This window comes from Bidens hawaiensis, unplaced genomic scaffold, assembly GCF_021521415.1.
Source record: "Bidens hawaiensis isolate Kalapana, Puna unplaced genomic scaffold, B.hawaiensis_p1.1 tig00018425_1, whole genome shotgun sequence".
Lineage (NCBI taxonomy): Eukaryota > Viridiplantae > Streptophyta > Magnoliopsida > Asterales > Asteraceae > Bidens > Bidens hawaiensis.
In genome coordinates this window covers 120,699-181,260 of record NW_027492783.1, presented here as the reverse complement: position 1 = coordinate 181,260, position 60,562 = coordinate 120,699, and the positions used below count along the sequence as shown (strand labels likewise).

Sequence of the window (60,562 nt, the reverse complement as noted above, 5' to 3'; positions counted from 1 at the left end):
ACAAAACAAGAAATATGCCAAATCTAGTAATAAAACAAGTCGTTGTCCTACTTATTTGATAAAAGGTAGATATTATGTAACACGAGTTGCAAATCTCATACATGTTGAAATTAATAATTTGCAAATGATGAAAGTAATGGTGGCCTGGTGGGCCTTGGTGGCCCCTTTTGCCTTCCTTTGGATTTTTTTAGAAATATTAATATTATATATCTCCATGGCCCATGTTAAAAATATTGAACAAAATCCCTTTCATTTTACACGAAGGATATATAAAAAATCAAAAATCCAATTTATTATTTTGTTTCGTCGCTTATTCTATTTAGTCTTCTTTTGTAAATTGACACAAGTAGGTGTGCCGGTGGGCCGGTGGGCCGGTGGATACAACGTGGAGGTTTTCACATTACAAGAACTCCACTAATACTTGTATATGCATAGGTGTATCATAATTTCTCTTTTAGTTAAATAAATTAAAATTCCAAATTTGTCACATCCATAATTTATAAAAACTAAGTATATTTATCTGCACATTATAGTGGAGCGGGCTAAATACATTACTTGTTCGAAAGCTGATGTGGTTGTAGTGGTATTTGACGAAAAGTTGGTCGATATCGTTTCAATTTACTATGATAAAAGTTTTCAGATGGAAGTTGAAAGTCTATAAATTTATTGTGAAAGTCTGAAGCTTACGTGGACAAAATTTATAGTTTAAATATTTTAAAATATAAAAAAAATATTAAAGTTGAGAGACTAAAAGCTTCGTGACAAAAATTTGATGGTCAAAATTGTAAGGTTAAAAGTATTATGACAAAAATTTCATTAGGATGAGGTGGTGACTACTCAGGTGCTGTTTGTTTTTGCAGACATAAACTGTCTGCAAGCTGATTTCATCTGTTTTCATGTCTGCAACTGAAGATGTGGTCTGAAGATCTGCAAGCTGAAAATATAAGACTGTTTGTTTTTATAAGCTGATACTGTCTGCATAACTGTCAAACTTATCTCACAAGATAGAAGTCATTTATTCAAGTTACATCTAGTTTTTAGTCTTTGCTTGCCATGCCGATTTGGTTTTGGTGGGTGGTGGAAGGTGGTGGTGGTGGATGGTGGTAGTGGCGGCGGACGGTGGGTAGTGGCGGTGGATGGTGGTGGTGGACAATGGGTGGTGGTGATGGATGGTTTTGGTTGGTGGTGGACGGTGGTGGTGATGGATGGTGGTGGTGGTGGGTGATGGATGGTGGTGGTGGCGGTGATGGATGGTGGTGGTGGTGATGGATGGTGGTGGTGATGGATGGTGGGTGGTGGACGGTGGTGGTGATGGATGGTGGTGGTGGTGGCGGACGGTGGTGGTGATGGATGGTGGGTGGTGGACGGTGGTGGTGATGGATGGTGGGTGGTGGACGGTGGTGGTGGCGGTGATGGATGGTGGTGGTGGTGGCGGTGATGGATGGTGGTGGTGGTGGGTGATGGATGGTGGTGGTGGCGGTGATGGATGGTGGTGGTGGTGGCGGACGGTGGTGGTGATGGATGGTGGGTGGTGGACGGTGGTGGTGATGGATGGTGGGTGGTGGACGGTGGTGGTGGCGGTGGATGGTGGTGGACGGTGGCGGCGGGGTACGGGGGTGGTGGTGGCGGCGTACGGTGGGTGGTGGTGTTGGCGGACGGTGGTAGGAGCAGTGGATGAGAGGGTGGCTGCAAAGGTTTTTTTGTGAAGATGTTTTAAGCAAGATTTCCTTGCTTTTCTTTTAAGATGAAAGAAGATAACTTCAGATCTGTTTTAAGAAAAAAAACAAACAGTCTTCAAGGGTAATGTCTGCGCGCCTGCAGACATTAGCTCCCTTGAAGATGTTTGAAGAAAAAACAAACACCCCCTCAGCCAACCAACCTATAAAGTAGTGTTACCTCAAAATAACCCAAAACTACTCGATTTAAGTTTTAAAGGGGGTGACATGCCCAGGTATCCACTCAGCAATTAATCAATATGATAATGCCACCTCAAGTCAACTAGAACCATGCCAACTAGGCAACTGCACTCCATCGAGCTCACCCGTGTACATATACTTGCTACACTACTTGGCCAAACCGGGTGCTACAAATCTTTAAGACCTTATGAATCCGAACATACCGAACTTGAGAGTTGCGTGGGGCCCACCAAGATGTATTGATATAGAGATTACACTACAAATAGACAAGCTTGTGAGTTCTTTTTCGTTAATAGTCAATTGTCAAACAACGACTATAAGTAAAAATACATTAGTATGTGTTATTCCCACCTTAGCAAATGAACAAAACTTTCAATATTATATGTTAACTATAGAAATAGAATTTCAAGCTTTTGTAGTTGTGTATTTTATTTAACAAAAATAATAATGAAAATAACAGAAGGCTTTGGCACATGTTGATGAAAAAAATATTGTTTCATTTTGTGTTCTATCAAAACTCAAAAATTTCATATCGTAACAGCTGAACTTGCAAAAAAAACCTGTCTCTCCAAATATCATATTACTTAGAGTTAATTATGGCATTAGTGCATCTGGTTTTTTCAAAGTAACAAGTTTGTGCATTAAAGTTTTCAAGTAATAGGTCTGGGTACCATGCTTTATTTTTTGTAACACAACTATGTAATAACACTGACACGCATCGAAACTTAACTGAGAATTGAGAAGCCCTCACATACCTAACATGTGAATGTATTATGATCATTTTTTAATTGTATTTGCCAAATAAACCATTTTTTCATACCAATACTCCTTTTAAAAATCCCTACTTGTATTCGTCACAATTCAAACAATCGTTTAAGAACTAACCAGGCGCCAATTACGATTGTAATATGTGGTTAATTCGAAGGAATGATTTCAATTTTGATTACCATATATCATAAAGGGAAAATTCTCAAAATAAGCGTTTATGAAAACGTTTTTCAGGTTTTAAGTGTCATTTGCAAAAAATTCCCAAAATAGGTATTATAAACTAGTCGTGACGAGTAATTTATGATTACACACGAGTAGTTTGTAGAACCAGCGAAAACTTGCCGCGTGTCCTTAAACTAACCGTAACGAGCAGGTTCACTTATCATTTGCTCGTCACGACTAAATAAGTTTCATGCATCGTAATCAATGCCTACGAGTAATTCATAAGTCATTTAGTCGCGACGACTAGATTATTTGGTTTACGTTCCCTACACGAGTAGTTTATTAATAGTTAACTCGTCGCGACTAGTTTATCTGGTTTACGTTCTCTACACGAGTAGTTTTTTAGTAGTTAACTCGTCGCGAATAGTTTAGCCTTACAATCTACTCGTCACATGTAAGGCCCCGTTACCGGTAGCCCTACTTTGGTGTTGGATTTACTCATAAACGCAGTTCTAAATATCAGAGTTAATTAAAACTTTACGCGGAACATAAACTTCAATCATAAAACATTACACAACTTTCAAATCTTGTCTTATCAAACATTCATAGTCGTTTAAAAACAAAACATAGTCTATTAAAACATCATAACATTTTCTTGAGACGCCAGTGTCTTCAATTCGATGCCATGTGTCCTCGTCAAGCGAACTGTCTCAATCTACTCACCTGCGTGCATATTAAAAGTCAGCTACGCTGAGTGAGTTATAGTTAATCACACATAATACAATACATTCCCTTACCTGCAATTATGCATCCGAAGATACATATTATCTACTTTACTAACTTACTTTCATTACATAATTGCACACATACGTTCATACTTTATTACTTTCATACTATATAATTACTGTCCGTTCTATCTCAGATATTATTAGGGTCTGGTCTCTCTTTCCTTTGTCTATCTCAGATATTATTAGGGTCTGTTCCCTTTCTTGTCTATATCAGATATTATTAAGGTTTGGTCCCTTTTTACTTCTCTATCTCATATATTATTAGGGTATGGTCCCTTCTATCTCAGATATTATTAGGGTTTGGTCCCTCTTTCTTCATCTTCGTACATACCGTCTTTACATACCCATAACATACATACTTTCTTTAATTATTCATACTTACTCATATGTTGTACATATATCTATCATACACATTTATCTATCATAAACCTACCTTCCTTTTTAGCATGTGCAATATCCGAAGATCGTTCACATACCGACAAGCTTTCATTCACATTTAAGATATACATACATAACATATAAATCATATAAGGCATACACTTACCAGTTAAGGTAAGTGTATTAACTATCACATCGAGTATGCACACAGCCCCGAAAACATAACAAGGAAATGGGGCTAGAAACTCACCTGAACACGGTTACGCTCTCCGTTAATCGTTATCCCTTTCTTCAGTTGTGCACGGCTGACTGTATAACAATTGCACGTATCAATTAACTATCACTACTTATATCATCTTTCTAGTCTTAGTTATTACCCACAACGAACGGGGGTCCGGGGGCAGCGCCCCTGGCAGCGGGGTTCTAGGGGCGGCAGCCCCTAGCAGGGTCCAAGGGGCAGAGCCCCTGGCTGGGGTCGAGCTGCCAGGTCAGCTTGGAAAAACTTTATTTACATTAACTGTCTTAACGCATTTTCCATCAGTATTTTAATTCATTTCTCAGCGAACTAACTTTTGGCGAGCTTAATATCAAGCGAATTTAACATTAGCGAACTTGTATTAGGCGTAGTTCACAGTGGGCGAACTTGTATACAAACGAACTTAATCTTGGCGAAGTTAAGCATTTAGCGAACTTAGCTCAGACGAAGTTATAGCCTGGCGGACTTGCTCAGCGAACATGGCTTAGCGAACTTAACGTTTAAGCGAACTTGTCACAGCGAACTTGGCTTGCAGGCGAAGTTGCTCAGCAGTAGGTTATGTTCGTTCTAAAACCCCTTACTCGTATCCGTTTTGTCGCGAAATCCTTGAATATGATATTTAGCCAACCCGCGATCATTCCCATGGTCATTTTTGAATAAGATTCGCCCGAAAACGTATAAAGTTTGGACCTTTAAGCTCAAAAACGTTTAACACTAGATCTACGGTTTATCTTAAACGAGTCGTTTATGTTTACGGGTTCATTAGGTTCGTTTTAACATCAAGTTTATAACTTTACGTTTTGTTTACACTCGATCTATCTCTGTTCTAAGTTTCAAGGCTAACCGATCCTAAAAACATAAACCTTTAAGGTAAAAGGCATACCTTTATGCGATCGGTGTGGTCGCGGTTTGCTTGGTTATATTGTATCTAGCTCGTATAGTGAAGATCCAATAATGGTTAGCTTGATCTTTGGACTCGAATCCCGTCTCTCTCTCACGGCCGTATGTAAGGTATCGGGTGTGTGTGTTTTGGAGTGTGTAGGTAATATGGATGAGTGGAATGAGGATTAGGGTTTTAGGGTGGTTTAATGGGTATTTATATCCCTTAAAGCCCATGGACCTAAGACCCATTCCCTTTAATCCATCTTAATAGTCCAAGTCCATGATCTTTTCCTTATTAGTATTAATTACTTATTTAGGCCCAATAACTAAACGCGACTTTATTTTATTAAATATGAAAATTTAGGATGTTACATCACAACTAAAGAACTTATGAATTACTCGTGGGCATTGATTGCGAGACATAAAACTTATTTAGTCGTGACGAGTAAATAGTTAGTAAATCTACTCGTTATGGTTAGTTTAAAGACACGTGTCAAGTTTTAATTGGTTATACAAACTACTCGTCACGACTAGATTTTAATACATATTTTGAGAATTTCTTGCAAAAGACACATAAAACCTGAAAAACGTTTTCATAAACGCTTATTTTGGGAATTTTCCCTATCATAAATATGCTCTAAAAGTTTAAATTTTTGTTATTTCTTTGTACGACTACATTAAAGAATGATGAAGACACTGATATTTTGTTTCAAAGATTTGTCCAGAACTTTTTCTTGTATTCCTCATCTTTTAACGTAATCGCACAAATAAATTATCATAAAAAATAATAATAAAGTTTTTTAGTAAACTTACGATGTATAGCGTTATCAAAATAGAAATTATCCATTCATATTAGCCATTTAGCACCATATTACGTAATCAAAATAGAAATTATCCATATATCTAGTAGCGTAATCAAACCCGTCATTTGAAAGCCTTAATACTCAAACTTGTAACCTTTTAAAAACCGCAAGCATCAACGTATAATTAACTTTATTATTTATTAATATAGAATAAATCTGTATGTAATAATACTAAAATACTCTAAAATATGAGGTTTACTCATTTCAATAGTTTAAGAATAGCATGTGAGGCATCTTGTCCTCAGTATTAATAATAATAAAATAAATAAATAAATAATAAAATAATTTCTGTTCGATAAGTTTATATGCGACTTTTTAATTATATAAAAAACGAAAGAGTTTTATCACATGAATGTCAGACTTCACACGTGAAGAGGTTGAACACAAATGCCCATTTTCCATAGAATCGTCAATATAACTTTTAAGAAAAATAAAAAGTCACGAGACTGACTTTTAGATGTGATAACACTATAATCTATATAATATAATAACATATGGACAAATATCATAAAAACTAACATACTTTCTGTTTTTTTACAAAAGTCAATCAACAACTTTTTGCACGCAAAAGTTCGTGCACATGTTAAATTTGAACAAAGATGTGACGTAACTTTTAAAAACAATGAAATTGATTTTTTTCCTTGTGTATTTGATTTTTCCTCGTGTGTGTGAACATATAATTTCTTCCAATGCTATAGTTAACGTTATATATGTATATAATTACAAATAATTGAACAACTCCACCAAATTTTCTAATCCATCTAGCAAAATTGCTACATTCAACACTCAAAATATGTGTGTAACAAATAATAATAACAATGTAATAACTAATAACCATGTCAAAGATGAATATGTGTGATGAATTTAAGCTAACATACTTATTATCAATTAGCTGAAATAGTATTAAATAAGTTAAACAAATTTGAACGCAGAAACATATAATAATATTGTTTAAATTGTCTGATACAATTTTAGTTGTGGTTAATTTAAAAATATTTGTGAACAGAAAATGTTTTATTTTTTGGCTATATCTTTCCAAGAATCCATTATACAAGGAACACGTCCTACTTACGTAGTATAAAGCTTATGAAAAAATATGTAAAGCTTCAAAAAAATCAATTTCATCTTGTTTATAAAAGTTACATCACTTCTTTGTTCAAATTTAACATTTGCATGGACTTTTGCGTGCAAAAAGTTATTGATGGACTTTTGTGCGAAAAAACAGAAAGTATGTTGGTTTTTTATGGTATTTGCCCATTACATATTACAATTTACGGGGTAGGTTAAAAAAAGAGATCTAGGCCATTGAGTAAGGATCTAGTGGTTGAAATTGTTAATTTTAAAAATATCAAATAGTTTCTTAAGATCTAGGATTTATGCCACATAATTTCCTAACTTCAAATTATATGTCATTCTTACCATTTCCAGGAAACTTTTTTTTTTTTTATTATTTTAACCTTTTTTTACAATTTACAAGGAATTTATTCTTATAGTACGTTTTATTGATTGTTCTAGAAAAATGTTATATGAAATATCATGGATCAAGTTATCACATATTAAATGAAACGTCGTGTTTTCCCCGTAATTTTCACGTATACAAGTATTATGGATCAATGTTCAATATGTGTTAACACGAATATTAGAGCATTAACATTAGTTTCATCATATCAATCTCTATAATTTAGTTAAAATGCACGTTTATTTATAAAATTTACTTTTTAAGACATCACATATCTCATTCCTATATGTATAGTGCATTAAACAAAAATTCTTTAATCAAATTTTTAGTCTGTTTATCACTCACAAAATATATAGAGAACAAATTTATGGAGTGAGCCCCTAATCCCTATATTTAGGAAACTCCTGTAGCCTAACGTCAAATTTTAGGAGGTATGAGAATGAGGATCCTGATGTGTATTGACTAATAACTTTGTATTTTTATAAATTTTAGAGATGACGATGAGGATAGAAACCAGTTAAAATACTCTCAGACAAATAAATTTTAGGTTCGTCACTATTTTATAGTAATTATTATTTAATATATACATGTTATCAAATATATCACGTACAAAGTTAATGCTATAAACATAAAACATTAAAGCATTCAACATAGTTTCTTATTTTATATTAAGAAGCCATGAATTATCATAATTTTAGTATAATGAATTTAAATTTGGTTTAAAGGGCGTTGCCGAGTTACATGTCTCTCGTTTATAAAGCACATGAAAAATTATCTCAATATGAGAAAACATTAAAACAATAACTCGTTAGTCACTATTTGATAAAAATAACTGCAGTAAAATGTGTTATCAAAATTGATGGGAATTACTTTTTTAATAAGTTTGGACCAGACAATTTATTAATTTTATCAAGTTTATTAATTTATCGAGTATGAAATATTAAATTATAAACATACTACCGTATATGGAATTCTGTTCGCGATTTTTGACTAACTCAATGAGTTTAATACATTATAAGTTTATAACTAAATTAAGATAAATTTTCCCTATAAATATAAGTCACTATCTCATTTTATTGTTATTATTATTTATTTTGGATATTGACTTAAAACTAAAAATCTAAATTATTCATACAAAACACGTTCAAAAATAAAAACCCAATGACTTTTTGCGGTCCATTGTCACCCTAAATAAAAAACGTTACATTTTTAAATTAGTACCTCTCCTGATAACGAAACCAACCATTATTTAAAACATTAAAAAACACTAGTGTTGTCGTGTCGATATTTTTATAACTCATTATTTTATTCCAAAACAATCACTCACCCTTTTTATTTCACCTTCACGAACAAATAAATACATATATAAATACTCTCTCAATGATATCATCACCGTATTATTTAATAAATCTAACCAATAATAAAGTTATAAAGTTATAGTAAGATTTAAAAAGGGTAAGATATAGACAACTTGACATCTATCATGTTGCTTTCAGTGAGACCCCCAACTTTTAGTTCAAAGAGCTTGAAACTTTTATATTAGGAGAAAAAACTTAAAGCTTAAAGCTTCTAGTAGTAGCGTTTAGAAAGAGTTACAAGTTTTTAGCATTTTAATTTACTTAAATAACATTCCAAAACAAATACATTCACTATTACCCCCATGTCTCGTTCAAAGTGTCTTAGTTTGAAAAACACAAATTTTAAGGTAAATTATTTTTTTTCCAAATGACAATAATGCCCTTGGAAATTCGGTCCATCAATATTATTTATTAATGTTAGTTGTGTGTGTTTAAGGGTAAATTTGAAAATTAGCTAATAAATTTTGAAACTAAACATTTGTAATGGGACAAATAAAAAAGGAAATGTGGACGGGGTGAGTAGTGTTTTTAGTCATGCCCATTTTAGTAATTTTATACATATTATTAAAAGCTTCAGTTTCTATGCCAAACATCTAAATATATCTAAAAAACTACAGTTACCGACTTCAAGGCACAAACAGCTTCAAGGCATCAACTTTCAGCTATAGCTAGCAACTAATTTTGCTAAATATACCCTTTATGAGTAGAGAGACTAGAGGTGCACAAATCGGGTTTTCTAAATACCCGGGTTCGGGTATAGAACCGGGTTCGGGTATGAGCGGGTACGGGTATGACCGGGTATTGGTAATAATTGGGTAGGGTTCGGGTCGGGTATTGTCTCTAAAAATCATACCCTATGCATCGGGTTCGGGTCGGGTATAGAAACGGGTATTTTAAAACCGGGTATTTGAATACCCTATTATCGGGTATTGAAAAAACTCTATTTACGGGTTTTTTCGGGTTTTTTTTCCGGTATTTTTTTATATAGATTGGATTTTTTAAAAGTTTTACACTTTTTAGAGGTATTATTCGGGTATTTTTAAGGTATTTTTCGGGTATACATCTGGTATTTGAAATACCCGGTTCGGGTATTGGAAAACCTCGGTTCCGGGTATTACCGGGTACAAATCGGGTTTTCGGGTATTACCGGGTACAAATCGGGTCCGGTTCGGGTTCGGGTTTTAGTGCCAAAATGCATACCCTATCCGTACCCTACGGGTAGGGTCGGGTTCGGGTTCGGGTATTAAAAACCCGGGTATTAGAAAAACCGGTTCCGGGTATTTATTTCGGGTCCGGTTACGGGTTCGGGTTTTTTTTCACCTCTAATAGAGACTTGCTTCCAATATTTATATACATATATAAATACTGTCTCTAACTAGAGGTGTTCAAAAAAACCGGTTGGGGAACCGGTTTAAACCGGAAACCGGTTTTTACGAAAACCGGTTTTTTAAAAACCAGTTAGACCGGTTATTGAACCGCCGGTTAGTACTTCGGTTACTCATTCGTGGACAAAAACCGGTTATTGAACCGGTTAGTAAAAAAACCGGTTAATTTAAAAACCGGTTATTGAAAAACCGGTTAACCTAAAAACCGGTTAACCGGTTAACGGTCAAAAACCGGTTAACCTAAAAACCGGTTAACCGGTTTTTAGGTTAACCGGTTTTTGACCGTTATAAAACGGCCATATGACCGTTTGGGTCCTTTTTTGCCCGTTTTTTCTTGATTTCTAGCCGTTTTTTTTAACATTTTACCCCCACAAACAACTATATATAGTTTAGGTTGGGTAGGTTAGCTCACACTCGATTATACAACTCTACTAGCTCTAAACGTTTATTTCATACGCGATTATTTTGTTATCTCACACTCAATTATACCACATTACCACTCCATACGCTCTTATTTCGTAGTCGTTTATTTCATACTCGTACTCGTTTATTTCATACTCGATTATACGCTCTTATTATCATGGCCTCCCAAAGTGCTGCTTCATCCGTCAACATGGGTGCCTCGAACACAGACATAACGGTCGTTCGGATCATCCCCACGAAACGAAACCAAGATGTGTGGCAACATTTCGACCTATGCGAACTGTCTAACGGTCGCCAAAAAGCTCGATGCAAGCACTGTTTGAAGTTCTATGCCAAAGATGCAAACTCCACTTTAAAAGCGCATATACAACAGCGCTTTTGCAAGGCCTTGAAGGACGAAGCGGGAAGTAGTTCGCAGCCGGAGATGACGAATCAAGGAGGGGTGTTTACGTACGACGTTGAAGCGGTACGTCAACAGTTTTCAAACTTTGTGATTCAACAAACACTTCCTTTCAACCACTTCGACAACCCTCAATTCACGGAGATGATGCAAAACTATGTTCAACCACGCTACCAACACGTAAGTCGTTCGACCCTTAGAAGAGATTGTCTTAAAGCATGGAAAAACGCTAAATCTGAACTAATTTAATACTTTTCAAACTTACAAACTGGTGTAAACTTAACAACGGATGTTTGGTCGGTACCTCATGGTTCGCCCGACTCATACATTTGTGTGACGGCTCATTGGGTTGACCCCGAGTCGTGGCAAATGATGAAACGAACCGTTGCGTTTCAATTGTTTGATTACCCGCACACGGGTAGAAATATTTTTCAAATCTTGGATAAAGTCATTCGACAATACAAAATTGAAGATAAAATCTTTTCAATTTCGTTTGATAACGCGTCCAACAATACGGCCGCGGTTGGCCATTTAAAATTAAAGTATAAACCTATTTGTGATGGAGCGTTTTTTCATAGCCGATGCATTGCACATATTATCAACTTGGCCGTGCAAGATGGGTTAAACGTGATCGAAACGCAAAGAAACAGTTTTAAAATAATGTTACGAGATGTTTTTAGCAACAATAAAACATTTTCAAGATACAAAAAATTTTGTGTATAAGCTAATTGTCAATGGTTGGGGCCAAATTGGGATTGTCCAACAAGATGGAACTCGACTTGTAATATGTTTGAGAAAGCCATCCAACAAAAAGAATCATTAATTGCGTTTCATCAAATTTTGTCAAGTAGGGGTAAATGTGCACCATATGATCCTAGAAACTGGTTATTGATTGAGATCGTTACGGAGGTCCTTCAAATTTTTAAATCTTGCACAACTAGTTTATCCGGGGTTTACTATCCAACAAGCCCCATTGCTTTACCAAAAATTGCTGTCATTTGCACAAAGTTGAGTGAACTTGATTGTAGGGGTGCACCTTATTTTGATATGGGTGTAAAAATGAAAGAAAAATTTAGAAAATATTTTCAACAACTACCCGCTGTTTTGACATGTGCTGCTGCGTTAAACCCTTGCATCAATGTTGGTGGTGTTGAAGCTTTAATAGAAAAAATTTGTGATGAGCTTGGGTTAAACGACGATCAAAACCCCTACTATAGCCAAACTTTAAAGAATGCTTTCAACACCACCTTGTCAAACATGTATGATGTCTACCTTACAAAATACGGGTCGTCTTCCCAAATTCATGACTCGTTAAGAGCTGTTGCCCAATCCCAATCCCAAACCGACCTTGAAATGGGGATGTACTACATGATTTGGGAAGACGCCGGTAAACGTCAAAGGGTAAACACCCCAAGCAATGAACTTGGAATGTATGGTGGTACCAACTTTGTGAAACACATGACTCCGGATGAATTTAGAAGTCTTGATTTGCTGGCTTGGTGGAGAGGTAAGGAGGATGAGTTTCCGATCCTCGCCGCCATGGCCAAAGATTTACTAACGGTCCAAGCTTCCACGGTAGCTTCGGAGTCTGCTTTTTCTGTTTCTGGCAGGGTTATATCGATTAGGAGGACTCGACTCACTGCACCAGCTATAGAGATGTCGATTTGCTACAAGGATTACTTGGACTCTTTAGATAGGGCACAACATCAACGCTCACTCGAGGGGGAAATGGAGTATGAAGCGGGCTTGTATGAAGACGAGGTCAATGAAGGACACACTCAACCAATGACCGATGAAGAAGCCGCGTACGACGATTACCTAAGAAATAGCTCGGGATCGGGTAGCGAAGAAAATTAGTTAAAGAAACAGCAAACATGGAGGCAAATCATGAGTAAGAAACAGCAAGTTGTTCATGTAATCGTGTCTAAGCATTCTTTTTTCCTAATATGTGCTCTTATTTACTTGTTGATTTGGATTTTTCTAATTTAGTTAAAGAAACAGCAAACATGGAGGCAAATCATGAACAAACTGCGATTGGGAACAACAGGAGCATCTGCTAGTTCACGATTTAATGTTTGTATTTTTGAGTTAAATCATGAACAACAGTTCTTGGCAGAGATTTCTTCAGTGTTAATGATTTAATGTTTGTATTTTTGAGTTACGAATATGCGATAACGATTTATTGTTTGTATTTTTAATGTAAAAACTATAAATGAAAGTTATGTGTTTTTAATATTTGGTTTGTTGAAAACACATTCACCAACACACACTCATACTCATCTTCCAAGCAAAGAACCCTAACAACGAAAGCAAAGAATGGCTTCGGTCAGTCCTTTTTGCCTTGTAGTTACCGGTTTGCCTTGGTTTTACCGGTTTGTTTATATTGTGAAAAAATAATGGTCTTCATTAAGTACAAAATATAAAAAACAAATATTCGTATTTGAAACCGCGAAATTTAAAAAAAAAAAAAAAAAAAAACCGGTTAACCTAAAAACCGGTTAATAAAAAAACCGGTTTATTAACCGGTTCTAACCGGTTAGACCGGTTAGGGTTTTGACAGAAAAAACCGGTTATTAACCGGTCCGGTTATTAACCGAACCGGTTTTTTTCCGGGCCAAAAAAACCGGTCCGGTTAATAACCGAACCGGTTTTTTTAAAAAAACCGGTTTGTGCACCTCTATCTCTAACAATAATAAAGCCATTTCATCCAGCACAGCAAACTCATCCATCCAAACTCAAAACAATCATAAACACCCCACCAATAATATTAATATTATTATTCATTCATCATCTTCTTATTCACCACCACCAAATGGTTCGATTCAAAGACTTGCTCATCACCTTCTTCAACAACCGATGGCTCGTATTCGTAGCCGCAATGTGGGTCCAATCCTGTGCGGGTATCGGGTACTTGTTCGGCAGCATATCACCAGTTATCAAAAGCTCATTAAACTACAACCAGAAACAGGTTGCTAGGTTAGGTGTAGCTAAGGATCTTGGTGACAGTGTTGGGTTTTTAGCCGGAAGCATGTCGGAGATATTGCCTCTGTGGGCCCTACTACTTGTGGGTGCCATACAGAATTTTGTTGGGTATGGGTGGGTGTGGCTGGTTGTCACGGGAAGATCTCCAGTGCTGCCATTGTGGGTGGTAAGTACGTGTTTTGTATTTGTATTTGTATTCGTTTACCCGATCCGTTTTGTTTGTTGTGGTTGTTGTGTTTTGGTCAACTTAAGAAACGTGCTTTAGTTGATCACTTGGTGTTCATTGGTTAATCAGGTTAATCTGATTCATTGAATATTTGCCATTGTGGGTTGTAAGTACATGTTTTGTATTTGTATTTGTATTCGTTTACCCGATCCGTTTTGTTTGTTGTGGTTGTTGTGTTTTGGTCAACTTAAGAAACGTGCTTTAGTTGATCACTTGGTGTTCATTGGTTAATCAGGTTAATCTGATTCATTGAATATTTGCCATTGTGGGTTGTAAGTACATGTTTTGTATTTGTATTTGTATTCGTTTACCCGATCCGTTTTGTTTGTTGTGGTTGTTGTGTTTTGGTCAACTTAAGAAACGTGCTTTAGTTGATCACTTGGTGTTCATTGGTTAATCAGGTTAATCTGATTCATTGAATATTTGCCATTGTGGGTTGTAAGTACATGTTTTGTATTTGTATTTGTATTCGTTTACCCGATCCGTTTTGTTTGTTGTGGTTGTTGTGTTTTGGTCAACTTAAGAAACGTGCTTTAGTTGATCAGGTTAATTGGGTTAATATGATCCATTGCATATTTGCCATTGTAGGTTGTAAGTTTTGTATTTGTATTTGTTAAACCGATCCGTTTTGTTTGTTGTGTTTTGGTCAACTTAAGAAGCGTGTCTGAGTTGATCAGTTGCTGTTAATATGTTGTAAATCTGATCCGTTGATTTAGTTTGTTAATGTTATCTATGCATTGAATTTTTGATATAATTTAGGAATCTACATTTTGAGTTAATGATTGGATTCTTTTTGATTTTATCTGTGTATTCTAATAAGTACATATTTGTATTTGTATTTGTTTACCCGATCCGTTTTGTTTGTTAGTTGTATTTTGGTCAACTTAGGAAACGTGCTTTAGTTGATCACTTGGTGTTGATCGGTTAATATGATATCACTTGGTGTTGGCGTTAATCAGGTTAATTGGGTTAATCTGATCCATTAAGTTTTTGCCATTGTGGGTTGTAAGTATATATTTGTATTTGTTTACCCGATCCGTTTTGTTGTTATTGTGTTTTGGTCAACTTAATAAACGTGCTTTAGTTGATCACTTGGTGTTCGTCGGTTAATTGGGTTAATCTGATTTATTGAATATTTGCTATTGTGGGTTGTAAGTTTTGTATTTGTATTTGTATTTGTTTACCCGATTCGTTTTGTTGTTGTGTTTTGGTCAACGAAAGAAACATGCCTGAGTTGATCACTTGCTGTTGCTGATCCGTTGATTTAGTTTGTTACTGTTATCTAGGCATTGAATTTTTTATATTATTTAGGAATCTGCATTTTGAGTTAATGATTGGATTCTTTATGATTTTATCTGTGTATTCTAATCATGGGTTCGAATAAACAAGGATCGAATTCAATTTTATGAATATTTTAAGTGATTTAGACTTCGAAGAACATGAATTTTGATCATGTATTGTGGGATATTTGAAAATAATTGATATTTTGATATTATGTAACTACTTTGATTTAGACTCATACCTACTCAAAAGTAATTTAAACACAAATAAAGTTCTAAATGAATAAACTTGCAATATGTCTACTTTTATAGAGATTTTTTTGGATATGAGTCTACCAAGGTCAAGAGATTGCACATTTGACCAAATAGTTCCCAAAATGTACATACGGAAACCGTCGGACCTGTCAGCTTTGTATTGTCAGACGGCAGTTTTTTTAGAAAGTTATATCATGCTACGTGCCACAGAAACCGTTGATCCAACGGTGTTTGTTGTGATATAGTGAGGTAATTTATTGTAAGGCGATGGTATATGTTGTGACTTGTGAGACGGTGTTATTTGTTGTGAGGCAACATTATTATCTTTTGAAGTTCGACGGTATTTATTGAGATATGACAGTATTTATTGTGAGATCCGAGGGCATTTAATGAGATCCGATGGTATTTATTGTGAGATCCGACGGTTTTAAACAGTTGGTTCCGAAGGTTTTAGAATGGACATTTTGGGAACGTTTTGGTCAAACGGACAATCTCTTGACCTTATGTGGTAAAAAGGGCATTTTGGGGATTTTCCCATTAATGACACCAATGCTGGAATATGGAAATCTTGAATCTTAATAATTTATTACTATAATGATATTAATATTTTGTTATATACTTGTATGCAGATGTGCCTGTTAATATTCATTGGAACCAATGGCGAAACTTACTTCAACACAGTGGCATTAGTTTCATGTGTCCAAAACTTCCCCAAAAGCCGCGGGCCAATCGTGGGAATCCTAAAAGGATTCGCAGGGCTAAGTGGCGCAATCTTGACACAAATATACGCGTTAATAAAATCACCCGACCAAGCATCATTAATATTTATGGTTGCGGTGGGCCCCACAATGGTGGCTATTGCACTTATGTTTATCGTTAGACCGGTTGGCGGTCACAGACAACTTAGGCTATCGGACCAGTCAAGCTTCTCGTTAATCTACTGCGTGTGTCTCGTGTTAGCCGCTTATTTAATGGGCGTTATGCTCGTTGAAGACTTGGTTGATTTAAACCGGACGATAGTTCAAATATTAACATCCATTTTATTTGTGTTGTTAGTGCTTCCAATCGGTATCCCGTTATATTTGACTTTTTCGTCTGACTCGAGACCTCCAGAACAAGAAGCGTTATTATCCAAACCACAAAATAAAGAGCAACCCGGATCGTCACACGACCCGAACGAAATAATATTTAGTGAAGTGGAAGATGAGAAGCCTGCTGACGTGGACTTGCTTCCGGCTTCCGAGAGGCAAAAAAGAATCTTGCAGTTACAGTCAAAGTTGGCTCAAGCGGCTGCCGAAGGTGCGGTTAGGATTAAGAGGAGGCGGGGCCCGCATCGAGGCGAGGATTTTGATCTTACACAGGCGTTGATCAAGGCTGACTTTTGGTTACTATTTTGGACGCTTTTACTTGGGTCGGGTTCGGGTTTGACCGTGATTGACAATTTGGGTCAAATGAGTGAGTCTTTGGGGTATGATAATACTCATATATTTGTTTCCATGATCAGCATTTGGAACTTTTTGGGCCGTGTTGGTGGAGGCTATGTTTCGGAGATCGTTGTCAGGTATAGTAAACAAAATGGTCGGTTTGGGTTGACCGGTCAATGTTTTTCTTTTCTTGTTTTTATAGTAATCCATCATATATATATATATATATATAAGATCCTAAAAAAACCCCTTTAAAAAAATTATAAAACAAAAATTTCAAAAAAGTAGAAAAACCAAAATTCTTATATTTCATTCCGGTTTCATTAAAAAAAAACTTTGTATTATACACATGTTTATAATTTCATTTAATCTCTAGTTACGTAATGTACACATATGTACATTATCATTTACCTTAAATTGTACATATGTGTATAATAAAAAAAACATGTATGTACATATATAGACATATTATACATATATGTATAATTTAGCAAAACCAAGACGTTTTTTTTAATTTTATGAAACAGGGATGATAAATAAGAAATTTTTTTTTATTTTTTTATTTTTGCGTTTTTTTTGTTTTATGATTTTTTTTTTATTTTTGGGTTTTTGTGGTCAAAATTGGTTCTCAAAGTTCTCAATTTCAAAATAGTTCTCACATGATCTCAATCCTATATATATATACATACACACGCACACACAAATATCATAAAACCTATGCTACTAGCGTTTTAATACACTTTAGGCGACGTTGGACCCGATTGATCATGACATTTTGAAATAAATATGATTTTGTTCCTTGTGGTACTAATATACTTTATGTTTAAGTGGGTCCTAAAGATTTTATTATTTTGACTAAGTAACACAAATAATCCAAGGGTATTTTGGTCTTTTAATAAAAACGTTAGCAAAAAATTTGGATGGGGTTAGTGGGTTGGACTTTAATTGATACGAAAATGAAACTACTGGAGGGTTATTTGGGTCAAACCACATGGACTAAAACCGTATTTAACGCTAATTTATTTAATTTTCTTATTTTGCTTGACAGGGACCACGCGTACCCGAGACCCGTAGCTCTGGCGGTTGCTCAAGGATTAATGTCAATCGGGCATTTATTCTTTGCAATGGGTTGGCCCGGGGCAATGTACATCGGTACCCTTTTGATCGGGCTAGGGTACGGGGCCCACTGGGCGATCATACCCGCCGCAGCGTCCGAGTTATTTGGGGTCAAAAAGTTTGGAGCTTTGTACAATTTCCTCACCCTTGCGAACCCGGCGGGTTCGTTAGTCTTTTCTGGGCTCATTGCTAGCTATATATACGACTCGGAAGCAGAGAAACAAGCTAAAGAACGCGGTGAACTTATTGTAAACTCAGCTTCGTTGTTGACCAAACTATTTGACACCGACGACGCTCTTAAGTGCACAGGTTCAATATGTTTCTTTCTCACTTTCATGATCATGTCCGGACTATGTATCATTGCGCTTATTTTAAGCTTGATACTCGTGCGCCGGACTAAAACCGTCTACCAAAACCTCTATGGGAAAACCCGAGCTTGAAATATTTTTCAACGTGTTCGATTTTGGAGTCTTGAATTTGGTTTGTATATTGTTTGTATTGTATGATGTTAATGTTTTGGATATTCAGTTTTATTGTAATATTTTGAACTGCGTGGAAAACAATACATATGATCATTATTTATTTGCTTTGATATAATATTAATTAAAAGCTGTACAATCCCTTCTTATTTCCCCTTGGTTTCCAACTTTGACACCCGTCCGACCGAGCTTCCTCATAGCAGTTACAAACGCGCCGTTAAAGTCCCCGGGGTTGTTAGCGAAGTCGTTGACCGTTGACTGAGTCAACGAGTCGGTAAACAAAACTTGATCCGATGTAAACAAACCCTTGCCCCCTACCAGGTTCTGGTAATAAACATTGTCGAAGGTTCTCGGTGTCACAGGATCCATGTTGATGGCGATACTCGGGTCCACATTTTGAGGGCAAGAATCCATTAATTGTTGAGCGTAGGTCGGGTCCAGTGACGGGTCAACCTTGGAGGATGGTGAAAATGAGTATAGACGGTTAGCGAACCGGTTGCAGTGAGAAAACCCGAGCGTGTGGGCCCCGGAAAGTGCGATCATGTCGAGCTGTGAGAGGTTGTGTTTGGCGAACATGGTGTTGAGTTGGATGACGTTGAATGTGGGTAACGGGAGGTTTCCTTCGACCCGTGAAGCTTTTGAAATTAGCCCGTCTCGCCTCCCTAATTCGACATTGAACAAAGGTCCCCCGGCCTGCATACAAAGATGACAATTGATCAGTCCAGATCCATATCCGACCCAAAACTCGTTGAGTATCTAACATGCAATTATCTTTCTGTACCTATTAGTTTGTTAAAAGTTACCCATTAGGAATTTCTGGCACATTTTTCACTTTATTAATTTTCATATAATTTTTAAACTTAAGGAGATAAAAAATATAAATTCTAAAAGCTAGCATATATTTCAGATAGATTACTCTATTATCCAATGACATACAAAAAAATATTCAGATTATCGGATCATGTATTACCCAATATTGGTTTGAAGTTTATTCGCTTAGAATACTTTTCAGTCGAAACCGAAAACTGAATCAAAGCGAATTATCGCACCCAAATTGAATAAACGGAACAAGTTTTTTTTTGTTTATTTTATCTTTTTATCATTATTTATTATTGGATTGTGTTGGGCTAAAATTCTAATTGACTGGGCTAAATGAAAACATTAATATTACCATTATTTGTCATTTGGTTTTAACCATGTTTAGATTTTATGAAACCAAATTACCAATTCAGTTTCGGTTTAGTTTTAATCGGTTTCAGATCAAATAATGAACACCCATATGTTCGAATACCTCTTTGCCCATCCCGTTCCTTTTTAACATTTATTAGACCCCACATTTTGCACATATAGCATTATGTCTTACCGCAACCACAACATCACGGGCAGCAAGGGCTAAAACATCAGCACACGAAACAACGCCAGGACAAACAGACTCCACCGCTTGCTTAGCTTTAATAACCGTATCAAAACCGTCACCGGCAAGTGACAAATTGTCACTAGCATCCTTTTCAGCATCGTTATTAGGTGATGCTATAATGACAGAAGCATCACAACCCTGCATTTCATGCATGGAAAATAGCTTAATAATAATAATAATTAATAATAATAATAATAATATACAAAAAGCATACAGGAAATTAACTCTGACCCTGACGACTAATGTTTTAAAAACCTGTATTTTACTCGTACCGGATTTAGTTAAAAAAATGCTACAACCAGTGGAACCAGAATGCATCGAGAGGTTCAATAAGGTTGAATAATTTACCTTGTAATTTCATATAATACAATTTCAACTCAATAAATAACCCAAAAGTATAGTAACAAACATCATCACTTGAACCAAATATCACACATTAACAATGGTCGAGTCAGATAAAAGTTTATACTTTGTATACAAAATTAATCAATTAGAAAAGATGTAAATAAAAGCAACATTGGATTTGCATGATATAAAACTGGTTGATTAACGAATCATCGTTTACCGTGCTTACTTGCTTCAATTTATCCGCTATGTTAAAAGTCATTTTTAAAAATATGTGCCGCAAAAAAAAAACTCTTGGATTTAAAACTAGTTTGTCGGTTTAAACAGATATTATAAAAAACATTGCCGACGACAATTGTTTTAAAATAACCATGTATTCACAGTCAGGTTATTTTAAAACATTGTCGACGACACTTGTTATCCAAAAGACCGTGGGGTCAGATAAAAATAGTACTGTAACGAAAATAACCGAACCTCAACAAAACAATCATGGAAAAAGAGACGAAGAGTAGCCGGAATCGTTGTAAACGTTTGCGTGACCTTCGTGTTAACCGTCTGTCTTACGATGGCTTCAGCCATAGGACACGTGGCGGCATAGAAATTCTCAACCAGCTGACCGTCACCTTTTCGGGTTAGAACCGCCACCACCATCCACCAGTATATGATGGTTCTCCACCGTGGCAACACCATCTCTATATTCAATACACACACAAATATTAGTCAATAACAATTGATCCACCAATGAGAAAATGTGGTGGTTTATAAAGTGTACAAAGTTGACAAAAATTTATATGCATGATTATTTTTGTAAATTGTAAATGTTTATATAATAATAAAAAATGACATAATTAAAAACCTACCACAGGCATGCTGGTTCAGCAACTTCAGCTAGATTATTCTTCCTAGCCGTTTGTAACACGAAATGTGATTGGTAAATTATTAATTATTAAACTAATATAAGTGCTAAGTCAGATATACTGCCATACTGGCTCTAATATTTTATGATATAGTTTGCTAAAAATATTAGTAATCCATTTAAAATTGTGGATGAAAGTCAGAAACTTATAAGAGCTACTATAATATTTTCATTTAATTATAATAAAAAATTAGCATCTAAATTTTGTTAAAAATACACCCAACATTAATATTTTTAAGTTAGTGTAATTGTGTAAGCTAGTACTTATAAAAATTAAATAATCAAATTTGAGAGTCATTCAATATTTTAGATAAAAAAAATTCATATCATATTATTTAATTAATTTAAAGATGATAAATCATTTTTTTAGTATAATGACGTAATAGATCAACATTAGTTGAGTAAACTTTTTATGCAATTTTTATAAACATATAAACTACAATATAACAAAATTATGCTAAGAGAAGGCTAGAATTTTTGGGATAAAAATATTAAGTTGCCTGTATGTTATTTTGGATCAATGAAAAGACGATTGTTTAATCAAATTAGCAATTTAGTAATTTTATATGTTAGAGCAGTTAAAAGTAATTTTTTATTCTGACGTTTGAGCCGTTAATAGCTTCTTTATTTGGTTTGAATAACATTTATTTTTTATTATATATAAATCTTGTCTTTTTAATGATCAACAAATCTTTCAAATAGGCTATTGAATAACCCTCACCTTAGGCCAACACATGTGAACACTTGTTTAAAGGCATGACAGTACAATGAGATAAAACCCGTTCGGTTTAAGTATCCAACTGTTGACCGTCACATACTTACATAGTCTCTCATCATCACCTGGTGCCGGTAAAACGAAATGATAGGTGCAGGAATTAAACCTGTGTTACATGAAACACCAAATTTATTCTTTAAACTCCACCACAGGCTAATATCTTTTAATAAAACAGAAAAAAATAATTTGAAAATTGAAACCATATTTATTCCAAGTAAAATACCTTCTAATGTTAGATTTGTAATATTAAAATCATCTTTATATTGTGTTAAGAGTTACATGCTAAATTAAAATAATAATATGTTAAATTTATGTGTATGGATTGATCTACAACTATACATTATTGGATGACGCAGCAAGTTGTTACGATTTCACTTTCAGGCGTGACAAAATAGATTACAAAACGCAAACTAAAAAGATAACTTACTTTATTTTATTTCTTTATAAGTATAAAACATCCTTGCATTATTATATTTCCATGTACTTTTAATAGAAAGATTAAAATTTCATTCCAAAAGGCCAAAATCAAGAACTTGTTGTCACATGCACAAAATTGGGACTCAAAGATCGTTCATAACCCTCAGTCTGCCACTCATGCATCACATGCTCGACCCACCACCATATCAACATACTCAACACTTACTGGCTCAGAGTCTTTTAATCATTCAGGTCTGAATTAATTCAACACTTACTGATGCAGAGAGATTGTCAAACATGCCCTTAACCAAACATAACGAAGATCTCAAATGTTCATCGAGTGAAACTATTTTATTTTATTTCGTTTTAGGATATAAAGTTTCCTTGTATTATGATATTTCCATGTACTTTCAATAGAAAGTTTCAAAACGGCAATAACATCAAGACATCAAGTTGTCATTTTTCACAAACTTGGTACTCAACAACCTTCGAGCATGAGTCATTTTTTCACATTGGAAGCATTCCAAAACTAAAATAATTCAACAATGATACGTGTATATGTTGAATTGGTATATATATAATATAACATATTGATATGGTAATATTTTTATGGCATCTTAAACTTTGAAGTTATCTAGATAAATAATTCTTATGATTTATATAAAAATAAACATTTTAATTTATTTATTGATTTCTTTTTATTAGAAATTGTAACACTAAACATTATGATTTTAAACGACATGCATATTCAATAGACGTGTTAAATAATGTTATTATAGAATGGTTATAACAATATAATAAATTTTACACAAAAAAGTTTTAGGATGTTGGTACATGATTAATCAAAAGTTTTAAGAACCGTAGTTAAATTGTTGTCCTAAAAGATATAATGTCTTTTAAATGTACATACATTCTAGTGATTATGAATATTAAAAAGTTTGAACTAAAAAACAAATTTTATTATATAAAGTAGTTTTGATGAAAATAGTAGGTAAACCTAAGCTTGTCATAATCAGGACTTATGAGACGTGCATGTTAACACATGCTAAAACTTAAATCATGTATCCTTACAAAAAAATTGGTTTTAAGTATATAAATAATTATATCCTTTGCAAAAATAGAATTTTAGTTTGATGAAGTTACTAATAAAGAATAAAGAAGATAATTTAGTTCCTTATAATGATTCAGTATTCTTCTATATATAGACTAATCCATCTTTTTATGCATAACTTTTACAATTAATATCTAACATAATTTTTATTTTATACGTATCTTGAATTATCATGACAGATAATTTATCTTCTTCAAATATCAAGCCACGTATAAGAGATAAATTAGTCCTGTCAATTGTTACCACTTTAAGCAACTTATGAATTGTGAGTAAGGAGATTACTTTAGGGATTGTAACCGATATGTATAGTGGGTGTGATAGTTTACCTATGCAGTCAATAGTGGTGGGATAGCGGTTATCGGACCTTTGCAAAATAGGGTGCCAATAGCGGACATCTATTAGCAGCGCTATTGGCCGCTATTTGACCGATTTTTATTCCTAGATAGCGGTCATAGCATCGATTTTTAAGGTTAGAATATTTGGACCAAATTCGAAACTTCAAATTTGATCCATTATTTGTTTATAACCGTTTTTTTAATCCAAGCCCTAGAAAAATCACATTCTCGCTCTTTCATCTACCAACGATTCCTTGGTTGATGTGGACTCGGAGGAAGATTTCATTGCTTATGATTGAATCATGTTTCAGTTATTGATACTTTCGTGTTTTTTTTTCTTTTGATATTACTATCAATATATGCATATCGCATGATACTAAAATTATCACTTTCTCACAGCGATAACCTATATCTCAAATAGCGTCCCTTGACTTCTGTCTGATTTTTTACCGCACTGACTGCATAGCAGTTTACCCCACCCCAAATCTTTATGCATATGTTTGAAAAACTGTAACTTTTGACTTATATGCTTAAGAGTTATGATCTTAAAACACATATACATACATATGTTTGAGAGAACCATGCATTGTACTTCTTATTTCATTATGCATATGAAGAAAAAAAAAATCACATTACACTTGTAGGTTCCTGGACGGATCGTACACGGGATGTTCTCTAACAACGCAGGTGCGGAATCCCTGCGTAGGTAGGTTACGAGTGTAGATAAAGAATAACACAAGCAATGAATCAAACACGTAATATTATTAACCGAACACGTGACTCGTAGTCACTATTACAGACACTGGAACTAGCAAACACGTCTGCTTAAACTCGAACACTTGACTGAAACCCTAAACGAACAACCTTAAACTGTTTCGTCTGAAACAGTATATAAACACGACAACTTCGCCACAGGCGAAGTTGTCAATAACTTCGCTGATTCAACAAGTTCGCCATAGCGAACTTGTTGACAACTTCGCGCATTACAAAACAAACATAAACAAAACATAATTACATTACAGACTCGATTACAAATGCTAGACTATGAACTACTGACATACATGTACCAACAGACTCCCCCTTGGCAGTAGCTTCATATCTTGATCTTCAAATTTTGAGTCTTGTAATCTTTACCTCTACGCGTGCGCCCCTTCTCTCACACATACCGACACTACTCTTTGATATTTCCTAGCTTGATCCTTCCAAGCAGGAATGTAGAAGATCTTCTTGTTGTTGAGTACTTCCAGATCAGCTTGTGACAGGTTAACAAGATGCATCGGGTCGTAAACCCGAAGCAGTTCTTGTTCATCCTCGTCCTCCATTACTGCCTCTGCAGTCTCACAGTCCACAAACCACCATTTCAAATCTTTCAGCACATCTCGAGGCATAGCTTTCATGGGTACCTCCTTGATACATCGGACTGGTTTGTACTTCATCACCATCCACGGTTTACCATCTGCTCTCATACCTCTCTCTGTATCCTTCACTAATTTTCCCTTTTGTGGCTTTAGCAACTCAAACTTCTTTTCTTTTACTCCTTCTTTCCACATTATCTTCTCAATCATTCTAGCCATATTGTCGTTGTTTCGGTTTATCAGGCCCAACCTGGCCAAATCTTTTACTTCGCATTCAGGCAATGTGTTGAACGATCTCAACATTCTTTTGAAATATTGAACGCCATCATAACGCTTCACCACAAACAACTTGAGCTGTTCATCATAGATCCAACAAATAATCCCCTTTTTCGCCTCTGCATACCCTTTAATGTTGTAGCTCTTTCTGAACATGGTTGGAACAGCAGGCTTCTTGGTCTTGACAAACCAATGAGCATATTCTTCCTTCCATCTAGGCTGCTCTTCCCACACCGTCTCATCCAACACCGTTTCATCACCAACACCCGACTTTTCCACTTCGGGAATGTCATGCTCAACATCATCATCCATTATCTCACCTTCTTCTAACACATTTTCCACATTAATCTTTTCCCCAATCCTCTCAATCTCATCCACGGGCAACACGTCGTCATCATCCATAAACTCATCGTCTTCCTCATCATCCAACTCCTTTAAAGCATCGATAACGTCCTCAACATCAGCATCATCACCCATATCAACGACAACATCACCAGCTACATCTGTAGACTCCCCCTCAGTTGTGGAAGCCCCAAGAGCCTGAGAGGTTCTTGGCAGCTCACCACCTGCACCCGAAGGTGCATTGGGATCATCGTCATGATCTTCTCGTCTTTTCGTTCTCAACTCATCGCCCCTACACGTCTTCTCCCCCTGAGATGCCAAGTAATCCTTGAAGGCATCTATTATTCGTCCATGTTCTACCAGGAGGGCAGCTTGTAGTTGATTGGATTCCACTAGGCGTTCAATAGTCTTAGACTGTTCGGCAACAATACGCTCTAGTGATGTAATCCGTTCAGCATCTGAAGTAGACCGTGGAGTTGGCGGAACATCAGTAGCAGAAGTGACCGCAGGTGGTACACTTGGTAACCCTGCAGTTGTTGTGATAGTCGAATCAACGAAGCGTGCGACTACCACCGGTGGATCAAACGGCTGTGGTGGTAGAGACACCACTGCTGGAGCTGACGCTTCGACAGTCGTAACCTGTGCAGTAGTAGGAAGAAGTGACATACCTGACAAGACAGGCGGAGCAAAACGTACATGCCTTGAAGTCTCCCCCGCTCCAGTAGCCATACCCAGTCGTTCTCGTCGCGAACGTCTCATCACAAGTTGTACCGCTTCTTCCTCATCTCCCTCCTCTTCCTCAACTCTCGGCCTCTTACCCGAAATCCTTTCACGAGTCACCATTAGCCGTCTGGCCTCAGCAAACGTTTCATCTAACTCGGATTCAGCTACCGAAGTAGCTGCTGTAGAAGCATCCATAACTTGAGGACCCGAGATATCCATATCAAACAAACCGTGTCCACTGAAAGCAGCATCCAGATCAACGTTTTCAGCCGTGGACATAGTCTGTGCAATAGTAGCTGGCATAGCAGCAGAAGAGACAACAGGCGCAGCTGTTACAGCATGAGGTGCTGCCGCCTGATGTGGTTGTGGATCCCTGAACTCATCCCCTCCTGCAGGAACATACTCCGGGTTGATGAGATACCCGAAAAGTGGAGTATGCCTTGGACGGCGTTCAGGGTTGCTACGAGTGCTCGACGTCCTACATTGAGCAAAAATACGCTTTGTTACACACTCAACATATCGAATAGGGCGCCGTTGCGGTAGAGACGGAGCGACATGATTAATAATCATTTGAAGAAATCGCGGATACATGATAAATCGTTCTCGCGCCGTCGCCCGTCTCTGACGATCAATCTCATAGAAAATCATCTGACTAAAAGAGTAACGACGATTGTAAGTCAGGGCCGTCATGGCAGATTGCATCGTCGCACCCATCCCGTCTGTTCCTGCTTTCCTGCCGGACATGCACACAATTAACACGTGCATCAGAAAGCGCCATTGGTCCAGCAGAAAGCCTTTCCTCCTCTGCGAGTCCCCCAGCGGACCCGAATAACCCATTCTCAAGTATGCTCCGTCACGGAAAGGAGCTACGAACTCCGTTGGGTCGTCTCGTGTCTCATCGCCGAACTGCAGAGCCAACCGAATGTCTTCCGAAGAAAACTGTATGTCTTGACCATTGACGGTTGCTCGCATCACAGGAGGCTCCGGTCTGCAATCATAATACACCGTCTGCCAGAAATCTTGAATGTTGGGCAGAGATATGGGTAGTGTATTAGTGATCGCGTGAAAAACTCGTGATCGTTGGAGAAATGTGATAATCTCCCTATAGTCTTCAACGCCTCGTGCGTCTGGATCCAAAGTAATGTATTGGTTATGAGCTGGAAAGAATTGTCGTTGCTCATCACCATCATCACCACCAGTTCCTCCAACTGCAGCCATATCTGCACAAAACAAATCAAGTTAGAGACGTTTTATGTAACTCACAAGTTCGCAGTGTAGCAAGTGCGAAGTTGTGATGTACAGGCGAATTTAAAGGTGAGGCGAAGTTGAGAACAACTTCGCTTCATCTGTAAGTTCGTCTATAAACTTATAAAAAATTTGAAATAGGCGAAGTTGTGTTCAAGGCGAAGTTATGGATAACTTCGCCATAGGCGAAATTAAGCTTCAAGCGAAGTTGTGGATAACTTCGCTGAAGGCGAACTTAAGCCACTGGCGAAGTTGAGAATAACTTCGCGTAAACCTTAACTTCGCCTGAATCTGAAACGGCGACTGTTCAGATTCAAACAAGGTTTATCCGATGTTTCGGACCGATTTAACGATCTAACAATGAAGTCCAACATATTTCAATGGTGTTAGGACGAAAAGGTCGTCCATGAACACGTAACACAAATGTGAAAAACTTGGTTTCGAAGGTTCGACGACCCGAGGTCTCGAACCGGGTTAAACTATAACGAGAAAGATAGGATGTTATTGACTACACATACCACTAGTATAATAGAAACAAGGAACACAAGATCGAAATCGAAAGTGTATATAAGAAAGGTTAACCGGAATTATGGTTAAGTTCGCCGGAAAAAGTTAATAAGAAAAAATTTTACTGTTGAAAACCCCTTTTATAGGGCTGAGTTGGTTCAGGCGAAGTTATTCTTAACTTCGCCTAAGCGAAGTTAAGTACAACTTCGCCGATTCAACAACTTCGCCCGTTATTTACAAAAACAGCCCTTTCAGTTTGAAAAATCTTGAATATATCCTTATAAGTTACCAAAAAGAGTTAAACAAAAATGATCAAGACCCAGTAACCAACAATAAAAATATAACTACAAAAACAGAAAACACTTATAAAATTTTAACGAAATAAGGGATCAAATTTCAGTCTAGTCAGGGACCACTACGTTTTAGAAAAGATCCGAATAGGAATCATACTAACTATGTGACTGTCACTTAGATCCGTGTTTGGCTGTATTATGACATAGAGAAACAGGTTGTAAGCATGTAAATAACGTAAATGGTTCTCATCGTTTCTGTGATACGGATTAAGGTTCAGTTAAGCTCAAAAATTTAAGTTGGCAACATCTCAGAGATAATGATGTCTTCTATCTATTCTCAAAGCGTATTTGGCTATACCCAAGTCACCCCGAATTGACTTCGACCCATAGTGTCTGATTAACTTTTAGATACTCGTTGTCTGCTTCCCGTTTTCTTCTTACTCCAAACTTGAGAAATCTTGAGAAGTTTCGGTTCTCGTGTTTATTGTCACTATTTCTCATAAGTACAAAAATTATACATGTATATTTTTTTTTTTTTTTTTTTTTTTTTTTTTTTTTTTTTTTAATCAAACATAAGAATTTTCATCGGAGTACTAAACTACTGCAAGTCCCTAATCTGGATCACTGCAGTGTCTTGAAATGCTTTCTTCACGGGAATCAGAACACTCACGGGCTCGTGTATGACTGGGTAGTTGCTTTTCTGCCTATCCTTCGAAAAGATATGTATGAAGACATACAAAACTCTTAAGAGGTTTCCACATAAATTCGAGTAAATTTAAGTTAGTATCACATCTACTTTTATGCACCATTAAAATTACCATGACATACAATGACTGTTCTAAAGCCTTTTAAGCTTAATAACTTCACTAGTTAGGCACACATAGTCAGTATATATATCATTTTCCAAGGTTGGATCAATTTTCTTTTAAACACAGCAAAGAACTTCTTACGAAGTAATAGACTTGAAAAGTAATTTCATTTCCCTAAAAAAAATTTTGAATTCAATCACCCCAATCATGTCAAAGTCATCAGGTAAACGGCTATCCTGAAGATCCATTGGATCAGCTGGACCGACCACATACAAGTATGTGTCCTTCTTACTAAGAATGACCGACTAATTTTCAGCAACTGAAAGAAAAACATGTCAACACTGCCCCAGTTACTTTCAGTCTTCCGGTTAATGGCTATCCTCATTTCCTAAGTCGAAAACAAGGACCAAAACATATCCGAGGAGATGTCCATCAAACTGAGGTAACCGACTAATTTTAAGCAATAAAGACACCTTTTTTTTTTTTTTTTTTTTTTTTTTTTTGAATCAAAAACAAAGACATGGTTACTCGGGATTGATCATCCCATTAAGCTCAATTAGGTTTTGAAATCTGGATTTATCAAACGCTTTTGTAAACAAGTCAGCAAAATTTTCAAGTGTATCAACTTTTTCGATCTTGATCAGTTTCTTCTCAGCACAATCCCGTATGAAGTGATGACGAATGTCAATATGCTTAGTTTTACTTTGCTTCACGGGATTGTTAATTACTGAGATGGCGGCAGTGTTATCAATTAAAATAGGAGTGAGTAAGAAATTCAGACCATAGTCGCGCAATTGTTGCTGAATCCATAAAACCTGAGAGCAGCAGTTGGATGCTGCCATGTATTCAGCTTCGCAAGTTGAAATTGCAACTGATGTCTGTTTCTTGCACTGCCAGGAAACTAATCTTCCTCCAAGAAACTGACAGCCTCCTGTTGTTGACTTCCGACTCTGATTACAACCTCCATAATCAGAATCAGTATATGCCACCAGTTCAACGTCTCCTCCCTTTGGGTACCACAATCCTAGTTTCGGCTTGCCCTTGAGATACCGCAAAATCCTCTTCACACCTTTCATGTGAGATTCCTTTGGGTTTGCCTGAAAGCGAGCACAAAGACAAACAGAAAACATTATATCAGGCCTAGAAGCAGTTAAATACATTAAAGAACCTATTATCGCCCGATACAGAGTAGGGTCCACATCTGCGTCACCATCTGATTCAGCTCCCAATTTGTGATTGACGCAGATTGGAGTGTCATATGGAGAACTGTCCTCCATCTTGAATCTTTTCAGCACATCATGAACATACTTTGTTTGATGAATGAACATCCCATCTTTCTTCTGATCAACCTGCAATCCTAGAAAGAAAGTTAGTTCACCCATAGCACTCATCTCGAATCGTTTCTTCATGACAGCCTCAAAATCTTGACACATGGATACTCTTGATGCAGCAAAAATGATGTCATCCACGTAGACTTGAACCAGTAAGAAGTCACATCCTTCTCTCTTCACAAATAGCGTACTGTCGATCAAACCCCTTTCAAAACCATTTTCCAGCAAGTAGTCCGATAACGTTGAATACCAGGCACGAGGTGCCTGATGTAAACCATATAACGCCTTGCTCAACCTGTATACATGATCAGGAAAGTCTGGGTCAGGAAAACCCGGTGGTTGCTCAACATACACAACCTCGTCAACTTTCCCGTTAAGAAACGCACTCTTTACATCCAACTGAAACACCTTCATCTTTTTGAAAGCAGCAAACGCCAAAAACAATCGAATCGCTTCTAACCGGGCAACAGGAGCGAAAACCTCATTGTAGTCAATACCCTCTTGCTGATTAAAACCTTTAACAACCAGCCTCGCCTTATTTCTCACAATAATCCCCTTTTCATCTCTCTTGCACTTGAACACCCATTTCGTGCCTATAGCATGCACATTCTTTGGTTTTTCGACCAAAGTCCAAACTTCCATTTTCTCGAACTGAGCCAACTCTTCTTGCATAGCTTCGACCCACGAGCTGTCCTTCAAAGCCATTTGATAATTCTTCGGTTCAATTTGGCTTATGAAGCAAGAGTACAAACATTCATTCATAATACCTGTATCTTTAATGCTTGTATAAACACAGGTGTGCTCATTCAAGCTACTTCTGGTTTGTACACCAGAGGACACATCACCTATAATATTCTCCAATGGGTGATCTTTGTGAATTCTCGTGGTCGGAACAGCACCGACATGTAAATTGTCTTCCAAGTTTGAAGAGATCTCATCTATGGTTGTTTCTGGCTGAGAGTGAAAAGGATTAATAAACTCATCTTCAGTTGAGGCCGCAGGGGTATCGATAGGGTTTGATGTGGAAGGCTGAGATTTTTCTGTCATCTGATGTTGCACTAGCTCCTCTTCCTCATCAAATATCATCTTCGTCACAACTCTTTCGTCTTCTTCAGCAATTTCTAAATTAGGTACGTTAAACGACTTAAACAGTTTAACATAGTCAAAAAGCTCAGCAGGTCCATTGCTTGGTTTTGGCGGTTGATAACTAGTAATGTCGGTGTTACAAACCACCTCCACCTTGCAAGTTGTCGTATTGAAGACCCGTCTGTTGGGAGTCCCAACAACATAACCGACTAGGATTCCCTCATCGGCTACTTCACCAAATTTCGAGTTAGTCTTCAAAATCGAACAAGGAGAACCAAATGGTTCAAGACCGCACAAGTTGGGCTTCCTACCATGCATAAGCTCGTAACAAGTTTTTCCAAGTCTCTTAACTGTTAACACCCGATTCAGAACATAGCAGGCTGTAGCCACTGCTTCAGCCCAGAACATCACAGGAAGCTTTGAGTCTGCCAGCATAGTTCTGGCTCCTTCAATCAACGTTCGGTTCTTCCTTTCAGCTACTCCGTTCTGTTGTGGCGTATACGGAGCGCTGTATTGATGCTCAATACCCTTCTGTAGACAAAAGATTTCCATCTCAAAGTTCTTGAACTCTGTCCCATTGTCGCTTCTGATGAATTTAACTGATTTACTCATGACATTCTCGACTTTTGTAATGAGATTCTTTACCATCTGAGTCGTCTCGTCTTTCGTTTTCAGAAAATATACCCACGAGTATCGCGAGTAATCATCAGTTATCACCAAGCAGTAAGAAGTACCGCCTAGACTTTGTACATTCACCGGACCGAAGAGATCCATATGAAGTAGTTCTAGAGTACCAGCAATTGAGTTGATCGTCTTGGTGAGATGGCTTTTCTTGTGTTGTTTTCCCTTCTTGCACGCTATGCATTTATCTTCAAAGTTAAAACTCTTTAAGGGAACGCCCATCACAAGCCCATTTTTGACAATGAAGTTCATCTTACGAAGATGAATATGTCCCATTCTCCTGTGCCATAACTCTGATTCTGATTCGCTTGCCTTTGTCATTAAACAGGATTCTCTGGTGGCCATTTCAGTAGACCTCATATCCATCACGTATGTATTCGTTTCACGTGGAGCTTTCATTACTATCCATTCTTCTGGTATATGAAAACCAGGCTTCAATACAATCGCTTCATTCTTAGTGAAATGGACAGTGTATTCTTTATCACAGATCTGCGACACACTCAGCAGATTGTGCTTTAATTCCTCCACAAAGTTTACATTTTCAAGTGTCATTCTCCCATTCGACACAGTTCCTCTCCCAGTTATTCTTCCTCCGCTTTCACCAGCAAAACTAACTCTAGCTCCCTGAACAGGTTTTAAGTCATGCAACAAGTGTTTGTTGCCTGTCATGTGCCTGGAACAGCCGCTATCTACAATCCAAAGATTGTTTGCAGCCCTGTTCAACTGTTCCTGCACCATAAAACAGAGAGTTAGAATCTTGGGACCCAAGACCAATTGGTCTTGGATCGATACGTCCCGTACCCTGGCTTTCTTAAGTTAGCATCAGGATAATTTCTGTAAGTCCTGTTGGGGAATCTCCCTGCAGATTGTGTGTAATGCCTTCCAAACCTTTGAGAATTGAAGGTGTTATATCTTGAGGTTTGGTTGTAAAACTGAGGTTGGTTTTTATGAAAACTTGAATTCGTTACATTTTGCCATTTTTTAAAGTTTTCATTTTTAGCAGTAACAAAATGACGCTTATACTCAGTTTTATTTGGCTTCACACGTCTTAATCTTGGCTCCAGAGGGCAATCAGCAACTAAATGCCCTAATTTGTTACATCTAAAGCAACACCGACTCTCCAATTTCTTGTCAAATGTTGGTTTGGATGTAGAGGTAGTGTTACCAGCCGTTCGTCTCACATAAGGTGGGACGTACGGATTGAGTGGAGAACTCTTTTTAGAAACTTTATTTTTATCTCCATCGGTGGGTAACCCTACCTTCTCTTTTGTCTGATCAGATTCAGACAACTTATCCGAATCCGATGAGACTGGACTCAAAACAGAATTATTCACATTAGAAACTTTTGAGCTTGTTTCTCCACAGCTAACACTTGGTTTTGTAATCTTGATTGGAGTTGTCTGAGGAACTTCGAAATCGACAGATTTCTGAACACTCGGATTATAAGTATAGTTGTGGTTAAAGGGTGGTGGAACTTCATTATATCCGATTCCTCCCCTCTTTGCAGAGGTACCTGGATCACTCACGAGGTGATCAAGGATGGCTGAGGAATTCCTGAACTGCTCAAGTTTGCGGTTCAGTTCCACCACCTTTACCTGGTGGTCAGCAATCTGTTTATCTCGATCAGCAATCACTTTAGTTTTTTCCTCCAAAACTTCATAACTAAGATCAATTATTTCAATTTTCTCAGCAAGTTTAATTTTTAAGCTTTGAACGTCTTTTTCACATGCTTTTATTTTAATTTTATAACTCGTTTCTCTTGCTTTCGTAAAATGGTGATCTTCTTTAATAGTTTTAAAGTCAGCATCTAAATGGACATACTGATCAGTTATTGTTTTAAGTTGCTCAGACAAATTCTCACAACTAGTACAAATAGTTTTAGGACTTACCTCGGAGCGATTATCTTTGTCATTTGCCATGAAAGCGGTTTCTTCTTCATTTGCTTTCTCCATTTCTTCAACCTTCTCACATTTTTCAGCTTCAGACTCAGCCATGTTTGCTTGCTCACCAGAACCACTTGAGCGTTGATTCCAGTTGTACTCTCCTGCCTCTCTGGTTAACATGGCATTTATCTCTCTGTTAACTCCTGAGTGTTGTGTAGGTCGACCTTGTCCTCGTTCAACCCTCTCATTTCGGCATTCCTTGGCAAAGTGCCCGTACTGTTGACAATTATAGCACCTTACCTTGGACTTGTCGAACCCGGGCCGACCACCAACAAACTTTCTCCCCGTCTTATTCATGAAACGCTTGACTCGCCTCACTATCATGGCCATTTGCCATTGCAAATCCATCTCCTCCAGATCATCAGCATCGATCTGGTCGTAGTCCTCATCCAGAACAGCAGGGTCCACAATCTTCCCCTGGATGTAGTTTTCATAGGAAGCAATAAATGATGCATAGACTGCAAACTGCTCTTCAGCAGATTTTACACTCATAGGCATCTTGGAATAACTATTGCTAGATGCATTTGCAGAAAAACTACTTGTGGATGCTTGAGGCTTTGAAGTACTAGATCCTCCAGCAACGAAACATACATCACCATTCGTGTTTACAGAAACTTTTCCTTCATGAGACGAGTCAGAGCCTGACTCCCCTTTCGAGTAAAAAGCAGCAGATTCAGGCCTTGAACTTGAGCCTGAGTTAACCTTAGCACCATACATACCAGGGTCTTGTATCTGATCTGTTGGTGTTTCCTTTCGAACCATATTAAGCTCATAAGTTCTGAGCTTGTTTACTGCCGTTTCAAGATCACAATTTGGAAAGTCTCTGTCTTCCCTCATAAGGACGGTGTACATTTCCCACTTCGGTGGGAGAGCATCGAGAAGCTTTTCAACGATCTCTTCTTCTCGGTAAGCGATTGAATAATTGCTGAGCTCTGTCATTAGATGATAGTATCTGGTGATAATATCATCCAGCGATTCGTTCTTCAAAAATTTGAAGACGGAGAACTGGGTCTTCAAAAGTTTTACCTTCGATGCACGGATACCCACATTCCCCTCGAATCTATTTTCAAGAGCATCCCAAAGCTCTCTTGCAGAAGTGTACTTTCGGAACGTATGGAGAACCTCTTGAGGAAGTGCCATTGTTATCGCAGCATGGGCCTTGCTTTCGGCCTCGTACATTTTCTTTTCTTCCTCCTCCATTTTGCTGTACTTCTTAACCACATCGCGACCTTCGTATTGCGCAGTTGGAGGGATATATCCATCCTGGATGCACACCCACATTTTGGCATCCTGGTATTTGATGTATTGGATGAATCTGTCCTTCCATGCCACGAAGTCAGTTCCCTTCATCAGCCTCGGGGCCTTAGTGGCAGACCCCGCTTCTACTTCCATCTTGACCAAGTCGGAGATATTGATCGACGACATCCTTGCAAAAACCTTCGCTTGAAGGTTAACTTCGCTGAAAGAGAACTTCGCTGAGATCTTAAATTCGCTTGATTTGGGCGAAGTTAAGAATAACTTCGCTTAGCTCTGGCGAACTTATGAGTTGTGCGAACTTGGGTTTGAAGCGAAGTTGCGGATAACTTCGCTAAGGCGAACTTATGAAGTGAGCGAAGTTGTAGTTAACTTCGCTAATCCTTATATCTTCGCCAAAAACCCTAATTCCAGCGACGGCAACTTCGCCTGAAGAATGGTAACTTCGCCCGATGAACGGTAACTTCGCCCGATGAACAGGGAAGTTTGTTCAGATCTGTTTTCGTCAATCCAGCAGCTCCCGATCAATGCAAAGGCTTGAAAATGACTGTCAAGCACTAGCAAAACTCAATCCCAACAAAAACACGTCCCGCGAATAGGTCAAACGAGACGTTTTCTACACCCGCGTGAAATCCCGAACCTCACAATCGAGCCGATTGGCTCTGATACCAATTGTAGGTTCCTGGACGGATCGTACACGGGATGTTCTCTAACAACGCAGGTGCGGAATCCCTGCGTAGGTAGGTTACGAGTGTAGATAAAGAATAACACAAGCAATGAATCAAACACGTAATATTATTAACCGAACACGTGACTCGTAGTCACTATTACAGACACTGGAACTAGCAAACACGTCTGCTTAAACTCGAACACTTGACTGAAACCCTAAACGAACAACCTTAAACTGTTTCGTCTGAAACAGTATATAAACACGACAACTTCGCCACAGGCGAAGTTGTCAATAACTTCGCTGATTCAACAAGTTCGCCATAGCGAACTTGTTGACAACTTCGCGCATTACAAAACAAACATAAACAAAACATAATTACATTACAGACTCGATTACAAATGCTAGACTATGAACTACTGACATACATGTACCAACAACACTACGATTATCTTACCATTAAGTCAACTGGATTTTTAAATAGAGATTAAAAAAGTAATAATCATTGTCGAGAGTGGGATTTGAACCCACGCCCTTTCGGACAAGAACCTTAATCTGGCGCCTTAGACCAACTCGGCCATCTCGACTTTTGATCTTCTTTTCTTTTGTTCATACATAAGTTATAATGTTAATGTCCAGAACACTTTACCAAGACCAAAAAAGAGTAGGCAAAAGTAAAAGTTAAAAGAGAGTGAAGAAAGGGAGAACTGTCATTTCCGTCTCTATGACTTGGTAACTTTGTTATTTCCGTTCAAAGAGTTTTTTGATTATTACCGTCCTCGTGGTTTCATTTTCTTGCCATTTTAGTCCAATTCACTAACCATGTTAGTTATAATTAGGGGTGGCAACCTTGACCCAAACCACTTCAAATAGGTCAATTTGGGTTGTGTTAAAATTCAAATGAGTTGATTTGGGTCATAGGTTTTAATTAAATAGGTTAAAATGGGTCACTTGAAATTCCACATTCTTATTTTTGGGTCAAAATGGGTTGACAAATTTAACTACATGGGTCGATGTGGGTTAGTGTCTTAAGGAAAAGTGACATGTTTGGGTTGAAACGGGTTTTAGATTGGAACGATATCGGTTTAGGTTTCGGCTCGGATCAGCTTTCGTGCCGACACGAGTTTTAGCACTGGACGGGTTGGGTTTCGGTTTCTTTCGAGTTTTCGCACTAGACGGGTCGATTAAGGTTTTTGATTCGTTTTCGTCGACATTTCGGTTTCGGTTAATTTGTCGGGTTTTTTTTTTTTTTTTTTATGAACGAGGATAACGGCGAAAATATTTTAGTTTTTTTACTTTTTTCGTTATTCGTTTATATTTTGAGTTATGATTTTTTATTTGTTTTTTTGAAATTTTTTTTGAGGGATTTTGATCTTAATAGAAACCATCAAAAAATATTCAAAAAAAATCACAACTCAAAAAATAAAACAGAAACAAAAAATGTAAAAAAACTAAAACGTTTCGTCCGTTGTCCTCTTTCAAAAAAAAATCGACAAATTAACTGAAACTGAAAAGTCGACAACAACGAAACAAAAACATGCTGAAACAAGCTGTTAAGTGATGAAAGGAACTGAAAAGTCGCTAAAGCAAGCTGTTAAGTGCTGAAACGAACTGAAAAATCGCTTAAACGAGCTATTAGATGCTAAAACGAACTGAAAAATCGCTTAAACGTGCTGTTACGTGCTGAAACGAACAGAAAAATCGCTTAAACGAGCTGTTACGTGCTGAAACGAACTGAAAAATCGCTTAAACGAGCTGTTACGTGCTGAAACGAACTGAAAAATTGCTTAAACGAGCTGTTACGTGCTGAAACGAACTGAAAAATCGCTTAAACGAGCTGTTACGTGATGAAACGAACTGAAAAATCGCTTAAACGAGCTGTTACGCGATGAAACGAACTGAAAAATCGCTTAAACGAGCTGTTACGTGATGGAAACGAACTGAAAAATCGCTTAAACGAGCTGTTACGCGCTGAAACGAACTGAAAAATCGCTTAAACGAGCTGTTACGCGATGAAACGAACTGAAAAATCGCTTAAATGAGCTGTTACGCGCTGAAACGAACTGAAAAATCGCTTAAACGAGCTGTTACGCGCTGAAACGAACTTAAAAAATCGCTTAAACGGACTGTTACGCGCTGAAACGAACTGAAAAATCGCTTAAACGAGCTGTTACGTGCTGAAACGAAATGAAAAACCCGTTTTGACCCGTTCCAACCTTGACCCGTTCTAACCCGAACCTGCTGACCGTAACCCGTTCCGACCTGAACCAAAACAACCCTTTTTTAAATGACCCGTTTCGACCCTAACCCGTTCCGACCCATGACCCGTTTCGACCCAACCCAACCCATTTGCCACCTCTAGTTATAATATGTTAAGTTATGTAAAATTACCAATTAGCCTGGAGTTTAATAAAACCTTTTGGTCCGACCTTAGGAAAAACGAAGTTGTCAGCCACACAACTACCATCTCCATCGTCTCTCTGTTTCCAGACAATCTACGTCTCTACACCACATTTCTAAAACAAATGTTGTTCTTAACTAGCGGATGTTTTCATATCACATTCTATACGAGCAAACCAAATCAAATTCATACCACCGGGAAGGGTAGTGGTGGCGACAGCTCATGTGAGTGTCGGACGAAATGGCCAAAAAAATGTTTTTGGATGACAATGGTAAAAGTGACCAAATCATATAAACGAAAACGACAGTTCTCTCAAAGAAAGAAAAAATGAAATAATAACCAAAAACAGATGCTTCAAAATTTAAATCCTTATCGATTCTTAAAAAGTTAATTCTCATTAATAAGGTATTGAGCATAAATCAACACTCAAACAATCAAAGTTATCTCTCATTATGCTATCTTTCTCCATTCTCTCTCGTAGCTACAATAAAAAGAACGCAAACGCCCAAATATTAAATCATACAAACACAAAAACTGATACCTTGCTAACCAATACCAATAGAACCAGGTAAAACACACTTCATGTATTTCATAAATACAAAGAAACAAAAATTGGCCATGAAATAAAAAACGACGGGCTGTGCCTTCTCTAAAATAGCAGTCTGGTCGTCTGCGCCATAATTACGCATGTGTTTCAACATCTCCAGTTGCTGTTACAATGTTTCCATTAAATTAAAATGAAAACTTTGACGATACATAAGAAGTTAAGAACCACAAAACACTCGTACCTGTTGCTGTAGATTCTGTTGCGTTTGGAATCTCTCGGAATATTCATCTGGTCCGAGCTCTGCTTCTTCACACGCCATCTCTTCTCTGTCGATAATCATAGCACATGTTTATATAAATGATTGCAATTTTGTGGCAGTAGCGAAAACGTCACAAAACTGATATAATTATGTTATTGAGATAGAGAGAGAGATATTACTTTGCTACAAATTTATAGAAACTGATCATCAAATCTTGGTCGTTTTCGTATTCCATATTTATTTTCCCCAAGCAAGCAAGGCCATAAATTGGATCTGAAATAAGTCAATAACCGCGTTACATGCAATGCCAACATGTCGTTAATGCTACAATGTAAGAAGCAGGTGCTAGTGAGGGTGTTCAAGGGAAAAATCAGTAAGCAGAAACATGTCAAAAACTGCCACTAGTTCTTATCATCAGAGGTGGCAATTTAGACCCGTTAACTTAGGAACGGGTCGCTTTCAGGTCGTGTTTTGGACTTTTATCTCAATCGGGTCAAACTTAAAACGTTGTGCATGTCACCCAAAGTCGGTTTTTAATGCACACGACCTACTAAATTATTCTATTCAAGGATTCAGATTATTAGTGTAATAATATTGTTTGCAGTCATAATTAACATATTCAAAATATTTATGTAAGATCCATATACAATTATACATAAGTACATACACATAGTGACGGTCACTAAATATTTGAGAACCATATAAACCAATGAACAAATTGGTTTCCTAAATACTTAGTGGGTCTCATCCAGGGCCGGCCTAAGGGTGTGGCGGGATAGTCGACGACCACAGGCCTGACACCCCGCTAGGCCCATTTTTTTTTTAAATTATATGTATTTTAAAAATATAACACAATTTTTAAATTATATGTATTTTTTAAATTTTAATTTTTTTAAATTATATGTATTTTCTTAAATGTTTCAACACAATTACATAACTAGGAACTTGGTCTAACGGCAAAGAGGTATGACATCTAACCAAGAGGTTGTAGATTCAAGTCTTATTTGAAACAATTTTAAGTTTATTTTTATACAAAAGTTTTTTACATGACTCAAATCATAACCAAGTAAGCACACTTAAAATTAAATTGTTTAAACCCAACAAAATATTCTTTTTACTCAAGGTCCAAAATTTTTTTTGCCTTTGGCCCAAAAAAATTCCGTCTTCTCGGAGCCGGCGCTGTTCTCATCCGAACCAATTATAGCATAATACATTTAAGTACAGAAACATAACTTACCGATTCCCATTTCGTTAAAGTATTTCCTCCTGGATAGCAGTAGTCACAGCTACAGCTTCCTGTGTTTATTTAAGCATCATTTTTATGGTTAAAGGTTTGCACACATTAATGCATTATCTATATTTGTATGAATGATTGCATACAACACATAAAAGAATGATGACAAACAACAGATTATCAGATTATTTTAAATTAGAACAGCAAAATATCTTTGAAGATCCCCAAACTTATTGGTGTTTAATATGTAACCGAATAACGTTAGGCCAAACATAGTGGGGTGATTTTAACGGCATTTAATATGTAACCGAATAACGTTAGGCCAACCGTAATGGGGTGGCGCCCTTGCCACCTCTCAAACATGTTACCAGTTGGGGCATCCGTAGTGGGGGGCTAAAACGCCCTTTTTCATGCCACATAGACACGGGGGCTTTTTCATGTTTTATGCGTAGTGGTTGAAGCCCCTTTGTAATAATTAAATACTGTTTAAATTAACTATACAAAAAAAAAGGAAGAGCTATGACTGGTAAAAGACCAACCCATTTTGTCCTTGACGCCGTATAAAAATGTGGAGACCCATATTTTTTTTGTCAAAAACGCCAAAGGCGTAATGGTGTGGGTAGAGGTGCACGACCAACCCGGTTAATCGGTTCCAACCCGAAATCCTAGCCGGTTAGTAACCGGTTTATACCAGTTTCTAACCACCAGTTAGAAACCGGTTTATTTTATTGATCTTCGAAACCGGTTATTTGTTTTTTTTTTTTTGTAAAACCGTTTTTTTTCCGGTTAACCAGTTCGGTTATACCCGAAACCAGTTATACCGGGTAGAGGTTTCTTGTCTCAAAACCGGTTAGTACCTGACCCGACCGTTGACCACAAACCGGTTTTGAAAATAACCGGTTTGTGCACCACTAGGTGTGGGGGCGTCAGCGCAGCCCCCACTACGGATACCCTTACACCTATTTACATAAGACGTTCCTCTATGGGCGCCCTTGGGGGTTGCCTTGGGGAGCCAACGATGGGCGCGGAAGGTGGGGGCGCGGAGAGTGGGGGATTCACAACGATGGACGCCAATGGGCTTCATCTCTCACACACACATACATATATATGTATATATATAATAGGGGTGCCAATAGGCTTTAAACCACAGCGGGACATTATTGGCTGTGGCTTTGATGCCCCCCGTGCTTACGTGACCCTGTGGAGGGGCTTCGATGCCCCCACCATAGAGGATAGTCTAACGGCCTGTTCTTGAGTTTTTTTAAATGAGGGAAAGGAAAGGAAAACTAAGGATAATTAAAAAATGGGTGTTCTTGAGTTTATTTTAGGATGGAAAGGAAAGGAGTAGGAGGAGTTATGAGGGATTAAATTAATGTATTTTTCCAATAAGTTATCCTCCCAAAAATGGGATGATTACTAAGGATAACATAGTGTCATTTCTTTTCCTCTAATTTCCTTTCAACTCAAGAACACACCTAATTAAAAAAAAAATTCCCCTCCCTTCCCTTTCTTATCCTTCCCTCTCCTTTCCTTTTCTTTCCTTGATTAAAAAACTCAAAAACAAGGCTTAAGGGCGAGTTTAAGCTCAAGGATGCGGGGCCACAATTGAATCCAACCAAACAAATTCAACCCAGTCACATTTTTATATTAAACAAATATATAATAACTACATTGTTAGTTAAACCATTTACGCGACAACCCAAACGTTTTTCACTTTTTAGTTAAACAGCTAATTTTAGCTAACCAACCACAAGAAACTATAAAAAAAAGAAGAAAAATTTCAGTCACCTGATTATCATTAACAGCATCTGCAATCCGTTTCTTAACATCTAATTAAATTCATAACATTTCACATTAAAACCAATTTTTAATAATAATAATAATAATAACAATAATAAATTGATTGAAATGTGAAGAAACACTAAGTGACCCCGGCAGATTACGAATAATCTTAGGGTCAAGTAGATGTTTCCCACGAGGGTTAGGTCCGGCAAAGATGGTTATTCTTCTGATGACCTGCAAAACAGACACCGTGAGCTCGTCACTGAGAAGGGGGGGTACCTCCTTGTGACCACCCTCGGCGTGAGAGTCAGACTAGATTGCTCTGAGTATAAATGTATATTAAGAGAAATAGCTAGAGCAGATAAGATATGTGATGGTATAAGATAGTATGATAAGATCATGATACCGTTCCAAGGTGTTGGAGTATTTATAGCCGAAGGTAGGTTTCCAAGCAGGTACAGCCAGCTGTATAATATTCCTTTTCTACCAACTGTGGGCTACGCACGTGCCATGCTGGTGGTTGGTGGGTAGGCAGCGGCTGATAGTGACATGGCCGGTTGTGTACTATTCCTTTTCCACCAACTGCAGGCTATGTACGTGCCACGATGAGGGTTGGTGAGTAGGCAGCGGCTGATAGTGACATTAAGTACTAGAGCGTGCTGCTCGTCGTACTGTTGTCAGTGAGCTGTCACCCTGTGATTGGTTCATGGGCTGCTTTGGTCAGATCTTGTCTATTTTGTCCATACCTTGGCAGGTATAGTACAAAAGATCCTCCAGAAGCGTACGGACTGGCTCATTTGGGCGGGAGTATTCCCGCCTTGTTCATTCCTTCTTCAGGTGACATTACTGAATTATTGAGAGTTAGTGCCTTGTGCGTGTAGCCTTGCTATTAGTGCGGGTAGCCTTCCCTGATGGCTTGTATCCGCAGCTGCGGGAACAGGCGGGGTACTTCACCATTGGGAGGCTTTTCCTGCGGGAACAGCTTGCGTACTGCGCGTAAGGTCTTCATCTCTCTGAGCATGGTGGGTCCTGCGGAACCAGTTGTTCTTTGCGCAGACGTCCCTCTTCAAGGTGAGTCTTGCGGGTCCAACTGGGCTCTGCTGGTACCTACCTCTTCAAAATGAAATGAAATTGATACCAGGCTGAGATGTGAGAGTAGAGAATCGATCGAATAGATGAAGCAATTGTTCTTTCGATAACATATTGAATAAAAATTTGGGATATTATTATTATTGTTATTCTAGCCCTAACAGTAACAGTTGCACCAAAATAGTTATCGGTCTAGCTTGACAAAACGACGTAGTTTCGACAAAATATGTGACAGCTCCACCACTGGCTCTTATTTCGTTAAGAGTGGTATTTTAATTTCTATTTAGATAACATGCGAAGTAGAAACTAGAAACAGGTTTACGACAGAAAAATGAACATGGTTTGTGGTTAAATTAAAAAGTGAAAAAACGTACCGCCATATCGTTTGCGGGCTTTCATTAATGTTATAATTAAAAAATATGTAACAAAAGGCTAAAAGCATAGTTATTATTTGACTTTTATTTATCAAAAGGTGAAAAGGTATATGATTAGTTGGAAAATAGGTTGGCCTCGCACCCCTTTGCCATACAGCCCCGTTATATGGTTAGCGCCCAATAGGGCTCCTACCTTTTGGTGACCCTCTTTTTCTTATGTGTAATGGTTTGACAGGTCACGTGTAATGAGGCGTTACGGGTGACATTATATAAATACATAGATAGATAGATAAAGCCCCTACACGTGTAATGAGGCGTTAAGGGGCATTATAAAGGCATTAATGTTTTTACAATAAAGCCCATATGGGTTGAAATGTAATGATGGAAGTGGCATTGTCCATTACACAGGTTTTATTATTTAATTTTACTATAAAAAGTGATGATGATGTGGCGACTGATATCCCGTAAAAGACGTTAGCCATTGCGCACGGCCTAATAAATGTGGGAGCACGTATTCTAAATAATAATAATAATAACCCTAGATGTGAAATCGGAAATGCTCAAACATTTTAAAAATTAAAACACGAGAATATGTAATTCCATCTAAACTCAACATCACATAAGTTTTTTAATCAGTGGCCGACCCAATATTTCTTTTTATGTGGGCGATCGGGGGTTAAGTGAAATCTTATAGGGGTCATCCAGATTTAATGTATAAATAAGACCAAAATTCTATTTATGGAGGGCGGCTATTCTCCCTTTTTGACGATAGGTCCGCCATCGTTTATGATATTCCCCAACTCTTTTCTCGAAGAAATTAATCTTCCCCTATAACGAAATCAGCTCCGTCCAATCACAGGGGTTTTATGTACTGAACAATTCGGTCTGCAACGAACTCAACGTATTGACTCATAATCACCGTTTACTCCAACGAGGATGCATGGTAACGCTTCGCGGACAAATTCTCTCTCGATCTCCACCACGTCGGCAGCAATTCACTTAAGTCACTCCTGACTCCCCTTCGTATTCAGTAATCCGTACAGCAAGCACGCAAAATCAGTGTAATTCTTCGTCTCTCAAAATCTATTCGTCAAAAAGGTTTCCATATAGTGTACCGGTATTCATATAGTGTTTCAGATCGTATTTGAAAAAAAAAAGACTCGTGACGACAGAAAAGTGTAGCATGAATAGCAAAATATAGTTTCTTAATAGAACTCGACTAAAAAATGTAAAATTTAAGAAAACAAGAGATCTTTAACCAATCTTTCACGCGGTGTGGTCAACGTTAAATAACATTCCTCATTCCCCAAAACAAACTTAAAACTTTCTCTGGTACTCCTGCCAATGCAAATATCATATCTCATATCTACTTTTAAACATGTGATAGCTTAACGTTGCGGTGGTGGTGGTAAGTTTGCCTTGGCGAATCCAACCCACGCCACAATACCAACCGCAAGAATAACCCATCCAAATATATCATACTTCAGATCACTGCTCTTTTGCGCCTTTGCACCCTGCACCTCACACCCACCAATTTATCTTTTTATTCAACAGATAAATTTTACTACCTCCGTCCCATTAAAAGTGTCACCGTTTAAAAAACACATAGTTTAAGGTAGATTAAATGATTATTTTTTTTGCTTACCAAATGACAATAATGCCCTTGGAAATTGGGTCCATCAATAATATGTATTAATGCTAGTTGTGTGTGTTTAAGTGTAAATTTGGAAATTGGCTAATAAATTTTGAAAGTGGACACTTGTAATGGGACAAATAAAAAAAGAAATATGGACACTTTTAATAGGGGTGCAAACGAGCCGAGCTGCTCACGAGCTACTCGAGATTGGCTCGTGAAAAAGCTCGATTGAGCCAAGCTTAAACGAGCCCGAACCCGAGCTCGAGCCTAAAAGAAAGCTCGTTTAATAAACGAGCCCGAGCCCGAGCCGGCTCGAGAGCCTAAACGAGCCTGTCATTTATACATTTTATAATTATTAATTGATATATATATATAATTTTATGGAAAAAAATAACTAAATAACATATATTATTTTATATATAAATTTATTATGAAAATAAATATACAAATATAATTATAAATATATAAAAAAAATAATTAATAAATATTAAACCAGCCGAGCCCGAGCCGAGCTCGAGCTTGAAAAACTACAAAACGAGCCGAGCTCGAGCTTTATTAATAAAGAACAAAGCGAGCCAAGCTCGAGCTCGAGCTCCGTATAAGTTAAACGAGCCGAGCTCGAGCCTGGTCGAGCTCGGGCTCGGCTCGTTTGCACCCCCAACTTTTAATGGGACGGAGGGGCATATTTTAATGAAATCACTTGTAGCAACAAAAACAATGAACGATTTGCATGTAAACGAGAGAAGAATAAAATATACCTTCACACTTGAAGAAGTCGATGGACCTCCCCCAGCCCCGGGTGCCACAGCTTGTTGACTAAAACTTTGTTTATGGACCTCTGCATGTAATTCAGGAGCCTGAAATCACAATAATTAGTCATCCATTAAGCTGGTACAGAAACTAAGATAATTGTAATATCGAACTAAAAGAACGGACATGTCTTGAACACTAGGCTGCGTTCTGGTGTACATGTATGTTTTCATGTGCTGTGTTTGTACAAGAGTGACTAAATGATTTATAACATGCAGCTAAACAGAAATGTTGTGCCCAATAACATCCAATGCAAGACAGCAAAATGATAAACAAGCAAACCAAATATACAGATCAGTGGACTCCACCGAGCAAAATATTAAAATGAAATATAACTTTGTTTTATTGCGTGAATGGAATGAAACATAAAGGAATAAATGCGATTCTATCCATCTGACTGCTTTTTCTTTCCTGTTCTATCATGCAATATTGCAATGTAACGGAAACTTTGCCAATATAACTCGGCTTTTTTTTGTAATCTTCAATAACAAAAATATTTATGGAAAGTTGGAAACTATCAAAATTTCAATTCATTTACTTTTTTGTTTCCAAAGATGACTTAGAGGCTTTATTCCTTGATTCTTTTCTATTATACCTTTTTGGTGGATTGTGGTTACTGACAAGAATTGGGAAGACTTAAAACGTACAGATAGATATGAAAGACTGCTAATAAACATAGATGTTAGTTACTCAATCGACTATCAGGTTTCTTAAAAAAAAACTACATAGCCAGAGACAGCTTCTTTGTTAGTAAACTGTAGAAACTGATACGAGCTGCGAACACAGTAATAACATATGACAAAGCACACCTAAAACTGGCCAGGCTTGCTTCTTTCGCTATCTAAAATAGGCTTGGCAAACTGAACAGGTTATGAAAGCATAGTGAGTTCGGGTCAAAACAGGTTCCTAGCAAAATGAATTCGGGTCAATACAGCTTACAGGCCGTTTTAAAAATCTATCAATTTGGTTGGAGCGAAAACAAGTTTAGCCAAGATAGAATTGAGTTAAGATGAGTCGTTTAAATAAAAGGGTACCCACCCCGGGTTAAAATGAGTTGTTTTGGAAAAAAAAGTACCCAGCCCAACCGCGAGTAAAAATGAGTCGTTTTAGGAAAAAAGCACCCCAACTTACACCAGCCACCTCGAGTTAAAATGAAACGCTTTAGGAGAAAAAAAAAACCCAACATCCACCCCCGAGTTAAATGAGTTGGTTTAGGGAAAAAAACACCCACCCCACCCCGGTGGTGGCGGCGGTAGTGGTGGTGGTGGTGATGGAGGTAGAGTAGCGGTGGCGGTATCAGGTGTGCTTTGTTGTATATTATTAGATGGCACCAGTTAGTACTATTAATGACAACTCTAGTACAAAATATCATTTGCAACATAGGAAATACAATAACAAAAGCAATCATCAGGACGATCTCGTACGCGAGCTTCGAAAAGAGTAATTTTTCAATAACTAGTAACACGTGATGGAGTTAAAGGAATAATGCAGGTTGGCAAGATTCTTTGGGAAGGATAGATAACAAATGACTGATGTGTAAATCACCTTCCTTAATTAGAACACAAGGGTAACAATCATCACGAGAACATAAATATCATTCTGTTTCGTAAATATCATCAGGGATATCGGCCTATGGGGCTACCGTGCTTTTTGAACGTCGATAATTAACGTAAAACCTAACAATGTAAAATAGTAGCTCTTGTCGCAAAAGCATCCTAAGCTACTTTTATTACCAAACTCGCTTACTAATTTACCCTCCTAACAACTCCTTTTAGCACACGGGGAAAAAATTGCCATTATCATGCAAATAGTAAGAAACAAACACAAGCTTATAACTAACTTCCTTCATGTAATATCTCTCAAGATGATACTCAGATTCACAATCACCACATAAAAATGCGAAACTAACCTAGAGAATGATAAAAAAAATGAACAAAATTGTACCTTTGTCGCCACTTCAAATGACTTGCGGTAAAGTTCGTTCTCTGGATCCTGAAACAAACATACTACATTACACATCTGACACCAACTAACGTAACTTAATCATTTAAATTCATCCCACATGCCCAGCCCGTCAAACTTTTCATACGCATGACAATTAATACAAAATATCAACATTATCAATACCTCATCAACAGCCTGCTTAAAGAACACATAAGCGGAATCAAAATAGCCCTTGGCCTCATCTTTATCCGGCGTCAAAAACGCATACGAAGTCTGCGCATTGCCCATACACCACAAAGCATCATGCTTCTTCGGATCAATCGATAACGCCTCATCCAGTTTCGAAATCGCCTCTACATAACCAAACCAAACCAAACCAAACATTAACCAAACAATCCATTCAAATACAACAAACCCATAGCCATAAGTTAACAACCTTTAATCATGGACTTTGATTCCTGAACACTCTGGAAGGTTGATAACTCGAGCAAAGCACCTCCCCATCTGGTTAGGTTCTATATGAATATAAAGTAACACAACAAATTAATATATATAGTGTTTGAATCAAATACGACTTTTATCGTGAGAAGTGTACAAATAATTAGTGTAATTATGTTAACACTAGTGTAAAGTGTAAACACTATTACTCTATAATTTTTGAACTAGAGTAATTATTATTACAACATATTATTTTTTATAACATAATTACTCTAGTTCAAATCTATAATTAGTTATTTGTATATTTAGTATAATAATTTTATTTATACGAGATCTCACACCTATATAATTTTATATGTTTTAGATCAAATACAAATTGAATTAACGCGCTAACTATGAGAATCAAGTGTGTAATTATATATACAACATAGTGCAATTATATATACGAGATCTCACACTTATATAATTATATAGGGTTTGGAACAAATATAAATTAAATTAACGTGCTAACTGTTCGAACCTAGTGTAATTACAGTATAGTGCGATAGTGCGATTGTAATTACATAATTACACTGTATATATAGTTACACTACTTGATTCGAACGGTTAACGTTAAATAACTTTATTTAAATTTGTGTGCTAGTTTTTCCCTAATTATATAATAGTGGTGAATTACATAATTTATATATAAATGAAATTAGAAACCCTAATTAATTTAAATACCTCGGTATCTAGAGGGTTTTTGGTGTAGGTGACTTCGGCAGCACGGCGAGCGTGTTCGAAGAAGAGAAGACGATCGAAATCAGTTTGCATATCCATGGTTCAATTTCCGGTGGATAAGCAGCAGCAGCAGCAGCAGCGGGTTTAACGGTGCGATGGATTGTGTTACGTAGCACGTTTTAAGCTAAAGCATGATTAGGCCCATCGACCATCCTCATGGGCTAATGCTCGGGGCCCCACATCTCCGAAAACCCGAATTCAGAACCGGTTTTTTTTTATACCCTGGTTTTTAAAACCCGACTTACCGTATGGTGAAGATAGTGTATGCATTTAAGTAAAAAACCTGTATTTGGAACTGGACTCGATTTATACTCGATAATACCTAAAAACCTTTATCCATTTTCGGAACTGATGGTTGACCGTAAATCATGTATTTATATGTTTTATTTTAGTGGGTTTATTTAGTTTTTAGTGTGAACTTTGGTACTTCAAGTGTGTTTTTATATTTCAGGTAATTGAGCATTAAAGATATTAATTGGTGACATTTTTGAGCTTGCTTTAGAGTCTCAGAGAAATTGAGTTTGATGCGCGTCTGATTCGGAGTTTAATAATAATAATAATAAACGTGACAATATGGAGCTTACATTTATATTAATTAATATATAATTGTGGATGGAAGTAAAATAATTAAAAGGAAATTAGAAGATTGTTTTGAATATATAATACAACATGGTCACGTCATTTTCAACCTTATGGAATTGAAATTAAAAGATGACTTGGGCTTTTCTTAACGTTGGGCGATATGGGTCGGAGCATCGAAAAGAAAAGGAGGATAAAGGTTAGCAGGGTCATGAGAGTTAGGGGATTATTATTATTATTATTATTTGGAGAGGCGGCAGCACGAGGTAACGAGGAGAGGAAACAAAACACAGCCATATTAATATTGATTCATCTTCTTAATTCATATTCATGGCCTACCAAACATCAAGTGAAGACCAAATCATCACCATGAGTGGCTAGTCTCCTCAAGTCATACCCGGGATGTAGAGTTTGTATTTTTCAGTTTTCTCATGTGTTTAAGAACGAATGATTTTGTAATTGTTTGTGATTGATCTATAAGTACTGATGTTTAGTATTACTGTGCACTCAGTCGGTTTAGGTTTATTTCGATCAGAACGATTAGTTTGCCGGTTGCTATGATAATTGCTTATAGGGTTGTTTTGACTAGTTTGAATTTGATGAAGCATACAATTGCCCTTAGTTGAGTCACATTGTCATGGATTGTTTGATAACCAGTACCGTGTGTTAGCGATTGTTAATGCCTAAGATTTGCCTAGTTAGGCAATCTGATTTGATCATTGACAATTAATTTGTTAAGTGAACATGAGATTACTGTATATTTGCTTACTTAAACCCCGGGTGTGATTTGTTTCTATTAATTGTTTGAAAGTTATTATTTGCTTATTATTGTTAAAACCAACTTTTTTTGCTTGTGTGATCAGCGCTAGAATCTGTTACTTCATAATATTAGAAATCTGTTACACGATTACATTGACCACATACTCCTGGTAGATACGATACCTTACTTATCCTATCTAGGTAGTTTAATTAGGTTTTTGATTGACTTGAACGACGGTTATCAGGAACCGGGTTTTTCAAATATCTGATCTATACTCGAAATATACCCCCAAAAAGTGCAGTCACTTTAAAACTCAATCTATACCCGAATATAGGGTTTTTTTCAATACTCGAAAATGGAAATAGAAATAGGGTATTCAAATACTCGGTTTTATAATACAGGAATTTATACATGACTTGAACTTGGTGTACATGGTATGATTTTTAGAGACAATATCCGGACCCGAACTCGACGCATAAATGACCAATGCCCGATTTTCTAATACCCGGTCATACCCGAACCCGGTTTCGTGTACCTGAAACCGAGTATTATAAAAACTGATTTGTGCACCTTCATCTCCGAGTTAACAAAAGTGAGGGACGTTAAACACCATGCTAGGGACACAGTGAGGGGTGGTGGTCAACGTGGTAGGTGGTGGTGCCCCCCTGCGTTAGCCCACAACGATATGTATCCCCTTGGATTGTAGCGTCAGTTTAAGGTGCAAATTCTATCTGGTTAACCTAACTGAAACCAAAGCCGGTTATTAACTGATATAGAAAAACCGGTTACAAGCCGATGGTCGGATCTCGTTTACGGATTTTTCATACAAGACTTGATTAACTGAAATCGGTTAACATAACATAGGTTAATAAGGTTAGTATTAATGTGGTAAATTTCAGTAAGTTAAGGTTAATATCAATTTGTTATTATCGTTAAACCAATTAATAACTGAACTAAGCTGGCTACATAACATAGGTTAAAGATTTACCTTTTAAAACTGGTTAGGAACTGTAAAGTTGGTTTCGATTTAAAACCGATATCAAGAAACTGCTTAACCTCAATATTTTAATATATAAAGAAGATTTTGGATTCAAATTCTCACATGTGATAAAAAAAATGTTTGGACCATGCTATTCTTTCACTATCCTCCTAGTGAAAAGGAATCGATCATGTGAGTAAATTACATGTTAATGATCCAAACACAAGCTAAAAAGTTTAAAGGACATTTCGGGTGGTGTTTGAGATTCCTTATTTTACCTCCTTATAACTTATTTAAGACATAAGTTATAAGCTACAGGAAAGTAAAATCAATGTTTTAAAAACCAGTATTTTACTTATACTGGATTGAGCTAAAAAATGGTACAACAAGTTGAACCGGGTTATACTGGGAGGTTCAACCAGTTGAATAGTTTATCTTATAATTTCCTATAAATATAACTTCAACCCAAAAACTAAATGATTCCTATAACAAAAAATCATCTAAAAGTTAATCCATATTGAAAAAATAATGCAAAAACACTCAGTTTTAAAAAAATAGTCCTAAAGTTTACACGTTTGAATATTAATTATTGGGTTAAAAGTAATTTTGAAAAAATATGGGCCGCAAATATAAAAAAATTTCTCGGGCTTAAAACGGTTTACCGTTAAAAACCAGTATTTTAGACAAAAACCGTTGTTACGATGTTCTATCAAACCAGTCAAAAATACAAGACTCAAAATACCGGCCTACTGTACGAAATCCGGGTTTAACTGGTTCAACCGGTCGGTTTAAACCGATTTTTAAAACATCAGACGTAAAATAAAGAATCCCGAACATCCCCTTCGATTTTTTTCTACGAAAAATGATAACTTTATAGGAGGTCAACAGAAAAAACAAGTGGCGGCAAACACTCAACCATACATACGGATGAAGACGAGACACACAACACACACATATACCAATAGTGTAAAATAAAAATAAAAATAAAAATAAAAATAAAATCATCCTCAGGACGATCAAAGCCTAATCCACCAATTTTTCAATTCAATGGCAATTGCTTCACTCTCGTCGTTGAATTTAGCCGCTAAATCATCATCGCTTTGTTTCCGGTTTCATATATCCAGAAGCAAGCCTGTAATATACACTTCATCTTATGCTAAGTTAATTCGATCACTAAACAGGAATCATCGAATTCAGATATCTGTTTGTAAAGCAGAAGCAACAACAACAACTTCTTCTTCATTGTTTTCGTTTCGTGATCTCGATGCCGATGACTTTAGACATCCTCTTGATAAGCAGGTCCCATTACTATATAATTATCATCATTTTGTTTATATATATAATAAGCTATAAGCAGTTAATATCGCCTATCGATTATCGCGGTGGAATATTGGTAAATGGTAATTTTATTATTATTATTATTATTATGTAAAATTCTTATATATGACAATTTAACACTAATAATTATTAATTTAGTAAACTTAGGGGTGCAAACGAGCCGAGCCAAGAGCTCTACTCGTTTTGAGCTCTATTTTCAAAGCTCAAGCTCGGCTCGTGAGTAGATTCTCAAGCGCGAGTTCGGCTCGGGCTAGACTCGTTTACTATTTATTAATTAACTTTTTTATATTTATAATTATTTATATATATGTTTTTTTCAATTATAATTTTATGTATAAAATAATATATATTATTTAGTTATATTTTTCATAGCATTATATATATTAATTAGTGGTTATTAAATATATATTAAAAAATCATATAAATGGCAGGCTCGCGAGCCGGTTCGAGCTCGATAAGTGAACCTCGGGCTCGTTTATTAAACAAGCTTACGTTTAGGCTTGAGCTCGAGCTCGATTAGGCTCGGATCGATCGAGCTTTTTAACGAGCCGATCTCGAGTAGCTCGGCTCGATTGCACCCCTAAGTATACTCTCTTACCGTTAACAAATTAACCTTTTGTATATACCAAAACACTAATAATTGTAGCAAGTAGGAATTGATTAAGACTTAAAAACACTAACATTGAGCACTACAAATTGATAATTAATACTTAAAACATGATACCGGTCAATATCGCCGATATTCTGACTGATATTTTAGGAAGGAACCAATAACTGGTATATCGGTGATATCGACTGCATAGCATATAAGCATGATTTCTTCAGTTAAACTATTCAATATGTTGTTCAGAATACGCTGCTTTTGAAGGCGATTCCGGGTTTGAACGAGATTGGGAAGGCTTTGTTAGGTAAATAATAGTGACTTTCTATATCTCCTTGATTGAAAACTGTTGTTGACTTGTATGATTGTAGCTTGCTTAGGTTAGAAATCTTGTGCTTGCAGTGATATTTTTGTATCTATAAGTAGAGACCGAACTGAACGGAACAAGGCCTTGTTCATGTTCGCCCGTTAATTTTTTATCGGACAAGCGAGTGGTTCGTGAACAGCTAACCGAATGGAATTTCTTTTTCGTGTTCGTTCATTAAGGAAATGACCTTGTTTGTGAACGGTTAATGTAAACACTGTTTAATTTGATTTGGCTAATCAAGAATGGTCAGTGTCAATGGTTTGTTCCGCCTACCAAGTCGCATAATACTGGTATATATTTTTTTAGTTTTTTAACTAACAATTTTGATTTAATCCATATGATAAGATTCGAAAAAGGCATTAAAAAGTATTAAAAGCCTTTAATGAACAAACATTAACAAACATGAACGAACGTATACGAATACATTAGCGAACGCTCACGAACACATTTGAACAAGCACAGTCTCTGTTCGTGTTCATTCATTTAGTTACTCAAGCGGAATTTCTTATTTATGCTCGTTATATTAAACGAGCGAACATAAACGAACTTCCAATTGCCGAACAATTCACGAACACTTTGCTGAACATTCAGTTCGTTTACAGCCCTATCTATAGGCAATACTCTTGGATTTCTATATTTCTAGCATTCTAAGTTTCACATCAAAATGCAGGGAGTGTATCAGAACAGGTCATGGTACTTGAAAACATAGGGACCTCTGTTCTTGTATCTGAAAATCAGGTTAATTTATACTTTGTGAACTATTAACCTATAATACAATATATCATGCTGTTATTTGGTCTTATATGTATTTTTTGAAGTAACATGCTAGTGAAAGATTATTTATTTTTATTTTTTTAATATCTTCCAGCTCTCAGAACTTCATCACTTAATGGTCCAGTCAGCTGCAGCACTGAAAATAGAAGCACCCGACTTGTATGTACGCCAAAGCCCCTTACCTAATGCATACACTCTAGCCATTAACGGTAAAAAACCATTTGTTGTTGTTCATACAAGCCTTATAGAGCTTCTTACAAGAAAGGAGTTGCAGGTAACTTATATTATATTTTACGTAGTCTTGATTTTAGATATAATTAAATGCTATTAACACGATTTATCAACAGGCTGTTTTAGCTCATGAGTTAGGACACCTTAAATGTGACCACGGTGTATGGCTAACCTTAGCGAATATTCTTACCGTTGGAGCCTATACTATACCTGGTACGTTTGGCCATAAGTTAAAAATTTAAGAAATTAAGTTATGAAAATCTGACAAATTATTTAATGTTTTCAGGGATTGGAGGTATGATAGCTCAGAATTTAGAAGAACAATTATTTCGTTGGCTTCGAGCTGCAGAGCTTACTTGTGATCGGGCTGCTCTTCTTGTAGTTCAAGACCCCAAGGTATACATTAAGCGAGTTTTATTATTACTTTTTATATTTTTATTCTTTTTATTTTTTTTATTTTTTTTACATGATCCTACAAGAGGTGGTCATGTCTGTCCTAATGAAACTTGCTGGAGGTTGCCCGTCTTTGGCTGATCAGTTAAACGTGGATGCGTTTTTAGAACAAGCCCGGTCTTATGAAAAGGCAGCAGCAAGTCCTGTTGGATGGTATATAAGGTAAAATTTTAGCTCTATAATGGAGTTAAGAGGGCAAAATGGGCATTTTTGGTAACGGGTCAAAAGACTCAAAACGGGTTTGTGTCAGAATGAGAAATTTCTTTGCGGGTTAAAACAAGTTTTGACCTTGAAGACTTCTTGTTCAAAATACTTATTTTTGGCTCGTTTCTATTCTATAATGTAATTTAGAGGAGTTTTATGCAACTTTCATCCCATTTGACCCTTTTAGAGATATAAAGAGTAAACTGCGATTTTCGTCCTTATGGTTTGTCCAAATCTGCGGTTTTAGTCCAATATTTCAAGTTTGCGATTTTTATCCCTGTGGTTTCATTTCACATGCAATTAAACCCGAATTCATTAACCTCGTTAAGTCTGGTCGTTAAACCCATCAGCGTACCCGTCATGTGAGGGGCAGTTTTGTCCTTTTTTTTCCCCAAATACACTCAGCCCCTCATGTGAGGAGGCTTGCGAATTACGACTGTGGTTTATTTGGGGAGAAAAAGGACAATAATGCCCCTCACTGAGGGGCACACTGATAAGTTTAACGACCAGACTTAACGGAGTTAATGAGTTTTGAGTTTAATTGCAAGTGAAATGAAACCATAGGGACAAAAACCGCATATTTAGACAAACCACAGGGACGGAAACCGCAGTTCACTCGATGTAAATATATAACATAACCCAAACTTCTCTTCTTTTTCTTTTTCTCCAGGAATGCACAAACAAGGCAACTTTCGCATCCTCTTCCAGTACTAAGAGCCCGTGAGATTGACGAGTGGTCAAGAAGTCAAGATTATAAAACTCTTATGAAACGGGCTATTAGTACAAACCCTGCGCAAAATGTGTAGCAGATTGGGGAAAGATTAAATAGTTAATGAGGTAAAGGTTGCTCTTAGTACTCGATATCGAACTTCAATATGAAACAGTTTGATAAGCTATGGATTCTTGCCACTCTGGTGTTGATTGGATAAGCATTCATCTAGTTATACAAATTTTTAGACCGCGTCTGGTTATACACACTCGTATATATATGACCTTTCGTATACATGTACAAATTGAAATATCATGGTTCGAAAATATGTTTATACTTGTTAATATGAACTCTGGTTGAGCTATACCATGTTGCCTAATGAAATCTCATCAACTATGATTAATGATCTGAGCGTGGCGGTAAGCCGAGAAACTTTTTACTATAGATCATCTAATTTTCTTTGTTAGTATATAATTTAAATTATTGATATTAATTATTCCATCTCCCTAATATACGTGTACTTGTGTCCTAATGGTATGAAGCTTTGGTTATTCAATATAGACCCAAGTTCAATCCCTCTAGTGATACTTTGGGTGGATATCGGTAATGAAAAATTTGAGATAGGTCTTGCGAGGTTGTCGAATCCCGAGCCAACGCGGGTTATAGTCCCACCGTGTGTTACACCAGAGAATTCTGTTCAACGCACATCGACTGTCAAGTGGCAGTCGACGGTATGGTTTTCGGGGAAACGTCCAAGCCGAACTTTGAAGTCAGCATAGGCCCGATTAAATATCATAGTCTGGCTAGAGTGAAAGAATGAAACTCTAAAAATATAAAAAGCGCGATAGCTTAGCAAAGAAGAAAGTCACTATTCTAAAATAAATAAATAAATAGACAAATAGTCAGACAAAAGGTTAAAACATAATGTGAACACTCTAGTTCACACATCACACAAGCTCACCGACACATTTGACTAGATTTCACACTGGAATTTTGTGAGTCCCAAATAAATATTTTAATTTTAATTTTAATTTTAATTTGATCCAGTTAATACCCACTTACCCAGGTTTCCAACCTAATTAACAAATTAATCTTCTCTAGTTCACTAAAAATATTATCTTATTATTACAAGCAAGACAAAGTCCATGAAAATATAACATCAAGTAATCAACTCATCTGATTTATCTATATTCACCATCACAATTGTTGTCACCATTGCTATATATTGCCGCCATCACCACCGACATCGCCATTATTGCTGTCACCACCATCATCGCTAGTGTCGCCGCCATTCCCATTTTTTTTGGGTAAACTTTCTTTATTGAGGTCGAGGTAATTTTGTCATTTGTATATTATTTCTGTATTTTTTTGTGTCTATCAAATAACATTATAAAGTAACGATTTATTTCATTTTTATATGTAAATTAAACATGACAATGGAATAGTAATTATTTATTTTTTTTCTTTCCCTCATCCATTTTATTATCTCTTACATACCAAAAAGAATGAAGGTTAAGTAAACTTGTAGGTTAGGTAAACAATTTAGATAAACAATGAGATGTTACTTGTCTATTGAGAGTCAAAGTAAGACAACTAAGGTTTTTTAAATTAAAAAGTGCAGTGGCCTAAACACAAAAAAACGACTTTGTAAAATAAATAATATTATATGCAAGGTCAAGAATTGATCCATTTATAACTAGAGGTGCACAAACCGGTTTTTTTAAAAAAACCGGTTCGGTTATTAACCGGACCGGTTTTTTTGGCCCGGAAAAAAACCGGTTCGGTTAATAACCGGACCGGTTAATAACCGGTTTTTTGCTGTCAAAACCCTAACCGGTCTAACCGGTTAGGACCGGTTTAGAAACCGGTTAGAACCGGTTAATAAACCGGTTTTTTTATTAACCGGTTTTTTTATTAACCGGTTTTTTTTTTTTTTTTTTTTTTTTTTTAAATTTCGCGGTTTCAAATACGAATATTTGTTTTTTATATTTTGTACTTAATGAAGACCATTATTTTTTCACAGTACAAACAAACCGGTAACTACAAGGCAAAACGGTAACTACAAGGCAAAACGGACTGACCGAAGCCATTCTTTGCTTTCGTTGTTAGGGTTCTTTGCTTGGAAGATGAGTATGAGTGTGTGTTGGTGAATGTGTTTTCAACAAACCAAAGATTAAAAACACATAACTTTCATTTATAGTTTTTACATTCAAAATACAAACATTAAATCGTTATCGCATATTCGTAACTCAAAAATACAAACATTAAATCATTAACACTGAAGAAATCTCTGCCAAGAACTGTTGTTCATGATTTAACTCAAAAATACAAACATTAAATCGTGAACTAGCAGATGCTCCTGTTGTTCCCAATCGCAGTTTGTTCATGATTTGCCTCCATGTTTGCTGTTTCTTTAACTAAATTAGAAAAATCCAAATCAACAAGTAAATAAGAGCACATATTAGGAAAAAGAATGCTTAGACACGATTACATGAACAACTTGCTGTTTCTTACTCATGATTTGCCTCCATGTTTGCTGTTTCTTTAACTAATTTTCTTCGCTACCCGATCCCGAGCTATTTCTTAGGTAATCGTCGTACACGGCTTCTTCATCGGTCATTGGTTGAGTGTGTCCTTCATTGACCTCGTCTTCATACAAGCCCGCTTCATACTCCATTTCCCCCTCGAGTGAGCGTTGATGTTGTGCCCTATCTAAAGAGTCCAAGTAATCCTTGTAGCAAATCGACATCTCTATAGCTGGTGCAGTGAGTCGAGTCCTCCTAATCGATATAACCCTGCCAGAAACAGAAAAAGCAGACTCCGAAGCTACCGTGGAAGCTTGGACCGTTAGTAAATCTTTGGCCATGGCGGCGAGGATCGGAAACTCATCCTCCTTACCTCTCCACCAAGCCAGCAAATCAAGACTTCTAAATTCATCCGGAGTCATGTGTTTCACAAAGTTGGTACCACCATACCTTCCAAGTTCACTGCTTGGAGTGTTTACCTTTTGACGTTTACCGGCGTCTTCCCAAATCATGTAGTACATCCCCATTTCAAGGTCGGTTTGGGATTGGGATTGGGCAACAGCTCTTAACGAGTCATGAATTTGGGAAGACGACCCGTATTTTGTAAGGTAGACATCATACATGTTTGACAAGGTGGTGTTGAAAGCATTCTTTAAAGTTTGGCTATAATAGGGGTTTTGATCGTCGTTTAACCCAAGCTCATCACAAATTTTTTCTATTAAAGCTTCAACACCACCAGCATTGATGCAAGGGTTTAACGCAGCAGCACATGTCAAAACAGCGGGTAGTTCTTGAAAATATTTTCTAAATTTTTCTTTCATTTTTACACCCATATCAAAATAAGGTGCACCCCTACAATGAAGTTCACTCAACTTTGTGCACATGACAGCAATTTTTGGTAAAGCAATGGGGCTTGTTGGATAGTAAACCCCGGATAAACTAGTTGTGCAAGATTTAAAAATTTGAAGGACCTCCGTAACGATCTCAATCAATAACCAGTTTCTAGGATCGTACGGTGCACATTTACCCCTACTTGACAAAATTTGATGAAACGCAATTAACGATTCTTTTTGTTGGATGGCTTTCTCAAACATATTACAAGTCGAGTTCCATCTTGTTG

At 36.9% G+C, this 60,562-nt stretch overlaps 4 protein-coding genes, 1 non-coding gene and 1 pseudogene across 7 annotated transcripts; 2 read left to right on the top strand and 4 right to left on the bottom strand.

The window, feature by feature from the left end:
* The first annotated feature begins 13,763 nt into the window (after positions 1-13,763).
* Positions 13,764-18,903, top strand: LOC143556037 (protein NUCLEAR FUSION DEFECTIVE 4-like). 2 transcript variants are annotated; one of them, XM_077045474.1, is made up of 3 exons: positions 13,764-14,186; positions 16,411-17,342; positions 18,254-18,903. In XM_077045474.1, the coding sequence occupies exons 1-3, from the start codon at positions 13,851-13,853 to the stop codon at positions 18,759-18,761; spliced, it is 1,776 nt and encodes a 591-aa protein (XP_076901589.1). In that variant the 5' UTR covers positions 13,764-13,850; the 3' UTR covers positions 18,762-18,903. The 2 variants fall into 2 exon arrangements, with proteins under 2 accessions (XP_076901589.1, XP_076901590.1); XM_077045475.1 differs by lacking the exon at positions 13,764-14,186 and adding an exon at positions 15,244-15,251.
* LOC143556039 (peroxidase 55-like) lies at positions 18,884-21,296 on the bottom strand. Its single transcript, XM_077045476.1, has 3 exons — positions 21,037-21,296; positions 20,164-20,355; positions 18,884-19,493 (listed from the first exon to the last, which is right to left on the bottom strand). Exons 1-3 carry the CDS (start codon positions 21,250-21,252, stop codon positions 18,921-18,923), a joined length of 981 nt encoding a protein of 326 aa, XP_076901591.1. The 5' UTR covers positions 21,253-21,296; the 3' UTR covers positions 18,884-18,920.
* A 15,838-nt stretch (positions 21,297-37,134) lies between these two features.
* TRNAL-AAG (transfer RNA leucine (anticodon AAG)) lies at positions 37,135-37,215 on the bottom strand. Its single transcript has one exon. It is a non-coding gene; the product is annotated as a tRNA-Leu (tRNA).
* Positions 37,216-39,574: 2,359 nt separating this feature from the next.
* On the bottom strand, positions 39,575-44,111 carry LOC143556044 (uncharacterized; annotated as a pseudogene). Its single transcript, XR_013139305.1, has 6 exons — positions 43,990-44,111; positions 42,858-42,898; positions 41,073-41,131; positions 40,015-40,108; positions 39,818-39,902; positions 39,575-39,739 (listed from the first exon to the last, which is right to left on the bottom strand). The product of XR_013139305.1 is annotated as an uncharacterized LOC143556044 (transcript).
* A 1,352-nt stretch (positions 44,112-45,463) lies between these two features.
* Positions 45,464-49,998, bottom strand: LOC143556028 (mitochondrial import receptor subunit TOM20-like). Its single transcript, XM_077045464.1, has 6 exons — positions 49,866-49,998; positions 49,141-49,219; positions 48,888-49,057; positions 48,705-48,752; positions 46,709-46,807; positions 45,464-45,828 (listed from the first exon to the last, which is right to left on the bottom strand). Exons 1-6 carry the CDS (start codon positions 49,959-49,961, stop codon positions 45,703-45,705), a joined length of 618 nt encoding a protein of 205 aa, XP_076901579.1. The 5' UTR covers positions 49,962-49,998; the 3' UTR covers positions 45,464-45,702.
* Positions 49,999-53,161: 3,163 nt separating this feature from the next.
* Positions 53,162-57,281, top strand: LOC143556036 (plastoglobule-localized metallopeptidase 48, chloroplastic-like). Its single transcript, XM_077045473.1, has 8 exons — positions 53,162-53,539; positions 54,429-54,486; positions 55,217-55,284; positions 55,415-55,594; positions 55,668-55,764; positions 55,838-55,947; positions 56,033-56,166; positions 56,879-57,281. The coding sequence occupies exons 1-8, from the start codon at positions 53,288-53,290 to the stop codon at positions 57,012-57,014; spliced, it is 1,035 nt and encodes a 344-aa protein (XP_076901588.1). The 5' UTR covers positions 53,162-53,287; the 3' UTR covers positions 57,015-57,281.
* The last annotated feature ends 3,281 nt before the right edge of the window (positions 57,282-60,562 follow it).

Coding starts and splice junctions, on each gene's coding strand:
- LOC143556036 (XM_077045473.1), top strand. CDS start 53,288: ATGGCAATTGCTTCACTCTCGTCGTTGAATTTAGCCGCTAAATCATCA. Junction 54,487..55,216: donor GATTGGGAAGGCTTTGTTAG/GTAAATAATAGT, acceptor ATCAAAATGCAG/GGAGTGTATCAGAACAGGTC. Junction 55,285..55,414: donor TTCTTGTATCTGAAAATCAG/GTTAATTTATAC, acceptor AATATCTTCCAG/CTCTCAGAACTTCATCACTT.
- LOC143556039 (XM_077045476.1), bottom strand. CDS start 21,252: ATGGTGTTGCCACGGTGGAGAACCATCATATACTGGTGGATGGTGGTG. Junction 20,356..21,036: donor TCCATGATTGTTTTGTTGAG/GTTCGGTTATTT, acceptor CATGAAATGCAG/GGTTGTGATGCTTCTGTCAT. Junction 19,494..20,163: donor CCCGTGATGTTGTGGTTGCG/GTAAGACATAAT, acceptor CTTTGTATGCAG/GCCGGGGGACCTTTGTTCAA.
- LOC143556037 (XM_077045474.1), top strand. CDS start 13,851: ATGGTTCGATTCAAAGACTTGCTCATCACCTTCTTCAACAACCGATGG. Junction 14,187..16,410: donor CAGTGCTGCCATTGTGGGTG/GTAAGTACGTGT, acceptor ACTTGTATGCAG/ATGTGCCTGTTAATATTCAT. Junction 17,343..18,253: donor GTTTCGGAGATCGTTGTCAG/GTATAGTAAACA, acceptor TTTGCTTGACAG/GGACCACGCGTACCCGAGAC.
- LOC143556028 (XM_077045464.1), bottom strand. CDS start 49,961: ATGGATATGCAAACTGATTTCGATCGTCTTCTCTTCTTCGAACACGCT. Junction 48,753..48,887: donor TTAAGCAGGCTGTTGATGAG/GTATTGATAATG, acceptor TGTTTGTTTCAG/GATCCAGAGAACGAACTTTA. Junction 46,808..48,704: donor CATTTGAAGTGGCGACAAAG/GTACAATTTTGT, acceptor TTGTGATTTCAG/GCTCCTGAATTACATGCAGA.